The sequence below is a fragment of the Argiope bruennichi genome, chromosome 11 (assembly GCF_947563725.1).
Source record: "Argiope bruennichi chromosome 11, qqArgBrue1.1, whole genome shotgun sequence".
Classification (NCBI taxonomy): domain Eukaryota; kingdom Metazoa; phylum Arthropoda; class Arachnida; order Araneae; family Araneidae; genus Argiope; species Argiope bruennichi.
Genome location: NC_079161.1, coordinates 92,458,801 through 92,530,889, shown reverse-complemented (window position 1 = coordinate 92,530,889; position 72,089 = coordinate 92,458,801). Strand labels below are relative to the sequence as shown.

Genomic DNA, 72,089 nt, shown 5'->3' with positions numbered 1-72,089 from the left:
TAACTTACATTTTTCCATGTATAGCGGATAGTAATTCTTATTGGCATGTTAATGAGCCAAGAGTAAACGACGGAGTGGTGATTAATGCCAATTGGGCGACATGTTTGGGGAAATTTTCAATTTGGGATTTTAGCATGGTCATTGAATTTTCAACTGCGCGTTATTATATTTACTATAAAGCCACCCAAATTGATATTAGTAACATGTGTACCACTTTTCCATATTTATATAATAATTTTTTTTCAGAAAGAATTGAACTTGATGAGCTATTCCGACAAAATCTAAATGTGAAAAGGCAAGAATAATAAAACCTTAAATATAAATCAATTGCATCTCCGGAATCTTTAGATCGCAGGTAAGTGACTTTTATCGTATTTTTTACACACTTCCCTTGCTATAAAGTAGAAGCAGTTTCAAAATTTAAATGTTAGGTATTTTTTGCACGCATTTATTGAATTTAAAATTTGAAAATTGTTTAATCGATTTTCACTCACTTTCTGTTGTGCTAGCTTATGAAAATCTCTAGAACTACACATTTCCGATAAGAATATGATATTTCATTATTTTTACTTTATCTTATACGTAATGAAGAGAAAAAATAACAACGTAAAAAAAAATGTGAACTCGAGTTGTTGACGAATCTCCACGGTTTAAGACCACCCTGCGTTCAAAAAACACATATTCAGAAAATGTCCGTCTGTCTGTCTGCCTGCCTGTTTGTCTGTTGGTGACGAAGATAACTCAGAAACACTTTGAGCTAGATGATTGAAATTTGGTATTCGGTCTTTACTCCAAATTTGCATATTTCTATCAAATTTTGATTAAAATCTGTTCAGAAGAAGTCCGTCTGTCCGACAGTTCGAAAATAAGTTAACACGATAATTACAAAACGAAGAGCTATATAAGATTGGATTAAGATTCGGTACACAGATTTAACATTCATAGTGTAAAAACCTGTCCAATTGGGAGTCTTAATTCAATAATGGGTTTATTATTTTTCCATCTGTACTTTCAGAAACATGTAAACGCGATAGTTCAAAAACATACTGATTTAAATATGTCGAACTTCGTTTGTGATTTTGTGATTGAGCCGTTTTGAGTCAAATATTTGTTCCAATCGGTTGCGAGAAACATGTCTAAAACACAAATTCGATTTTGGGATACTATTAACAGCATGCCAGGGATGAATCGTCAAGGGTGATACGATATATTGGGTAAAAATGATAAATTCCCGCCAAATGTTAATATTTCGTAACTATTGTATGTCAGTGCCATGCAAGGCGTTCTCTGGCATGATAAGTTTATTAGAGAGTATGGGAGAAAGTTTTGGGGTGAACATTCCCGCTGGTTTGAACCTAACAATTAGTAAATTGATTAATTAAATTATCATATCGAAGCTTTATCTGGTAATTAACAACAAATACACTACAAGATACCGTAATAATTATGACTGTAAATTAACAAATGCATTAAAAGATACCGTAATAATTATGACTATAAATTAACAAACACATTACAAGATACCGTAATAATTATGACTATAAATTAACAAACAGATTACAAGATGTCTTAATAATTATGACTGTAAATTAACAAACAGATTACAAGATGTCTTAATAATTATGACTGTAAATTAACAAACGCATTACAAGAGGCCGTAATAATTATGACTGTAAATTCACAAACAGATTACAAGATGCCGTAATAATTATGACTGTAAATTAACAAATGCATTAAAAGATACCCTAATAATTATGACTATAAATTATAAAATAAAGAGTAAGTATGAAAGCTTCTCCTGATTACAAAACATTAATAAGAAAAAAAACATTGAAAATAATTTGTCTCTATATGGTCTTGTCCTTCAAGTTTTTCCGGATCCAAAATGTACAAAGATAAAATATTACAATCGTGAAAAATTTCGAACAAGAGAATTTGACAGTTTTCCACTTTTTGGACCACCCTAAATCTGCACATTTTGGAACTATGTCTGTCTGTCGCTTTGAAAATCTGTTCTGTGACTCCAAAGCGCTTTCAGGTGGACGGATGAAATTTCCTGTTTGGACTTTACATTACGTTTGTAGATTTTTTTGAAATTTTGAATAAAATCCATTCAGAGGAAGTTTGCATGGCTATTTAAGTACGACTGAACACTCTATAACTGCTGAAGTGGTTTTCCCAAAACTTTCTCGCATACCCTGTAATAAAGCTGTTATCCCACAGAACGCATTGCATAGAATTCACATACAATTGTTACGAAATATTAACCTTTGGCGTGCATTTAGCATTTTTACTGTATATTATTGTGTCATCCTTGGTAAATTCTTCTTAGAGATTGATCTTTGGCATGCGTTTGATAATACCCTAAAATCGAATTTGTGTTTTAGACACGTTTTTCGCTATCGATTGAAATAAAGATTTGACGCAAAACTGCATTTATAGTCACAAAATGCCATAATAAATTTGATTTATTTAACTCATTACGTTTTTGAGTTATCGCATTGTCATATTTCTGATGATACAAACCGACAGATGGTAAACCCATTATTAGATTTGGCTCAAAATTTGACAGGTGCATATAGATGTTCCGTCTGTCTTGCGAATTTTATATTGTTACGAAATTTCCGGGTTCGTTCGGATAGTGGAAGTGATATGGTGTGGAGAACGCTCCATCAGCAGGCGGCAGTAGAAAAAGAAAACGACGTCTATTTACACGAAGACACACAGCACAGCACAAAGACGACAACTATATACAGCAGAGACGAACGCAGTAGACGACAGTAGCACACTTCAGTAGACATCAGCACACGAAGCGGATAGACAGAATCCAGCAGGAGAGGGGTTCCTGGGAGCTTCGCTGTACCGTCTCTCCAACGGCTGACCTTCTCGCTTTAGCTGCCGACTCTCTACTTCTCCACGACTTCACTTACACCACTTTTCGCAGCTTGGCAGTGCCTGTCTTTTATAGTTCCGGGGGTGGGTCTAGAATCTTCCAGACCAATCAGGACGTCTCTGGGTGTATCTCGGTTCCTACTAGATGGATCGTGAAACTTCTCGAACTTTCCAGTATGATCCATTTTGTCGACAAAGTCGCCAAATTCATCGCCAAGTCTCCAAATTGTCGCCAAGCTCTGAGTTCATTGACGCTCAGCACGCACAGGACAGATCGTACATCCTGTCTTTCTTACGATGACACTAGTCGTACTGGGAAGCAAAATTACAGGTTTGTAACAATATAAATAGCCCTCTCCTTTTTGTATTTATCGTGTTAACTGATATTCAAACAAGCAGACTTATAAACTTTCCCTAGAATGGATTTTTCTCAACATTTGATAGAAATCGGCAAATTTGGGGTAAATATTGCATACCATGAAATACCAAAGGGTGTTTTCCGAACTCAGAGAGATCTAAAATGTGGAGATTTCTTAAAATCTTATGTTCGAATTTTTTTGATGATTATAATGCTTTCATCATATTACATATACGAGAAATTAAAAACACAGCAGAACCAACACGTACCAACATTACAAATCGTACGAGTCATGATAGGCTTAAATAGCGAATCGCGATATCAATCACACATATTTCAGATATTTATTGTAAATGTTCAAAGGACTGTGCGATTGAAGTGGTGCACGCTTTACATGCAACACAACTGGTATGGAGTTTTAAATTTTTATTCCATTAAATCTATGTCATTAACTATATCTAATGTATTTCACTAAATCCCTTTGTAAAGAAACCATTATAAAGGCCCTCCCCCTTGCATTTCAGATCCCATACTCTGTTTTGAAAATGATTATTTTATTTATTTTGGACCTATTCTTAAAGGTTGAAACGACCTTTCGAAACACTCTGTAATATATGAAATTGACGTTTTACAGAGTAACACTTTGTGCTTTGTAGTTGCTTGTGCTTCTACATTAACATCCAGTTCATTATTATGATGGGTTTCATGTGTGTAGGATTTAACGGCTCAAGAGCCAATCTTGACTAAACTGCGCCAGAAAAATGGTAATATATAAAAATTCTGAGGTGTAAAAAATACATTACGTATGGTGCTAATTCATTATTATGAATATAGAATTATTAAGTTGGAATCGAATCGTATTTGATTGCATTAAATTTGTTTAATAAATCCGTTGTATTTTACTTTTTAGGTTTTGTCTTGCTTTGGAAAAGCCATATCATTTTTGCAACTGAGAAGAACGTCATTTGAAGAAAGCTCTACCTTGAAGCTGAAATGAGAGAATCATTGATTTGACATTAATGTGAAAATTGTTAGCCTTGAAATTTAACTCCGTATTACAATGGAGAGATAATTCTAAAATTTAATTAGAATAATTATTTACAAATTAGTTGTCTCTTCCTTAAAAGAATTAATATTTAAAAATTACTTAAAATGTTTTATAAATTCTCCTGAAAAATTATTAAGAAATCTGTTAGGTAAAATGGCAGAGGAACTTTTGGGAAACTTCGGCACCCCCCTGCCCCATAATTGTGTATTTGTAATTGAGCCTCAAAGATACAACAACGGATGATAAGGAAGTGCCACAGAGTTTGGTCATGGATGCGGCCAAGAAATTGCATGTATAGCAAAGTTCTTGAACGAGGCAGTTTCTATCGTCAGTACAGCGTGGTAAACAACAACAAATGCTGACCGAGAAACAGTTCTGTACCAGAGGATTCACCAGCATGTAAGGCACCTGGTTATCACTTATCTCATCCAAAGCATAAAAAAATTGGCGCTGCAAATTTATCTCTACCAAATGGTTGGTTTAATTCCGTGAGCAACAGCTCGACATCATCTTCGGATACCATTTAGCCTGAAGGAAGTGAACACTCAGCAGTGAGGGAAATGATGAGTGTAGTCAGAAGAATCACCTTCTGTGTATGTCTGCATTAGAGCAGCAAGTTCTTCTGTCGATGGAACACAGTAGTCAGAGATTGCAAGTTAATGTATTGCAGTCGCATTTCGGCGACCAGTTTGCTTTGCTGAAACTTGAATGTGTGAACTTTTTATGTAGATTTGACCTAATCATAGAATATGCTTATCAAGGCTATAGTTGTAAAGCTCATTACATTAAATATGTGATCTAGAAAATAGGAATTTAATGTCCCCATGACTTACTTGCCTTTGATCTTAACATCAAACGTCCTTTTGTATGCTGCCGAGATGACAGTTTTTCCCTCTCTTAATAGCAGAATAGCTGCTTAGAATAAAGAATATATGGATGAAAACTGTTGCACATGTTATTCGGCCCTGAGATGAAAACATGTCCATATTGCTATCGAGACCAGCAGTGATATAATGGCATGTTATTTTTAAAAAATCTATTTTCATTGCTTTTTGACCGCGGCGTTATTAAATCCCTAGATCACCTTTTTGGTGTAGTCACAAATTAGTTAATAAGATCTCAATAGAAGATATAAGTGTTCTTTAGAACTTTCTATTAGATGCTGTATTTTCTATTATTTAAATAATAAATATGAACTAAATATATATTTAGTTCATATTAACTTGTTTAAAAATACTAACAAGTTAATATGAACTAAATATCATTTAATTATTTTTTATTTTATTTTATCGATTATGTATTGCTGAGTATAAAACTAACTATTCAAAATCAGTTTCATATCTTCCATATTCAAATAGTTTTTTCAAATTATATTTTCTCATGAATTAATATCTGAATCTAACTTTAACCCCTCAGGGGCTCGTCTTCTTCTGGCGAGTACGGGTTTCACGATCCCGAGGTACCCTAGTGATCTATTCTCTTTTTCTTTTATTTATTCGGACCTTTCTCTAAAATTGCTTTTCTTTCCGTATTTTTTCTATGACTTAATAATTCGGCTCTTCTTTGAATGGTGTTCATGTGCATATTTTTAAATCTTTCTTTTCCCAGCAGCATACCTAAAAGTGGTCCATAACAATAGCAAAATGATCGGGTGCTGTTTTTCTCAATTCTTGCAGTTTTTCTATTCTCTCTAATCTTCATAATGAACTATGTGGCAATATTCCTTTCCTTTTTGTATAGAAATTTTTGGAATTAAAAAAATATATATCCTTCTGGATGACGCAATTTTATTACATAATAAAAAATTATCTTAAATTTTTAGCACATCTTAATTTATGTAAGAAGAAGATTATTGTCACTTTTATTTAATGTATGATGATGAAATTTATCAACATTTTTTGCATAAATCATGTCGCTTTAGTCTTCAATGTATCATAACATTTTCAAGTAAATGGAGAATAGGATCAAGTATAAATATGTCATTCCCTTTTCAATTACTTTATAAAATTTTAATCCGTTTCCCATAATTCTCAAAATTACTTGTGACGTCAGCTAAACTGACCCATACGTTTGCCGTGTATGGCGTCCCGTAAGGTGGAAAATGGAGTCCTGGGGCTCCTGCGGCGTTCCATATCGGGCTAGGATAGTAATGTCCGGGAATACTGCTGCGTGCCCTTTGGTCCAGGCTTCTCTGTAGACGGGCGGCAGGAGTGAGCCCGTTCCTGTCAATCGGCTGGTGGTGTGCTCTGTAGGGATCAGACAATACCGCTGTAGGGCTAGTGCTGCAAGCCAGGGCTGCCTCGGGTGAACCGACGGATCCACATCCCAGACTTGTAACACTATATCCTGATGTTACCTCTGGGACAAGTACCGAGGCTGGTAACTTCCAGAGCCGGTAACTGTTTCTCCCTTGGTTGGACTCCGTGGTGGGTGGAGGCGCATCGGGACGAACAAATACTTCCCCAATATGGATTCATCTCAAACTCAGCGCTCTGGCAGAGGCCTAAATTTGCCAAAAACTATTCAAAATAACAAAGACGAAACACTGATTGAAACAGATTTTGATTCTTCGATTTCGAGAAAACCAATTGGACCAAGATCTAGTAGCAATATTTCTCTGCTACAAGAAGATGAAAAGAAATTGGAAATCATGTTAAACAGAAATCTTCAGTTCACAAGGAAGAGTCGGGAGGATTTTAATTTTATAATGCCTGAAAACTCAAGCAACGGGATCATTGACTTAGCAAGAGAAATAGATTTCTATGATGTTTCGCATCGAATTCAAAAATATTATATCGATTTAACAGAACAAATACGCAGAAAGATAAAATCATTTAGCGAGAATATATTTGCTGACGACCTCAGCTTATCGGCGGCCAAAAGATCTTTAATGGAGTTAAATAATGCTTACAATAATATATCAGATTGGATAGATGAAATGAAAAATTCAACCGACGCAGAGGATATATCTATGAAAATCATCAACATTTTGACCAGCTTGGATATAAATGTTCAGCAACAATCAGCAAAGCAAATAATAAAACAAGGAAGGGATTTAAACACTGGAAGGGATGTCGAATTATACGGAAGGCTATGGGAGGAAGCATTCAAAAGGGCATTAACAAACCTCGACGAATCGAGAAAGATGATTGAAAGCGAAATAAGGGAAGAAGCTGAAAAATTAAACTTCAGAATTGTATCGAATCTCTACGAAATTGCTGAAGCCATCCAAGATCATTACAACACGGAAATCAGGAAGCTGTCGGATATCCAACAGCTTCCAAGCAAATTAGCAAAAGAATGTGATGTCATGACAAAAATGATAGGAGAAATCGGGAAAGCGACAACTGCAAGCGAACTAGTGAAAACAATCCATGATTGCGCAAACATGCTCGATATTATTGTACCAAAAGAACATATGCTTGACATTACAAATCAAGGCAGATACCTTGAATTTTTAAAGAACGCGAGCAAAGGAGAACTGGTGATAAAGTCATCATCATGGATAAAACCTTTTGAAACTGTAGTCAAGAACTTGCACCAGTCACAGAAATGGTACACTTTTTTAAATGCATTGTACAATAAGTTCTCAGAATATGAGATACAGATGGACAGAAGGAGCTATAATGTCGCTAATCTAGAAGACTGGGGAGAGACGGACAAGCCGCAAGGTATAAAGATCACATCAACAACTTATAATGAGTTTTTAAACAAAATAACCAAATTTAATATAACTGAACAAGATAATGTCAGAAACATCACACTTACAGGGCAGCAACTGGAAGAGCTCAACCATATTTTAAAATTAACACTGGATCACATACTTAATATAAAATGTGAAAAACCCTCTATGACCTTTACAGCAAGTTACTTTAATTTTGCTGAAGCAGCACAAACTGTAATAAACAGTATAGATAAGTATGAGGGTTGTGCTCAACTTAATATTCTAAACTTTACAAGTTATAATGTTTTTGCTTTGAATACAATTTTTATTGATAATGACATACCCATGAGCATTCTGAAAACACAATTTTTTTCCATGATGGCCCCAAAGTGGGAAGTTGTGAAAAAAAGTAGAATTGACATCAGCGGAGCAAAAGGATTGTCGCATGTCGGACCTTTCACACTCTTCTGGCCCCGAGAAAGGTTGAAAGCTGCAAATGGAACTAGCCCTGGCGCTAAAGGAGCTGACGGCAGACCAGGAGGTCCAGGCGAACCCGGCGGAAACATTCTTGCCATCGGTGATACGTTCGTGAACGGCAAGGATCTCATCCTATCTGTGAATGGTGGTGAGGGTGGTACAGCTGAACATGGAGGAGACGGTTACAGTGGCAAACCTAATCAACTCGGCAATGGTGGAAATGGAGGAAGGGGAGGTAAAGGAGGCCTGCCCGGAACAATAACATTATTTGAGCTGAGTGGAGATTCAGGGATTGTGAAAGAGACTAACAGGGGGAAACAAGGAGAGGATGGCGATGGGGGGAAAGGAGGCTCGGCTGGATGGAATGGGCCATATGGAAAGAGAGGGATTGACGGTGGTAATACTGTAGGTCTGTTGGATCCTAAACCACCTAAAATATTGAAAGATCCAGCTAAAGTCGTGAATAAGTATAAAACTTATTTATTAGAAAACATGGTGGATCCTTTTACAAGAACTCATTATATTCAGTTTCTTGAAAAGATTGACAGTAATGATACGATCAATAGCCTTTACGATACAACCGGATTTATAGAAGAGTTTGAACGATTAGAAAAACAATTTCCCCAATTGAGTAAAAATGTTGACTTCGTTCCTTTCTACAAATCTCTGCTACCAAGGATCAGTGAATATTCCAAAAGTCCCAAGGGCGATGAAAAATCCAGCCAGTACAAAAAGGTTCTTAATTTTTTGTATACTGCCACTCTAGGAAGAATTTTTAATCTGGAAGACGATTCCGATTCCAACCTAATCATAAACATCGGTGGTTACCTGGATATCGTAAAAAGGGAGATCAAAACTTTGAGAGATTTACAGAAAGAACATAACAAGGCAGAAATAATTAGTAAATACCAAGAAAGGTACAAAGATAACCTCGACAGGAAGATCGAAGAAGCTAAGAACATCATAGAGAAGATGATAACACCAGAAATGGGAAACATAAGCAAAGATATGGACGGCAAAATAGATTTATTGGTCGACGAAACAATAGAACTGAAGAAAAAAGCGGAAAAAGAGAAAGAGGCATTAATTAAGAAAAAACAAGAGCTGGAAAGAGCAATGGCGGTGAGAGGGATATTTTCTTGTTTAAGCATTTTTGGTCAAGTCCTGAGTTTCTTTGGTCCAGTAGGAGCTGTCGTAGGTACAGTGATAGGAGCAACATCTTCTGTCGCTGAATCTTTAGTTTTAGACAATCAGCAGCAAGATGTACAAATGCCATCTGACGTAGTACCTAAACTCAAAATATTAGGAGATCAAATTAAGAGTGTTAGAGAAAAAAAGGTTAAATATCTTAGCAAATTACTTGAAGAAATAACTCAAGAAATAGGTAAGAATCCTAAGAAGTTAGGTGATATGTCAGAAAAAATAGCTGACTTAAAAAGCAGATTAAACAAAGCGAAGGAAAATGCTTATGATTTTAAAAAAATCAAAGCATTAGAAAGCGAATTGAAGCAAGAACTCAAGAACAAGGAAGGACAGTTGAAAATAAAAACTCCCGATGAAAAGACAAAAGGTGCGTTGAAGGCGGTAGAAAAACTCTCTCAGGCAGCTCAGCTCGGTTCTTTATTGGTTGACGTTTACAATAAACACAAAAGCGATCAAGGAAAAATTGACGCGATCACCGATGCCATTGACCAAACCGATGGTCAAATTCAAAAATTGAAGGAATATGAAGAACAGATTTATGAAGTAATATCACCAACACTACATAATATGGAAAGCAATCTTCAGGACGTAGCCAGTAAACTGGAAGCAAAGTCTCAGGCATCTCTCGACGTAACAAAGTGGAAAGTACAAAGTGCTTTGAGAGACATGAAGTTACAGATGCAGCAACTGACAGAAGGGTTTCAAGTCAAGGATGATTTGGCACGTTGCATCGAAAAGTTAGAAGAGGTTATGACCACGCTTATCAACGTGTACGACCGCATACAGAACTATCAGGATCAACAAAATCTGGCCAATTACATCGCAGACGTTAGTTCCGCTTCGGCAAACAGCATCAATATTAGCGATCCAAATCTTTCCAAAATTGTGAATAATTTAGAGATTTTAATTAGATCGAATGTTGTTTTGACTCAGTACAAAGCAGCAGTGAATGCCTTCAAGCAGTGGGTTTTTCCCTTTGCCAATTATTATTTAGAGCAATCCATGTTACCCTCCCAGCTCCAATTAGAGAACAGTATTGAAAATTTAGTTGACGATGCCGTAAAACAAATAGAGAACGTAAAGACAAAGCTGGATTTGTATAAGACATCTGTGAAAAAAACAGACAAATACATACATACAGGTGAGTTTAGCAGTCGCTATTTTTCATCCGAACCATTTTATGTCTGGAAGAATGACGAATACAAAGACACCATTTCAAAACTACTATCGGGACAAAAAATAGTGCTTAGAGCGGATGTGAAAAAGTCTGCACCTGATAAAGATGCTATTAAGTTCAGTGTGATAGATCTCCATTTCAAAACTAACAACAAAACTCTTCAGTCCCAAATGGACAATCTACTTATAGGCTTCGACGTAATGGCGACTCACCTAGGTAATTCCTACTACAGGTACGCTGACAAGATTTATATTATAACAAGCGACAGTCAAACCATCTCCTACTCTTGGGAAACGAATGCAGCCGGGGAACCCATCCGTAGGAATAACGTGTTCGACAAGATCAAAGAAGGCGATTTGATGCTGAGTCCTTACACGCTGTGGGAGTTGAAGATCATCAATTCCACTAGAAAAGTCACCTTCCGCGATCTAGAAGTCTACAAAGACAATGTTGACTTAGAACTGTCAGGCTACGGTAGTTACGTGGTAAGAAATGAGAATGGGTTTAAATTTTCTCCTAAGGCATACAGTTCTGTGGGAAAGTTTGATGAAGTGGACATCTGCGTGGATTCTGAAGCGAGAAATTCTAGCGAATGCACCGATATGATTGGACGCATGATTCGGTCTGCCCAACTTGTGGAAGGATACGACGGCTACATGACCAATGGTGCTGCTCCCAGCTTATGGTCGCCTTTAAATTATGCTTGCAACTTCCTTAAAATGCACATCGCGTTAAATTTTGTTCAGTTTTTTATCAACGATGAGGAAAGCACAAATGTTAAGGTCAACAGCCGCCTAACAACAAAACAATCTACTCATTTGGCGAGTGGTTTTACAAACAGAAAGATTGAAACAGCAGAGAACAGCATAGGCAGAGTTGAGCTGGCGAGAAGTGAATTTATGAAACATGAGGAAAATCATAGATGTAACTGTATTAATATGGATCATACTGAGAATTTCAGTTTTCGTGATTTGGGAAAATCATTTTTACCGAATGCAGAAAAAGAGGAAAGCAGCTGTTTCAATCAATGTCTCGAGGTAAATTGCACGCTTTTGCTTGCTGATGTAGTGGCCAGAACAGTAACGGGGGAAAAATACGATCGGGCTTTTGAAGAATGCTTGTTGTCTCCTAAAGAAAAATTGCAAATGAGACTTAACGAATTCGCAGTACGAAGTGAAGATGATGCCAGACTTAATTTGTGTAATTTATCCCGCATGACAGACGACAAAGAAAGTTCTTGGCTAAATCGAGTAAAAAATTATGCCAAATCCATGCTTCAGTATCTTGGATTCAATAAGAATTTAGGACCAGACGATTTTGTTGAAGATATCAGAAATTTATTCTCCTAAATAACTTTAAGTTAATTGCCATTTTTAGAGAGTAATACATCCAAAAGACTTTTTTTACATTTCACTACCTTATATTCGAAATTATTTCAAATTTAATCAATATTTTTGGAATTTTTTTACATTATAAGAAAATTGCTTGAATTGAACCTGCGATATTTTAAAATTTTCTTTTTGGGGTATTCGAGGAAGGAAAAAGAAAGGGCTAGAGTAAAAAAATCTGAAGATACCTTTTTTGATGATGCTATTTAGGACTCATGTTCGATAATATATATTATTTAAAGGCTTTAATGAATGTAATTGAAGTCTTCCAAAATAAAATCCGTATTGTCCCTTTAAATTTTCAAAATGCATCGATTTCAAAATTTAATAAAAGTGTTATATTTGTTTGATATCAAATACATTCATTGATTTATTGGGATTCATTTTTTTGAAAATAAAAATCATTTTAATTTAAACCTCTAAATTATTGATAAATTATAAAAGGATTATTTCATTAATCTGGCAGTTTTAAAAGCCGTTTTCTTTTTTGATATTTAGCCCTTTTTTCTCTTTTCCTATTATCTTCTAGAAATGTACTTTCAAAATAAATGTAACATTTATGTAATTTACAATAAAAGTGTATTTTATATAGTTGTGATAAATTCCACATTTTATTTTGGATTTACAATTTGATTGAATTATCTGTTTTAAGCCATTTTTTATTGTGATCTGATGGATTATCTTCTCTAGTTTATTTGATCATATAATTATTATGATTTGTCAAAATAAAATGATTTTATTGCATATTACGAAATCGAACTCTTTTTAACAAAACATACACATACGAAAAGATTTTAATAAAAACGTGCATTCTCTGCACACTGTTCTATTCACTTTTGCAATTATTTCAATAACAAAATATAAACGAAAACAGAATAACAGTTTTTATTAAAAACTTTTTTCAAAACTTCTAAATGAAAGAAAAGATGATTTTTTAACTATTCCGTCTTTGATTAAATTCCCTATACAAAATAATATGTAACATAAATGGCAGGAGTAGTTCTAACATAGAAATTTTTGTCCTATATCGCACAGTTTTATGGAGTCACATTTTAAATATAATCATTGATTTATTTGAATATAATTTTACTACATAAAAATAGTTTTGAATTCAATTCCTGACCTTCTGATAAATTATAAAACAAATTATTTATCTATTTAAGTGTATAACTCAGAGTTAGCTCAAGAATTGCGTCAGTACTTAAGCCTATTTGATTTTTGAATAAGTTAGTTACTGACATTTTCCACTAAAAATATTACGTCACAATATAGAAAGAGAAACAACATGCAGTTAGATGACATGCGCAATAAGTTTTGTCTCTGGACTGTGACGTCATATGTTTTGATTTCATTAGATACTCGAGTGGAATTTGTTTCATTCTATGCTGACGGAATCGTACTAAACATTTGATTTAACTTGTCTAAGTTTGAAAGAAAAAAACCTTGTGTCTAAAAAGAAGTATAACTAGAAATAACGAATATAATTCATTAAAATATTATTAATTTTAAAATATAACAGATTACACAAATAATTTATTAAATGATGTATTATTTTGATTAAATATTTTTAGAAATAATTTTCATAAAAAGTAATTTCAATAAATATCTAGTATACACTCGTGCAATCCACAAATTTGAATTTTTCCACTTTTTTTTTCCTTGTTACAAAACAATCATGGGCTGAACCAGTACATGTTTCATTGATGAAGAGGAAATTGTAATTTTGAAGTGCTATTTAATGATTGATAATATTCTTATTATCAGAATGAAATTTTTTAGAATAATTAATTATCTGAATTTTTTGACGAATGTGTTCTTTAAATTTGCAGCTTTCGGATAATTAATCATCGTTCTCGAAAATTCTATGACTTCTGTAATATCAAGCATATATTATATTTTCTCGATTTCGGTTTAGTTTAAAATTCAATTCTTCTTAAATCGTCTGCAACATAATAGGACTAAATAAATTTTCCTAATTTTCGAATGGTGTATTTATCGATCCTTACCAGGAAATCAAAGAAATAGTGTAATAATGAAGAAAATTTAAATAAATAGCAATCGCAAGAGCATAGTGAAACATTTTTTTAAAACAAAAATCATTTGCCCTCGTCTCCCCGTTATCAAGATTTAATATCTTAGAGTCTGGCGACATTTTAAGAAAACTCGCCAATTTTGGTGAAAAAATGAAGGTTTGGGAAACAGCAATTATAATGTCGATATCTGGAATATTAAAGAAGTTACGGCTACTGTTCAAGAATATTCCATGCTTGGGTGTGCAGAAAAGTCGCCAACGCTCTATAAGACAAATGAGATCGAAGCTTTAAGAATGAATCAAAGTTTAGAACCTAGTAAAATATCTCATACTCATTTTAGGTTCTGTGTAAAGAGTGCTATAGTGAAAAGTGTTTCATATTAATCATGTTTCATTACGCTGTTTCGATTGCTACTTATTTAGATTTTTTAAAATTTATCACACTAAGATATGGTTTCCTGGTAACCTTCGTATTTATCAAAAGGATTCCACAAGAATTAATATTTGATATATTTAGAGCAAATTTACTCATCTGTAAGCTAATGATAATTTATTGCATTCCTAAAGGATTGTTGAGTGTTTTAATAGAAGATAAATTCGATCCTTTTTACATTGCTCGCCGATTGATAGTAGTTAATTCATTACAGTTATGCAAGGATTTCTCAAATGTGTGAATTCTTCAGCACTACTGACATTTTCATTATTATGAATAGTACATTCAAACTCATTCCCAATGCTAAACCATTGATTGGAATCTCCGTGAAAGGAAGCAAGGAGAACTCTGCATTTGACGACTCGTCTAAAAATATGCATTTATGCGGCGAAATTCGAATGTGCATCATGTTGAAGATTTCTATGATCAGCACATACCCATTGTAAGATATTTTTCTACGCTCTCATCACATACGAGAATTCGTTGAGAAGGCAGGTGGCCCTCCAAACTCACTACAGCTCTGTTCCAGAGTTGTCCTACGATGCGTATTGTGACGAATCTGCCATATTGTTTTTCTATTAGTAAATTTCGCAGTAAAGAAAAGTTTTATGGAAAGCTTCAACGGATGCTGAGTGGATGTCGGTCAATGACCCTTTACCTTAACAATTTTGGAGATTAAAAAAATACTCTAGCATATGAGAGAATTGTCACTAAACCACCTTTAGAATTCAGTTTCTTCTCGATCTTTTAATGCTTTGTCACGAAAACTATAAAAGCGGAGGTGTACACATAAGAAATCAGTAATACAGTTACCTATTGACTTCAGTTACTATCAGTTACCTATTACCTATTGCTTCCACTCTTTTTGGAATGCTGTTCTCCAGTGAGTTTTCTCTGAGTGCTTTCCGCGAATGCAGTTATTTAACAATAATTTCCTGCTTGAGTGTGTGCATTTGATTTTTGCAAATGCTATCCACATAGACATAGAAGGAAAACATAGGTGTCACACTCACGGGCACTCGTTTAATATAGCAATCCACATAGACTCTGGCTCCATCCCTCTTAACGACAGGAACCAACAGGATATACATCACTCTGACGTAGCGGAAATAGCTCTGACATTATATCGTCATGACAACCACATAAACAATAAGACACTCTTTTTTGTTTTGTTTTTGGACAAATACTATAGAATTCATAATTTTCTACGAATTATTTTTACTATTTTACTCATGGAATTCTGAAATAGTATTTTTATCAACGTATGTTCCATTCACATTCAAGCTATTTTATTTAATAAAGGGTGTCCCAAAATTAGAGCAAGATTTGGATTTGCCACCATTTGTGCAGTAAAGTGTTGGTAAACCGTATTGAAAAACCGTTTCACAGCTGATAGTTTAGGGTTAGCAAAAATGGAGCGTTACACGATAGAACAATGTGTTTTTATTGTTGAACAATATTTCAAAAATAATGAAAGTCTGCCGGCCACAGTTCGAAAATTTGAGAATTGGGCCCATAGATCGTGTGATTTAACACTATTGGATTTCTTTTTATGGGGTTATTTGAAGTCAAAAGTCTATGCCAACAAGCACGCGAGCATTGAAGGAGGAAATTCAAAGCTGCCTCAACGAAATTCAGCCACATTTATGCAAAATGATCAAGGAGAATTTCGACAAAAAAGTGAGTATGTGCCAGCAGAGCAGTATAGACCATTTGCCCTATGTGTTATTCCTATAAGGATAATCCTATCCTGTGTACTTTACGATTCAATAAAGATATAACTTTGAAGAAGAAAAAAAAACTGTGTTTCGTATTTAATTCAAATTTTCCATTAACGTTGTTCTATCGGTTAATGTTCCATTTTTATTAACCCTAAACTATTAGCTGTCAAATGGTTTTTCAATAGGATTGCCAACACTTTGCTGCACGAATGGTGGCAAATTCAAATCTTGTTTTAATTTTGGGACACCGTTTACAAGAATTAATAGCAGGTTTAGATACCTAAATACCTACCTAAAGTATTTAAAATATATAAATACTTACATGCAGTACCTAAAGAAATAAACTTTTATTAGCATATTATGCAATGCCAATATCTTTTTTATACAAACACTATTCAAAATTCGTATGTTTATTGATGTATAAATAACAATGTAATCACATTATTGTAATGTAATATTTTAAAAGTCTTGTTAAATGCTAAACAAGTTAGAAATAAATTTAAAGTCTAAATTATTCCTTTTCAAAGAACTTCTTTCGGAACATATTTTTCCCATATAACCATCTTTACTGGTTAATTTATTATTGTACTAATTCTCGGAAAATGTTTTGAACTTCAACAGTAATTAATTTTTAATGAATTTATCTCCGTTCTTATTTAATCTTAAAAAATACTTTTAAAATCATTTCGGAGGTTCAATATTTTTATTTCCAGTCTCGAAAAAAAAATTCTTTTCATTGATCGTGTAACATACTATACTCGGAATATCAATACTCAGTTGAAATAATCAAAATATTGTCAACTAATTTAATTGAAAAAACATAAAAATTCACAAAACAATGAAAATAAAAGATATTTTTACTAAGAAAAATCCTTTATGAAGTTCATGCATTTTATTAAAGGGATTTGTTAAACAGTTATAATAACTTTCAATATAAGATGTGTAAAGAAAATCCAAGAGCTGAATATAATGAAATTTCAGCCTCGAGAATAATTTTTTTCAGCTTTTATACAAATTATTATTGCTCTGCTTTCTAACCTTTAACGGATAAGGCAAATTCAAGGCAGCTGCAATTGAGTGACAAAGTACCTAAAAAAATAAACTTTGATTAGCATACTATACGACGCCAGTTTCTATTTTATATAAACACTAGTCGAAATTACCATATTTAACTATAATAAATAAATAAGTCATTTGAACCCATGGTTAACGATTTATAAGAAATTCTTTGACAAGTAATTTTTATATTCCAAATTTAAACTTTCTTTCAATAGAAGTAACTCGCATTAATCCATTTGTTTTTTTAAATGGACTATTTGTTATGAAAAATTAACCAGAATATTATTTAAAAATTTAACAGAGCGTGAAGTGGTTACTAATTAAATTACATGTATTTTTATTATGTAAACATATTAAGGTAAAAAGTTAAAAAAAAAAGAATCAGTTTAAAAATAAGTTATGAGTATATACTTGTGTAGCTAATGAGGAAGTTTTTAAAATAGATTTTGAGAAACAGAAATATAGAAAAAAAAATCAAAATAAATATTATGAATTTCCTTAAATGGGCTGCAGGTTTCATATTCATTACTTGTCACATCTGTTTTCAGTTTATTTTCTACACACAGAAAGTTTCTTTAAAAAAAAGTAACTTTCAATTAATATAGAAGTAGATATCCTTAAAAATGTTTCAAATGATATTTACAAAAAATATTAAAAAAAGAACCAATTTCATTTTTGAACTGACTTTTTTTTAATTTTCTTACTTTTATGTTTGAAACATTAACTCTGAAATAAATTTTTACATGAGAGTTTCGAATTTTGCACACGTTTGCATCAATAATGACAATATACTATTTTAATATTGACAGAACTTATGTAAAATGAAATGACAAGATTTTATTTTTCCATGTCTTATCAAATGGCAAATTAATCTTAAATTCTAAATTTAGAAGTCCATCATATTTATAATAAAGAATTAAAAATTAAATACATGTAGTGACGAACGCCTGATGACGAGCGCCATCTGCTGGCCAACAGGTGTTGATGCTTGTTAGACGGAGTACAGATCAGACGGGTCTCTGAACGAAAGACGCGACATAGGTCTGGACGAGAGCTCTGAGACGGTGAATGCAGCTGACGAAACGACGAATATTGTCATGCATTGACTGCGATATTAACATGTGAATGAATCCCGCGACGTATTCCACAAAATCTGTTTGATGTTCATTTCCTTTATATTAATGTAATTGTCCGTCCTAAATGTAATTAAATGTGCGTGATTCTAAAATAGTAGTGATTCCTGAATCCTACATACATTTATAAAAACTTTAAAATTATAAAAATGTACATATTTTTTTAAAATGCCAGTTTTAATATGTGAAAATAATAATGCATATATTTTTTTTTTACTTCCGTTCGGTTGCCAAACTAAAAATACTCAAATAGAATGATTTTATTAAAACCAATAAAAAAGTTCATGCTGGATATATCCATTCATACAAAGAAAATTTTGAAATACTATTCGCAAGTAATAATGATTAGTAAAAATTAAAATGCTTGAAATATTCTATACCAAAACTGAAAGATTTATATTCTTTATGCAAAAAATAAAACGCATATTCTAAATTAACTTATTCAAAATTTCCTTCAGTTCACTATTTCAACGAAAAGAATATTTTTTTTAAACATACTTGCTGTCATGTGGAGATATCCTAAATAATACTCAGCCAGAATCTACAGAAAAGGAACACTTCGGTTTCCTCTTTCTTAATGGCTTTTCCTATTCCTGATATTTTGGCGTTCGCATTCAACTCGCTAGTTCTGCATAAAACAAGCAAAATAGTATACAGAGAAAAAAATAGAAATAAAATAACAGATATATGCAAAAAATAACAAGAAAATCAAAACGCCAATTAATAGGCAAGATGCATAATGATCTGATGCCGATATTCGTATCATCTAGGAACTGAAATAATCTTTTCCATTTCTTTTTCCTCCGTTTGATGTGCCCTCTATCAATTCCGGTCAGATACATCCCAAAAGACTCCTTCAGTCTCCCCCAAGAGCATTCTCATCGGCTTCATCGAGGAACTGAAAAAATCTTCTCCATTTCCTTTTCCTCCATTTGATGTGTCCTCTATCGATTCCGGCAAGATACATACCAAAAGTCTCTTTCAGTCTGTCCTTATTTTCTTCGGATAGCGCGGCCCCTCGAAGGCACACTTCCACCATATGCCATCTACCTCTCGAGATGAAACGGCAAAAGAGTTCCAAAAGACTTTCGGAAGACACAAGACTCATTCTGTCCGCAGCGTCTAAACTTCTAAAAATTACTTTGATGGTTTCTGAATCTTTAAAATCGAAAAAATAAGGAAAAAAGGAGCGACACAGACGCTCTTTAATCGCAAAATGTTTCTTAAAGCCAACAGGACTGCGCATAAAAAATTCCTGAAACAATTTAGGAAGATAAGGCTCCGAGTATTTAAAATTTAGAAACATCTTAAGTAACAGTCCACTGTAGTCACTTGCAGGAAGAAAATCCCACATTAAGTCCGAGATTTCCAAGAAAAGATCTTGCCAGGGCCATCCCAGGAAACATCTTAAAACCCTGGTACGGTGCACTTTGAAAATTTCCATATGCTGCTCAGGAGTCATTAGAGACAGCAAATAATACAAGACATCAGAAATGTTTTCCTTTGGGAAGTCATCAGGATATCTATAAATCCCGAAATTTCGTTCTGCCACAACATAATGGGTTGTTCTTATTAAAGAAGCTTCTCGCTCCTCAAACGTTAACTTCAGAAAAAAATATACAGCTGCAGTTTTATTGCCTTTGCGTGCTGAGTATTCGAAAGCGCGCTGATGGAAGGAAGATGGATTGCCATATGTTTTTCTAGCTAAGTAATCGAGCTTTGATACTTCTCCTTTAAGAATATAAGGCCAACAAAACTGCAGATGGGGTGTTTCGATATCCGAAGTGTTTTCTTCATTTTGAAAGGTCTTTTTAATCTCTTCGGGGATTTCTTTCCAAAAAACTGGGATGTAATCTTCCAAGCAATATAAACAAGCCAGTTTGTAAAGTTTTACAATATCTACTATTTTGCAACGTATGATTTCTTCCGCCGTTCTTTGATAATCCACTTTCCCTTCTGAGGTCCAGCACAGTTTTGTTAAAACAGGTACATCGAATTCCTCACGTGAATCACTTAAATATTTTTCATGGAACCATTTCCATCTTCGTATCTGCAAACCAATGGGCTTAGCTATTTGAATCATTTGTTCAGTTAGCAAGTCAGGTAAAGCAAGTTTCGATATTTTAGTTATTACTTTGCTTTCAACAGTTTCACACCATTCACTCTTAAATTCACAGTAGAGCATTGACTTGATATGATGTTTCCCAATCGATGCCAAAATATCATATCCATTCCATAATATGACAACCAATCTCCTAAGAGTAATTTCCTGGAGTGGTAACATCAAAATGTAGTTCAGCTGTTTCTCCATTATTAGTAGTAGCACAATAATCAATGTAATATTTGAGAAATTGAAACAAGATAGTATTTGCCTTCTGTTAAGAATAGGATATCATGTTTTCATCATTACGTCGTTTATTATGAATTGGATATTATTTGTAAGACAAAGCAACCATTACAATACACTTATGACTCTGAAGAGGTTGCCCAAAGCGACATCGTTGCGAGGAATTTGAACAAATTTTATCATCTGTCAGAATATGCAATCCGGTGTTAACCTGTAAAAAAAAAAATAAGTGCAATTATTGACTTTTTGGCAATGAATCATTTTGCTAACAAAATATATCAGGTGCTATTGTGATTCTCAAGTCAAGTAATAGCTGGTGGCAAATATTGTGCAAGTTTTCAGTGGGTTTGGTTTGGTTTTGTGATGTTTTATGGCGCAAGAACCATATTTGGCCATACTGAAACAAGTAAATTTCGTATGGGTTATGTTTAGTTGGTTAGTTCGTTTTGAGATGGAGAACTCCCTCGCCTACAGTCGAGATTTTGTTTGTTTTGTTGGGGTTTTATTGAGCTAGAGCCCTATTTCGCCATGCTGCGTCAATCAAAAGGTAAAAGAAAATTATATTAAAAAAAAACTTAAAGTATCAAAGCACAAAAATCGAGCTAAAAATCGCATAAAACATGATGAAACTACAATTAATGCATAGCATTTGCACATGTTTTGAACTAACAGCAAATCATTGATTTGAAATATAAATAAAATGAGATTGAATTGGATTGTGGGTTTTAATGAAACATGAGACATGTTCGACTATCATTGATTTGAAATATAAATAAAATGAGATTGAATTGGATTGTGGGTTTTAATGAAACATGAGACATGTTCGACTATCATCGATTTGAAATATAAATAAAATGAGATTGAATTGGATTGTGGGTTTTAATGAAACATGAGACATGTTCGACTATCATTGATTTGAAATATAAATAAAATGAGATTGAATTGGATTGTGGGTTTTAATGAAACATGAGACATGTTCGACTATCATCGATTTGAAATATAAATAAAATGAGATTGAATTGGATTGTGGGTTTTAATGAAACATGAGACATGTTCGACTATACTCAGCCAGACATACGATTAAAAGATGAAAAGCGTGACAATATTTAAAATTCTGTGGAAACTGATGAACAGAATTACAATGCACTGTCTTAACATTGAAAATAAGTTAAAATAACACAAATGAAATAATGTTGTAACATTAACTGGAGAAAAATTTAAATGAAATCTACGATCGCAAATTTCAAGTTATCACGTGAGAACATTATTATTTTTAAGTCATTATTTGTCTTTATTAATTTAAGTCATTAACCTGTTTAAACAGGTTTGAAACAACAATCACGAGACTTCTCTATCGGTCTCTATCCCCCCCTCTCTCTCTATATATATACAAAGTTTTGGAGCTCGACCGATTTTGAGATGAAATAATAGCTATAATGTCATAGTTCTATTGTTAACCATTTAAAAACGCATCTGCTGTCAAAGAAGCATTCGAAATAATAAAGTAATATTGGTAAAAGCAGGCCAATCTTTAGAAACGCATCTGCTTTGAGAGAAGTATACAAAATAATAATGCAATACTGGTAAAAGCAGGTAAAAATAGATGCGATTAAAATATGTTGATGAAAATTGTCATTTATGCTTTATTCATTGCCTACACGATTTCAGCTTCAATATTCATTGCCTACGCGATTTTGAGCTTCAAAACCCCGTAACCAAAACAACATCATGTGCATACATGATAAAAGACAACAAAAAAACTCAAATGTTAAATGAGATGGTAAATATTAATTGCTTTCAAAATTTTTTTAATGCTTTTCGTGGGAGCGGTCCCCCACAGACATTTGATGCAAATGACGAAGTCTAAAATCAGAGAATTCAATGAAAAGATAAAGATCCATTAAAATCACCTGGCATCTTGAGCAGAAAGGAGCTCGCTCGATTGTCGAAAAAAAGATGTTCATGCGTGAAACGTGTGCTGCCAATGCAGAGTTCAGACACTTTGACGTCTTGCTGTCTCACTGGGTAACAGGGCCATGATGAAATGATGGATTTTACAGCGTGAAGTTTGTTATTAATATGATCTATCCATTGCTCCAGCCAGTGTGAGGGCAGATGACGTTGAAAAATATTTTTCGCATCACTAAACAAGATGTCTCTTTGTAAAATCAAAGAAGCACTTTTTGCTACATTATCCGCTATTTCATTGCCAGTGATTCTGTGTGACTCAAAATCCAGAAAAATAGTCTCTTAAACTCCTCGCATTTTAGAGTCATCAGAAGATACAAAATTTCCAGACAACTAGGTGAATGTGATTATGAAAATGGGAAAAGATTTTCAATGAGCTCATGTTGTCAGTATAGATACAGAATTTACGATCAGACGAAAGTGAAATCCTCTGAAGAACATACAAAATTGCTAATAATTCAGCAGATAATACAGAATAAGATGTATCTAGATGGCAACTGAATGTATTGGTTGGTTGGTATTCTAGATTTAATGGCACAAAAGCCAAATATGGCTATTCGGCGCCAAACAGATGGTACTGATAAAAATGTCACACGCAATTCCGTGATACAATTTAAAATTATAAATGCTCATGATAAAATAAAAGAGATCAAATGATAAATAGTATCATTCAAATTACATCTCAAAAAGGAAATTTTTCAAAAAAAAATAAAATTAAAAGGTGGAAATATAACTGTCGTAGCATTAAGATAGATATGATGAATTTTAAAATCAAGTGAAAAAAAGAAAATCATTTCAATTTTAATTTTATGTTTTTTCAATATTTGTTACGAATAGGGGTGTTTAAAGGTTCATTGTAAAAATTTTTACTGTCAACCCATTGAATTGGACATTTTTGGAGCCTTTGTTTGAAAATAGTCTTATCATCTGTAGTGGATTTGGTAGAACGTTCCGGAGCAAGTGATGCTTTCTAAATTGTTAGATGGAGGCTGTATTCTATGGCATTATCCGATTCTATTTTGTTATCAGTGTCTTGATTGAGCTTATTCGTGGTCATGGTTTCAAGCTCAGAGTGGCTTCATCCATTTTATCAGCTAATTTAGAAGAATTATTGATCTGCATAGAGGTAAAATTAGAGACTGGCATAGAATAGGAGACTTGTCGAGGTAAAGTCTCCCAGAATTTAGACTGCGATATTTCGTCAAAATTTTGCTTCTGTCCTTTTTTATATTTTTTCTTATAAGTAACAGTTTTAAATTCATGCAGATCCTGTAGCATTTCACTAGATGGAACATTAGATGTTTTTCGCGTTCATGACCGATTAAAGGATCCATGATTTCAGCAGAGACATAAGATGTCTGACTGATGGAAATATATTACTATTGAGGAACAATATTACTATTGAGAGCTACTGGCAGTGACGTTACAATACCGGATTCGGGAGTATTATCAGAAAGGATGTTGTTTCCATTATTTCGAATAACATCAGTTGCATGTGATTTTTTGATCATAGAAGAGTAGTTAGTATCAGATGCAGGAGTTTGAGATTTAACAATTTTACGAGCTTCAGAATGGGACATTTGTTTTTTAATTTTGTACTAATTATTCCTTTTTCTAGCTGCTATGTTAGGGCAGTTCAGAAAGAAAAAAAGTACGTGTACTTTTGCAATTAAAGGTTTCCCGAGGTGTACATAGGGTACTATCGTGATCTATTTCTGCATAGAGACGCAGATTAGTGTCCCGTGGCAAGGAGTTCTTGAATGCCCGAACTACTGACACTTAAAACAACGAAGTGGGTTTTGAACATATGGTCGAACTGACAGGCGCATGTACCCCCCTTCCCTGATCTACTTAGGTAATTTGGAAAATCTAAAAGTGAGAGTAAGATGTTTGGTATTTAGGAGTTGATCATCTGGCGTATCTCCGTACAGAGATATGCCAGACATAGTTAACCTCTTGTCCTTTCAATCCTTTAGAGGTTTCTTCTATCGGCACATTGAACAGCTCCTCGCAGGAAATAACATCTTTGGAGGAATTCAATGAAGAATGTGGAGAAACAACGACTGGTATATTTTCCAATGATTTTAATTTCATAATTTGTTGAGATTGTACTTCGACCATCAAGTCGCCAGATCTAGGGTTTTTAGTGCTTTTAACGTCACCAATATTGCCAGCTATACCTCTTTCAACAAGAAACGCAGAGACAGAATGAAATGCATCATTAATAGCAGAGAATCTTTTGATAGCGAAAAAAGTTGGAAAATTAGGTATTGTATAAGCTGCTTGTTGCCCACTTAAGGGAACGGGTTTGCGTTTGCCCATGTGACACTAATGAAATTTTAGGCCCGAAGGCACCACCCACCATGGAGCCTAACAAGGTAAAGCAGCCACCGACTCTGGGTATCCCCACCACTTGCGCTTAGCTTAGTGCTAGCCGGAACATTTATAAGCTCAGACTCACCTCTAGGAACGTTGACCACCCTTAAAGCCGAGTCCCAGAGAATGACCCCTTCGCTTGATCCCTAGCAGACTAACCATTCAGATGGCTAGCTACCGGCCGATTGATACACTGGGGACCATAGTGCACCGCCCGTTTAATGGGTCGCCAAGCACGATCAACGCGTGGAGTTTTTGGCTGTGCGTGAGAAACGAGAAGCAAGAAGCAAACAGAGCGGCGACAGCTTCTCATGGAGAACTCCTTCGCTTGCCATCGAGGGATGGAAGAATCAAGCAGACAGTAGAAGGTGTAGAGGAATAAATTTAAAGAGAATGTAAAACGCTGAGAACCTCGGGATATGGACACCCGTACTCACCTATAGTAGATGAGCCTCTGAAGGGCAGCCCTCGAGGAAGGAAAAAAAGAGGAATTATTTTTGAAATTTTTATTAGTTAAGAATTTAGAAAACTTTTGGCATTTTTCAGCCTAAAATATTACACACAAAAAGTGTTTTTTACGGCACCTAAATATTGCGAAGATAAACAAAATGCATTATTAAAAATATAATTTTTAAAGAACTCTTAAAAAAAATTTTAAAGTATATTTTCCAACACATTTTTTATTCTTCAAATAAAAGTCAAATTATTTAAATTTTTACTACAAATATTGCAACATAGAATTTTCTTCCTTAGTAGTTAATCCAGGTATAAAAATTCGGCTTATTTTGCCTATATTAAATAGGTTTTTGTTTTAAATATGTTTCGAATAAAATCCGATTTTTTTTTAAAATTGTTGCTGCTTTATAGTACAACTTTAAACCAAGGGAGGATGAAAATTTCAAAGAATTTCTTTTTTAAATCATTTGATACTTTGAAAAATGCAATAAAATGTCACTCTCATATCGTTCTTTTAGAAAGAATGTTTGCTAATTTTGAAGAACATTTATTTATTTTATTGAATCGGGAAAATTTTCTAAAGAATAATCCTTTATTACATGGCATCATAAATATATATTTTATAGTACAGATAAATATTAAGTAATGAATACAACTATTTTATTTCATTATATTTTTTTATGAGTATGCTTTGATTCAATAAACATGTTATTAGATTAATTGTAATTTAATCATTTTCGTTTCAAATAAAAGTTTAAATTTTAGAGGAAATGTCAGAAAATTAGAGAGCTGCGTAGCACAACGAACACTATTGTGCAAGTCTTTTAAAATTAGTTTGAACTGCATGCCTATTAAAATCCGAAGTTTAAAAATCATTTTATTGTGGAAGACATCAAGATTAAGTTATTTAAAAAAGATTTAATTGGAAATGCTTAAATTTTAATTATAATAAAAAGTTTGAATAATTATTTTAAGTACATACCAGAAAATGCTCGGATTGTTTTCATGATCAGGAAAAATTGCTTGATAGTTGAACGTGTGCTTTTTTGGATAATCAGTAAAGCGATACTCTTCAACAATGAAACGATCATTCTTATCGAGAAGGGCAGATTGTTTAATGGGTGGGAAAATTGGCTTAGCTATCATTGAATCTTATCAATAAAATTTCATCCCTTCTTATCAGTATAGGTCTGTACATATTTACACCACAGTGAAGTTTTATAAATTCTACCTTCCTGCTGCCACGAATCAAATCAAAACTGTAGCCTTAATAATTATTCAATAATTTAATCTTTAATAATTTAATAAAATCCTTAAATTAAATAATTATTCGGGCATTTAATATCTTAAAATACCTTCTATGGACTCATGAAACTACATCTATATATTTGTTCTCACGTTTTTTTTTTTTTTTTTTTTTTTTCTTTACTAAGAATAGTTCCTATTTTCTAACTGGCAACAATTCAATTTCCGTTGATGCTTACGTGACGTTCAAAACCGTTGGGACTTTTAACATTGATCTATAAATGTTACTTCAGTTAAATGTTTATCTCGAATTCCGTGAATAAAATGCAATTATTATTAATTATATTAAATCCACAGTTTCTTTTTTATTTAAGGTTATCATACAGACTAATCGATTTAATTAAGATGTTCTACAAAGAGGATTTTTCCCCCTAATAATGATTATTAAAACATTTTTGGAAATATGAAATTAAAAAAGAAAATTTATGAGATAAAAAATACTTACAGATTTATTAGACTAGCTCGATAAATAATTTCTCAATCAAAGTACTTGCTTATAGTTCGAAACAAAGTAAAACTAGGTTTTTGTTGATCGAAAAATTTCTCAACAATTTTTAACACCTTTTTCTTTCAGAGATAACTATTGATACTTTTTAGAGCATTATTAATGGATTTTTTTTTTTTTTTTTGCAAGTACAAGTAATTGCTTATTGCTTGCGACTGATCAAAATGACGAATCGAGTAAATTGGGATCTTAAATGACTAGTCTCCGAAGTGGTACACACAAAAATGGTCATCAGTAAAGATAAAATTTTGTTTCCGATTGAGAAATTATTATCCAAGTCGTCCAACCCCCGGGGGAGCATCTCGAAATGAAGATGAGATGCTTCCGGTATGGTGGTTGGATCTCGCCACCCTGGAGGGTACACTAATAGGTGGGGGATCTGACTCCTCCCATTGATGATGGGACGTACTTCCTTCGGGGAGGGTTGTACCGTGGCCGGTGACGGCCCTTAGGACTCAACCCCATTTTCCGCCAATGTTGCTGTTGCAGCGGTCCGGTCATTCAGTTTTTATGGTTTAAATCCGTGTGCCTTCGTGGCGGGTCGGAGAGTTAGATGGCTGACTATCCAAGTCACCCAACCCCCGGGTGAGCACCTCGAAATGAAGATGAGATGTTTCCGGTATGATGGTTGGATCTCGCCACCCTGGTGAGTACATAAATAGGTGGCAGATCTGGTTCCTGCCGTCGATGACAGGACATACTTCCTTCGGGAGGGGTTGTAACGTCGCCGATGACGGCCCTTAGGACTCAACCACAGTTCCCGCCAATGTTGCTGTTGCGACGGTCTGGTCATTCAGTATACTTTATTCGTATGCTTTCGGATGGGTTGGTGAGTCAGTGATATGAATACCCAAGTCGCCCTGTGAGTGTAAGATTGGAAAAGTACCATTAAGATAGAGTAAAAGATAAAGCATCGCAACTTGTTTTACCTATACCATTAAAGAAGCTCTTGTTGCCTTTAGCCAGATTTATTAGTTTAAAGATACAAAGTAGAAAGATTTTATAGAATATCTTCAAATAACCAGTTGGAGTGGTCTTCCCAAAACTTTCTTGCACACTCTCTAATAAACTTGGCGTGCAAAAAAAACTCCTTACATGGGATTGGCAAACAATAGTTACGATATATTAATCTTTGGCTCGAATTTAGCCTTTTTATTGAATCTATCGTGCCATCCTTGGCGATACATCCCTGGCTTGCCATTAATAGTATCCCAAAATCGAATTTGTGATTTAGACATTTTTCTCTAACCTATTGGAACAAAGATATGACTCAAAACTACTCAATCACAAAATCAAATACCAAATTTGATATATTTAAATGATTGCGTTTTTTGAGCTATCGCATTTACATGTTTCTGAAAGTACAGACCGACAGACAGTCAATCCATTGTTGGATTTGGCTTATAATTGAACAGGTGTCAACTTTGACAATGAATACCTGTGATGGCGATAATATTATTCAAAAATCGAATTTATATTTTAGAAGCGTTTTTTACAACTGGTTGGAACACCAGTTGACTTTGATTGCACTTGTATCCACAAAATCCATACCAAATTTCATATATTTAAGTCATCGCGTTTTTGAATTATCGCTGTTGCATGTTTATGAAAATATAGACCGTCACACAGTCCTCTCGTTGTTAGTTTTGGCTCAAAATTTGACAGGTGCCTAAACTATAGATGCTAATTCAGTGTATTTTATTTTATCAATCTAGCTGTCTTCGTTTTATAGTTATCGTCGTTTCTCTGAAAGGAACTTGCTCAAAATTTGATAGAAAACTACAAATTTGGTGTAAAGACCGTATACCAAATTTCATCCATCTAGATCTAAGCGATCTTTTGTTAACTTTTTCACAGACAGAGAGACACACGGGCATTTTCCAAAAATGTGTTTTTCGAACTCAGAAATGTCTAAAACGTGGACATTCGTCAAAATCTCGAGTTCAAATTTTTTGACGATTTCTATACTTCCTCTATACCACGTATACGAGACTGTCAAAAGTATCCTTTTCCTTAACATCTGCTTTACATATATAACACTGTCCAGAATTTTTTCGAATCTTCTTCAGTTTCGTGTGCCTAAAATGGCGGAAATCAAGCAACAAGTCATCCTCCTTCCTGAACGATCGATATAGCTGCTCCTCTCCTGTAACAGGTGAGCGAGACTCCCACAATTCCTTGCGAATCTCTAATCTCCGCCCCACCTTTTTCTTCTCAATCAATAAATCGATCAACGTACAACAATGGTTGCCCGCATGATTCACAGCTTGTATAAAAAGAAAGGCATTCAAAACTCCAGCGAAATGAAAATATGGTTTTAAAATACACTTAAAAATATATTTTAGAAAAGTTAATTAAATCTGAACTAAAAAATTTCACAGCAACTTAATTGGTAATATTGAAAAAATAGTTTTTTGGACTCTAAAACACTGTAAAAATAATTTTTGAGCGAGAATATTTTGTTAATTTATTTCGGAAAAAAATACCATAATCTCGCTAAATTTTTAGTTGATTAAATTCAAGTTGAAATTTCAAAACAATCACCCCTAGATGCAAGTTTCTGCTCTTCAATGTACCAAATTTGGTGGCCCTAAGTCAAACGGCATGTTCTGCTTAACGCCTATACACACACACATACGTTTTTCTTTATTATTATTAGTTATAACCGAGAAGATTCTACTTTTTTCCCGTACATTGAGCAGATTTTATTACAAATTTTGCTTTTAATAAAATTTTTAAAATTTTGTTGGATTTATAAAAAAGGTTTAATTTCAAAACTAAGCAATTCTGAAAAAAAAAAAAAAATTAAGTGTCCACATTTTAAAACACTGCTCTGTTTTCCTCTGACACAACTGAATTCTTTACGATAGAGATAGAAAGCATAGCTCTATAAATAAAATGGTGCAAGACTCCTAAAATAGTAAGAATTATATATTTATCAAGATTTGAATTTTGAAAATATTTTGTCGGGGGAACTATTTAGACCACGTATATTTTTATGATACAAAAAATTTAATTGCAATTTTCAGCAAACCAAACAATCGCCGATTGCGGTTAGTAAAGATATAACCACATTGAGCAGAATGGTGTAAAGCAATTTATATAAAACTCCTCTGCAAACGATAATCTCAAACTTATATATTTTTTTCTACTAAAGAAATAAAACCGTAAATAACAGATATAGCGGGTTTTTTTTTTTTTTTTTTGATGAGGAGGATTTGACACAAGTGTCAGAAAATTGAATATACAGTGGCACAAAAAATTGAGAGTACACCTTACTTTTACTTGATAAATGCGACTTTCAATATAAATAACACTTTACCGGGAAGTGCAAACATGTTTTTATTTTTACACATAACAAATGGTTTAATTTAGAGTAAAAATAAAGAAAAATCAACGAAAAATTCTTAAATTGAAAAGTTTCAGAATCATTTTAAATAAATATGCGCAGAATTTTGCCTCAAAAAATTGAGAATACACCAATGAAATTCTTGTAATATCTCACATAGAAAGAATGTAAAAGTATTTAGTTGCATGCCTTTTGGCTCTTATAATGGCCTCTAAGCGTCCTGGTACCGATTCGACCATTTTTGGTGATATCTGAAGATATTTCACCCCATTCATCTTGCACCACTTGTTTTAAATGGATTTTGTTTCTAATTTTCTGTTTTTGGACCACTGCTTCGAGCGTGGTCCACAGATATTCAATTATATTGATGTCGGGGTATTGTAGTGGTGAGTGTAAATGCTATTTACAATGAAAAAGACACCATATTTTGAAGTTACGTGTTTTCTGTTTGGGGTTATTGTGCTACTGGAAAATGAAATTTCCATCTAAACCCAATTTTTTAGCACTTTCCTTTAGATAGCTGCGAAGTATAACCAAGTAAACCATATCGTTTATAATGCCATCTATAAAAATTAAATTCCATTATCCCGGATGAAACCATGCAACCTCAAATCATGACAGTCACTATCATGTTTAACTGTAGGACGTAAATTTTTTGGATCCAAAGCAGTATTAGGCTTTCTCCATACAGTACGATGGTTGTCACTGCCAAAAATGTTGAGTTTTCTTTCATTATTAAAGATAGTTTTCTTCCAAAGGTTATTGGTCTCCAATTTATGAGTTTTTGCAAACTTCAAATGCTTTTTCTGCATTTGCAAGCTGATGAACAGTTTCCCTCTAACAATGCTACTTTTATATCCAGCTTTTCTAATGGCATTTAGCACAGTTTCAGCACTTACACTTCTGCCTATGATTTGAAAAGATTCTGCATCAAGTTGGATGAACCATATGGTCGCAGCAATCTAAAGGAAAGTGTTAAAAATTTGGATTTAGATGGATATTCCATTTTCCAGGAGGACAAAGACCCCAAACAGAATGCACGTAACGTCAAAATATGATGTCTTTTTCATTGTAAACAACTGTTATACACATCACCACAGTATCCCGACATCAATGGCATTGAATATTTGTGGGCCATACTCGAAAAAGTGGTTCAACAATACAAAATAAGAAACAAAATCCATTTAAAACAAGTGGTGCAAGGATAATTGGTTAATATATCTTCAGATACCACCAAAAATGGGTCGAATCGGTACCATGACGTTTAGAGGCCATTATAAGAGCCGAAAGACATGCAATTTAATAGTTCCACTTTGTTTCTATACGTGATATTGCAAAAATTTCATTGGTGTATTCTCAATTTTTTGAGGCAAAATTCTTAGTATGTTTATTTAAAATGCTTCTGGAACTTTTCAATTTAGGAATTTTTCGTTGATTTTTCTTTATTTTTACTCTAAATTAAACTATTTGTTATGTGTAAAAATAAAAACATGTTTGGACATCCCGGTATTGTGTTATTTATATTGAAAGTCGCATTTATCAAGTAAAAGTAAGGTGTACTCTCAATTTTTTGAGCCACTGTATATTTTATGCGCCGTTTTTCTGACCCACTGAAACAAAAATTTGACATAGAGTTGCAATCGTTATCACATGATCAAATAACAGAATTTTATTTATTTAATTTCATTGCGTTTTTGTGTTTACATGCATACGAAAGTATAGATCAATGGATAGTCAGCCCTTTAACATGTTAGTTCCAAAATTTTATAAGAATCTGCCCTTTAGATGAAAAAATTGTGAACCAAATTTCATTTACTCTGCTCTTTTTATTCTATAATTATTGTGCCATCATGCATGTGGACAGCCGGATATACAGACTCCCTCTGATTTCTTCGAATTTTGACAGAAATTTACAAATTTGGTTGTAATTTTTATACCAAATTTCATCCATCTAGCTCTAATTTTTGAGTTATAGTGTTCACAAACAGGCATAATTAAAATAATAATAATAATAAATAATGTATCTTCGAACACGGGAACGTACAGATTCGTCAAAATCTCAATTTCGAATTTTTTTTTCTTTTTTTTCTTTTTTTTTTGATGATTTTAGTATTACACGAGAAGAAAAGTAAAAAGAACAAAAGCCACTTTTACATAAAATCGCTGTGATAATCCCCCCCCCCGCCAGAACTGTGAGAAAAATGATTCAATTGAATTGGGAAATGCGCAGTGTTACAACTCAATACATCAATAATTGTATTTATTCCGTTATCTCCTGTTGGGTAAACCATAGAGTTGAAATCAGCTCTATGGGAAAAACATTCGTACTTCCGACAAGCATCGATTTTCACATGAACTCGCCCTTCTCTGAGGGAGGAGCCACCGTGGGAGGAGCTTGAAGATCGTTGATTTTCGAATTCGGCGTCCTAGCATCATTGGCAGCGATTTGGCGGAGCAAATGTATATTGATTTAGCTATAAAATTGGTTGTAAGTACTCTTTTTCGAATTATAAATTAATTTTTCTTTGTTAAACCCATTTTTATGTTGAAATTCCTTCATTTCATTCACTCTAACTATTAATTTTTACTTTTATATTCTTTTTTTGTTAGTGCTGTTAAGTTGAAGACGAGGATAATTTGAAACGAAATTGTGAAACAACGAGCGTACATCTCGAAAAGCCTACTGAAGGGTAAGTAATTATCTTTGAATTTTTATGAGTAATTAGCTTTAAAAGCATAAATGGAATGCATATCTTCAGAGGTAAGTAACTTGATTTTCACTTCGTTTAAACTTATAAACTGAGATTTAGAATATTTATAGACCATACAGGAGAATCCGGTGAATGGCGCCAAGTTGTAACTTTTTTTAGGATGCTAAGTTGCCACATGGGTCAACCTTTTTAAAGAAATAATTTGGCGAGTTTATGCCTTGGCGAGAATCTGGTGCTTTTTCTCCCTATTTTATTAATTATTATATTAATTTGATATATTTTTTCTGAATCTATATTCTATATTTAATACTGATATTCATTTTTCTGAATCTCAAACGTTTTACTGGAAACTTTATATAAATTACTTTCAGAATTGTATAATACTTTGTCTGCTTGTTTAAGCCAACAATGTTTATTAAACCTGCAATTAACAGCATTAATTGTGGACAATTATTTTATTTCTTATGGTTTCAGTGAAATATAAATTGTTATTTTTGTGTGCTATTATGCATATTAGCAAATTCTTTAGTTTAATTATTAACAGGGCTTCAATGCTGCTTTGTTATGCAAATATGTATGGTCAGTTTATTTCTGTAGTGATGCAAGTATTTGAATTTTGTTGAATCCATAACGATAATGAATGATATGTAATTATTGGGTTAAATTGTTGGATTTGTGTGAGGAAAGTAAACTTACTGTTCTTAGAAAGAATAGTTGTATAATTATATTATAGGTTTGTTTCTTATGTTTTTGTTTTTTCACATTTTCTTGCAGTTGAATCGGTTTTTTCTGCAATATATTAAGCAATATGTTGTTTAATTCTTGACAGAAAATTACCTATGTATACAGTGGCTCAAAAAATTGAGAGTACACCTTAATTTTACTTGATAAATTCGACTTTCAATATAAATAACACTTTACCGGGAAGTGCAAACATGTTTCTATTTTTACACATAACAAATGGTTTAATTTAGAGTAAAAATAAAGAAAAATAAAAAAAAAAACTTCTAAATTGAAAAGTTGTAGAAACATTTTAAATAAATATACGCAGAATTTTGACTCAAAAAATTGAGAATACACCTATAAAATTTTTGCAATATCATGTATAGAAACAAAGTGTCACTATTAAGTTGCATGTCTTTTGGCTCTTAAAATGACCTCTAAACGTCATGGTACCGATTCGACCAATTTTCGGTGGTATCTGAAGATATTTTACCCCATTCTTGTTGCAACAATTGTTTTAAATGGGTTTTGTTCCTAATTTTGTGGTTTTGGACCACTACTACTTCGAGTGTGGTCCACAGATATTCAGTGGTATTGATGTCGGGGGTACTGTGGTGGTATGTGTAACTGCTGTTTACAATGAAAAAGACACCTTATTTTGACGCGTTACGTGCATTCTGTTCGGGGTCGTTGTCTTGCTGGAAAAGGGAATTACCATCTAACCCAAATTTTTAACACTTTCCTTTAGAATGCTGCGACTATATGGTTCATCCAACTTGTTGCAGAAACTTTTCAAATCATAAGCAGAAGTGTAGGTGCTGAAACTGTTCGAAATGCCATTAGACAAGCTGGATATAAAAGTCGCATTGTTAGAGAGAAACTGTTCATCAGCTTGCAAATTTAGAAAAAAGCATTTGAAGTTTTCAAAAACTCATCAATTGAAGACCAATAACCTTTGGAAGAAAGCTGTATTTAGTAATGAAAGAAAACTCAACATTTTTGGCATTGACAGCCATTGTATTATATGGAGAAAGCCTAATACTGCTTTGGATAAAAAAAATTAATGTCCTACAGTTAAACATGATGATGACTCCATCATGATTTGAGGTTACATGGCTTCATCCGGGGTAGGAAATTTAATTTTTATAGATGACATTATAAACGATATGGTTTTCTTGGATATACTAATCTAAAGGAAAGTGCTAAAAATTTGGGTTTAGATCGAAATTTCATTTTCCAGTAAGACAACGACCCCGAACAGAATGCACGTAATGCCAATATAAGGTGTCTTTTTCATTGTAAACAGCAGTTACATATACCACCACAGTAACCCGACACCAATACCATTGAATATCTGTGGACCACACTCGAAATAGTGGTCTAAAAACACAAAATTAGGAACAAAACCCATTTAAAACAAGTGGTGCAAGAAGCATGGGGTAAAATATTTTCAAATACCACCAAAAATGGGTCAAATCGGTACCATGACATAAGAGCCAATAGACATGCAATTTAATAGTGAAAGTGTTGCTGGAAGAATGGTGTAAAATATCTTCAATAAAATATATTCGACCACCAAAAATTGGTCGAATCGGTACCATGATGGTTAGAGGCCATTTTAGGAGCCAAAAGACATGCAACTTAATAGTGACACTTTGTTTCTATGCGTGATATTGCAAAAATTTTATTGGTGTATTCTCAATTTTTTGATGTAAAATTCTATGTATGTTTATTTAAAATGCTTCTAAATCTTTTCAATTTAGAAGTTTTTCGTTGATTTTTCTTTATTTTTACTCTAAATTAAACCATTTGTTATGTGTAAAAATTAAAACATGTTTGAACTTCCCGGTAATAAGTTATTTACATTGAAAGTCAGATTTATCAAGTAAAATTAAGGTGTACTCTCAATTTTTTGAGCCACTGTAGATTGTTTTTCATTTATCTTCTGAATTGCCATTGGATAAGGTAAAGTGGAGTAAAATAAGCTGTCTATAGAAATATAGACAGTAACTGTCATATATGTATTATCTAACCGGGATGTTAATTTTGTAGGTATTTTGTATTTTAGCAATACTTTTAATTAATTTTTTTATTTAACAACATTTATTTAGGGTGAAGTGAAGATTAGTCTGCCCCCGAGTTTATCGCCAATATGACAATCGATCGGAACGCTCTTGTAGCAACCCTAATGTTGTTTTGTTTACTACTTTTTACAATTGTTGAGTTGTACATGAACTACAACTATTTTATAAAAAATGTTAAATTAAAAAGAATTAAAATATCGATTGAAGATTTTAATTTTGTTCTTTATTATAATAAAAGTTTTTTACAACTAATAAGACACTGCAATTTTATTTTTATTGTGAATACGAACAGAAAATATTTATTCTTTTGCAATTTTTAATTGTCAGTATGCACTTCTTCGCAGGTCTCGTAATTTTTTTGGTGCTCTAACGGTTAGTTCCCTTGATAATTTGTTATGTCGGCAAGGGTGAGTGGAATATATTTTTTTTTACAAGTTGATGAAGTTAGGAAAGGATGCTTGTTTGAAATTTTGTATGGAGAATGGTTTCATAGCTTGTAAGTGTGTATGTCCGGTGTGTGGTGAGAATAAGAAATTGATTGATTCGGATGAGAAATTCGATGGAAAGATCTGATGTTGATCTGGTCTGGTCCTTAATTTTTTCTTTTTTATTAATTATGTACTGTTCCTGTTATCAACACAGTCCTTATGTTCAATGTGCTAGCGAAGCTACTAGGTTCCCGCTCCCGTTGCTAGCAAAACCGTAAGATGTTTTTTTTTTTTTTTTTTAAGTTAAAATCTAATCTTTAATCTGCCCAGTGCCTTCCACAGATGCCGCAGGCATCGTATGCTATAACTTTTGCTCTGCACCCAACAGACCGGTACAGCCGGTCTGAAAAAAAAAAAAAAAAAAAAAAAAAACTTATCAGTAAAAAAATCATTACTATCATTTAATTATATTGCGGAAAGTAGTAACCGTAACTGTTCCGCAGAAGTGTTTGGTTGTCTGCCATCTTTATTGGCGGCTTGGCATCCTTGGCGCAGCTAGAGGCACAGTGAACTTCACTTTTAAATTAATTAGTATAAATTAATCTGCGTCTGATTTTATATTCGATTTAGTGATTAGGGACTTCTTAAGTTTACGTATATTACCATATCATTTTTGTCATTTAAAATTCTTAAAAATTTGATACATTGTCTACTTAACATTCCTAAGGAATATAATCATTATATAGGTAAGATGTATTCATGTTATTTTAGAACAGTTTAAGTGAAATGAGGGGGGGGAAATATATTTTAAGCATAGTTGTTGGAGTATGCCTATATAATGGTAAATGTTTAAAGCTTTATGCCTTGAGAAATAAGTGACATATGCATATATTCTGACAAAAAGAATTTATTTTTCATTTTAAATAAGTCTAGTTATCCTATCATAATTAGATGAAAATGGGGAAATTTTAAGGAAAATTAATAAATAAGACTTTTAATAAACAAAGATCATTTTAAAAACTGAACTACTTTTTTTCCAAAATTGTTTAAGAATTGATCTCTTTACTTAATACCCATACCCATCTGTCAGACATACAGTGGCTCCCAAAATTGAGTATACACTATATTCTTTCTTCTTTAATTTTATTCTTTTTGATCTTAACATTCCTATTTATGGCTAATATTTATAAGCGACAAAATATACATTAACAAAAATATTAGACTAAAAAACAAAACGGAGGAATCATTAATATTTTCATTACAGTAATTTTTATGTTAAAGTTACAAATTCCAAAGTCGTAAAATTGAGTATACATCTAGCAAAATCTGTAAACAAAAAGAGAAAAAGATAAATTAATATTTTGTTTCATATCCTTCTGCATTTAGAACAGCTTGTAAACGGTGTGGCATTGAGTTGACAAGAATTTGAGTTGTTTTGCTGGATATTTTCAACCATTCCTCTTGTAATACTCTTTTAAGTGTTCCTTGCCCCTAATATTGTGTTTTTGAACTGATTTTCCTAATTGTGCCCACAAATTTTCAATCGCATTGAGATCTGGAGATTGAAGAGGGGTGTGCAATTGCAATTTACAATTATACAATAATCATAACTTAGCTATTATAGCTTTCCAAATATTTGACTTTGTCCATGGTTCCATCAATGAAAACTAAATCTCCCACTCCATTTGCAGACACACAGCCCCATACGAGAAGTGAACCAACTCCATGCTTGACAGAAGCATTGGTGTTTTTAGGAAGAAGTTCAGAATTGGGCTTTCTCTAAACATAACATTGGCCATCACTACCAAAAACATTGAACTTACTTCGTCACTGAATATTACTTGATTCCAGAAGTCTGGAGGTTTTGAAATATGACTGTTAGCAAATTAAATTCTTTTCTTTCCATTTACTTTGGAAATGAATGGTTTTGTTCTGGTTACGCGACCATTATAATTTGCTTTTCAGATTACTCTTCGAATTGTTTCTGCAGAAACGCATTTTCCAATTTTTCTTGAAGTAAATGTAGCAATTTTTGTAGCATTCACCTTAGGATTGTTTGCTACCTCCCGAATAACTCTTCTCTTGGTCGTGGCATGAGGATTTCTTTTCTTCCTTTTCTAGGTTTATTAGCAATTTGGATATACATTTTATACTTCTGGATAATATTTTGAATGCATCCGTGGCTGCGTTGAATTTCCCTTGCAATTTCTCATAGAGATTTACCATCTTCAGACAATCGAATAACAAGTTTCCGAATTTCAACCTTTGTTTGATTTCTTTATCTCATAATGATAACCAAAACATTTGTTTTCGCTTGGAAATCAATGATTGCCAATTAAGGTAACAAAACTATTTTACTTATTCATTTGAAAATAAATTATAGTAGTCAAGTCGCATATTTTATAAGGTATATACTCAATTTTGTGACTTTGGAATTTGTAACTTTGACATAAAAATTACTGTAATAAAAATATTATTGATTTCTCCCTTTTGTTTTTTAGCCTAATACTTTTGTTAATGTTTTTTTTTTTTTGTTGTTCTTATAAATATTAATCATAAATAGGAATGTTAAGATCAAAAAGAATAGAATTAAAGAAGAAAGAGTATAGTGTATACTCAATTTTGGGAGCCACTGTATTTTTATAAGGTACTTGTCTGTTGTAATGATGACCAAAAGAGGCTAAGAAAAAATTTTGGCGATTTCAGTTGTCAAACTATGTGCATGTGATTTGCTTTTTGAGTATATTTTTATAATTTTGCAAAAATTTTTCTTGGGACTTTTTGGTCGTTGTTAAAACCAAATTGTACCTTTTAAGATATATTGTAATTTGTTTTCCTCAAGTAATTTAAGTGTACATAAACAGAGATTAGTTGAAGAATGCAGGTCGAGGTTGTTTCTTAAGTAATTTTGCATAGCTTTCTATAGCTGCTGACCAAACAATTCTCTTGAGAAAATGTTGTGAAAAGCTTTTAAGGATGTGAGCTCTACCCAGTCAATAAGGCTGATGTAATGAAACGAGTAGCTGTACAAATATTGTACAACAATTTCAGAGAAGAGAGGGAAAACAGTTTTCAAAAGTAAATGATGAAGTTTCTGCTTTTAAAAAAGCTTTTGGTATGTCCTTTGGGAGAACTAAATTTGACTATTTTTTCAGCATTGAGCCTCATATCAAATGAAGCAAAAGTTGTACAGAAGAATTCTGAAGCAAAAAGAAAATATATGGGCAACTATATGAAGTTTTGACAACAGTTATGGTTTAGCTCATCTTTACAAAGAACATTCAAAACACAAAAGAAAGGAAAAATCGTGTTCTCTAAAAATTATGATACTTAAAAAGCTTAGTGCTATAATTTGGAAGCAAGAATTAAAAGTAGAAGCATCATAAATACCCCCTTTAAATACCAGTATTCAATAACCAATAAAATAGCTATTGGTTATTGAATACTGGCAAAGTACTGTGGCAAAAAGTCAGTCAAAACTTTTATTGGTTAAATTTGTTACCAGAAAAGGAGAGAAATATTTTGATAAACCTTCTTTTGATGAGAAATATATTTTTCCAAAAAATAAAAATGATATTTAAATCTAAAGTGAACAGTTCATCTTAATAGTAGATGAATATGTGTGTGATATTTGGACATTATATATATTTTTTTAATATTTCAATTGAAATTTCTACGTGAATAGGCTTAATATAGTGTTGTTTTCCATTTGATTAAATTATATTATCGGATTTTTGCAAGTCATTTCATTTTTCTACCTATGCAACTTTTGCTTTATTCATTTTGCATTGCAAATTGTTCATTTTACTCCACATCAGAGAATATCATATCATCATAGAAACACACTTTTAAAAACTTAAGTTTTATTTATTAAAAAACAATTAAAAATTGCAGCAAATCTAAGATAGTGTAATATAAAATATATTTTTTAAAAGTATAAATAGTTAAATAATTTTTATGAATATAACTTGCCAACATTGTTGGGGGGGGGGTTAATTTATAGTCATTTTACTCCGCTTTACCCTACCAGTTATTGCAAAATGGTGTATAAATGTTTGATTTCAACAATTGTTTTATTAACTCAAATTTAATCAGATTAGTTGACTGAAAACTAGTATATTCTCTTTAAAAAATTATTACAAAGAAGCCAGAGTAAGGGGAAAATTTTATTTCCTTGTCATATTATTAAGATAGACATATATTGAAGTTTTTGTGTGCTATTAGGTTTATTAAAAAAGCTATGCATACTTCACTAAAGATAGAAGAATATCTCAGAAATGCTTTTGCATGATGCAATAATTGATAAATATAATTAACTATCTATGTATTAAAATGGCCAATGAATTATTTGCAATTAGTTTTGCTTAAATAACTTTACTCTAGAAAAAGAAATAAATTTCCTGGGGAGTCCATCAAACTATGTTATTCTAGAGAATTATAAATCGGTAATGTATTTACATCATGCCTCTTAGGGTAAAGGAGGTGTGTTGTTATTTTGTGGACCAGTATGATGCAAAAGCTGGAAAATTACTATAATAATATCTGTGTTTTAGATGTGTTGTGTGTAAATTAGAAGAATCATAAAAATAACTATTCATATGATTATTCAATATTTTAATTCAGATAATAGTGAAGAAACTACAGGGTGATTAAAGACAAAACTAAATGATATTTGTATTTGTGTGCTCAATTTGCCATCATGTACAAACATTTTTTAGTTGTCCACTCATCATGGACTTTAATATATGGCTGCATCTGTATATTTTTTATCAAGCCGTTGCATCTTTTTCATATTTTTCCATAGTATAATCAAGTATATATTTTTTAAAAGATCTGTTGTTTATATGTAGTGTTGCAAATATTTTTCCTTATTTAAAAGTTGCAGGATATATTAATTTGAACTTTGGCTGAAATGTATTTCTAAATATAGCATGCACCTCCTTACTTCTCTTTCCTATGTGCGTAAAAAATCATATTGTAAAGAATGATTATAATTTATAAATGAGTATATTCTATGGTTTTATATAAATGATACTTAAGATAGATCATACCATTCTGTGTTGAATTGTCCAAAATCAAAATACTAACTAAGTGATTAATTGATGACTCCCATATAAAACTGTCTAAAAGATTCTTTGAAAGACTGGACGTTAATGGACAGCAAAACCCTTTAAAAACAGTATACAATAACTAAACACCTCGAGGGAAGAAAAAAAAAAAGAAATTTTATCAGTGACTGACTCTTCCAAGACTTGATGCCTCACCTCCCTTCCCCTTACTGACAAGACTCCTGAGTGGATTTGAACTGATGACATACAGTCACTCTGTAATATTAGCAGTTACTTCTCTCTTTAATTTTTTTTAGCATTATTAGTACAAATTTAATAATGCAAAAAAAATTATTAATACAAATTTATTTTTTAATTGATCTGACAAGTAATGAGAATGTAATTCTTATGGTATTTTTAGATTTATTAACCATTTGTAACATCCTTGTATGACCAGCAATGGTCAAGTCTGGAGATTTAAAAAAACTTTGAAAAACTAAGTTAAAAAAAAAAAAAGCTGACCCTTGACTAAAATTTTTCTGGACCAGTTGGTGAGATTCACAGAAATTGTTGTAGCAACTGAGACATAATAGCCAGTAAGGTGAAAAAAAAAAAAAAATCAGTTTTTAATTTGTAATAGCGCGGAAAAGTCGCCTTTTGGTATAGATAAGATAAATAAAAATTATAAAAAAATATTGGAGAATATTTTGAGGTGCCACAAAGACGTTAAAGTTTCATAAAAACCTACTTTTTGTAACTTTTTAAGGATTTTTGGGTGCCTTGATTATGAAATAAAATTTTTCCTCAGGCATTGTTCACATGAATAAAAGTATAAAAACAATTTTACTAGTGCACTGGCATAGCACTGAGTCATCGCCGGAACGGTTGTCATTGAGGTAAGGCGGAGATTTCTCTGCGTCCAGTGACAAGGACAGAGGTGGTTTTAAATCAGTAGCTTTGCCGAATTCAGTTGAGATGGCGTCTCTCCTCCTTCTATTGTGTAATTAATTTGTTAGTTTGTGCTTGTGTGCTTTGCTGTGAGTAAAAATGGCTCAGTCTAAATGAGTGAAGACTAATGTCGGAGTGTTCTGTTTTTGAGAAATTTAGTGATTTCCTTGAAGTTAAACACACTACTGACAAATCTAGTGCTACTGTTATATTAGACTTCAGCTCAAAATTGTTTCACAGATGGATCCTTCTGTAAACGAAATATGTGACACTCTAATTCCCATAATAAAACAAATATGGTCAAGAGCTTCTATTCCCGTTGCTTCTAGCAAAAAAATTTCACAAATGATAAAAGCTTATCATGCTAAATGCTGGAATTTATTAAAGTCGAAAAGCAGAAAATGTTCAGATAAATTCAACCTCACAAACTTTAGAGAAGAAGCTAGACATTTGTTTGATGTTGCTGACTTGTATAAAAAAAAGGTGCTAGTTATGGAATAAAAGATTCTAAACCTTCAATGCTCTAACAGGAAAAGGGTTATAGGTAATATTGATATTGCTACCACAAACGCTTTGAGGAAGAAAGAAGCGAAAAAGAGTAAAGAACTACAGATAGCAGTTAAGTTTAATCAAGAACGGGCAAAAAATACTAGTGTGTCAGAAACGATAACTGCCGTCAGTGACAACGCTAAAGAACAGTGTTAGTTACAAAAAGAAGCAATCCAACCAGATCCATGAAATAGACAAGAAGTGATAAAATTACGAAGTGCCTGTGTGGTTTAATATTAAGTTAAAATCTTATACAGAAGGCATTCTGAAGCTGAACCAAATAGTATAGGGGAGTCGGTTATCGACTTTCCCTGGCTTTCTTGTCACGTGCAAGCAGTGGAAAAGCTGTGAGACTGGTGGCCGAATCGGCTGTAAATACCTGTGGTTCAATCGCAAGAGAAGGATACATAAGAGCAAAACTTGTCTCACGTGTGAATATACCAAATTTAATTTTAAAAAAAACTGTGGCAATGAAGAAGAATTTTTTAAATAATGTGGCAAAACTGCTTAATGTGGCAATGAAGTAGAAACAAAAATTTTGCAGCTGTAACATTTGTAATCCATTAAGGATACAGAATTAAGAAACACAAAATTGGACTTAAAAATATTTTTTTATTATTATACTTTGTAATTAATCATTTTTTACAATTGTAATGCTTATGTATTTAAAATCATCTTTTGTAATATTATATGAGCGAAAAATCGATAAAAATATTTTATCAAAGTTTATAATTTTTCATTTTTTTTTTAAACAAATTTTAAGCTTTTTTCGGCACCTCGAAATATTGTTGTATTACAACCAGAATTAAAAAAAATTTTTTTTGAATCTAAAAGCTAATTTTTCACCACTGTTGCCTAACTGAAATCTAAGAAAAATTTTAAGTCCTTTTTAAAAATTTCCCTTTTTTTTATTATTATTATTATTTTTTTACAAATTGCAAGCTTTCTGCGGCACCTTAAGATATTGTAATATTGCAGCCAAATTTTTAAATATGGTTAGTGAACCTAAAAGGCGACTTTTCCGCACTATTGCCAAAGAAAAATTTCTAAATGCCCTTTTTAAAAATGTTCTTTTTTTTTTTTTTTTTTTTTTTTTTTACAAATTTCAAGCTTTTTGCGGCACTTCAAGATAATGTAATATTACAAGCAAATTTTTAATATTGTTTTTGAACCTAAAAGGCAACTTTTCCGCACTATTACCAAACTAATATCTAAATAATAATAATAAGACGGCTATGTTTGTTCCACCCTAATAGCCAGTCGTATTTACTACAAGAATAAAAGAAATAATATCTGGTGTCTTTTTGAGAAATGAAAACAACAAGAATTCGGATTATAAATGTAACAATTACAAACTCCGTGGGAGAAGTGATGCATACAGAACATATAAACGTGTCTGAATTTTTGAAATTCCATTTCTTTTGTGATTGTCTGCAAAGTGCGAATCACAAATTACGACTGTTGGAGTCTTAGTAATGTCTGGCCATCACCAGTGAAACTTGATCTGTGCGGGAATATGTCCTTGCAATATTTCGACCAACAGGTTTTTTTTTTTTTTTTTTTTTTTTTTTTTTTTGATTTCTGAAAGTTGATTGTTGCTTTATTCTTTTTTTAAAAAAAAAAATAATAAAATTGCTTTGTCAAAACGTAAATTGGTAATCTTCATATTATTTCTGTTTCAGGTGCAAGCATGGTATCAAACAAATACAAGGAGTGGACATTAAAAAAAGGGCTTTGAACCTCAGCTTGTACTACAATATAGGCAGTATTCTAAAATAAGTGTAAAAGATTAATAATAGTAGGAAACATTTCGTTAGGAATAATACATTGTATGCAACCATTCTCGGTTGTGCTTCGCTTTAAAGCGCTAATTTATTAAAAAAGTGAAACGATAGTTTTGCATCAGAGAACAATGGAGTTAGATTTCAGAAGCATGAGCCGGTTGCCGCTGAAAGATCTTGCTTTAAGAAAAGTTGCTGCCCTTCTATGTAGTCATCCTACCATGCATGCGCATGCTGCTGTAGTAGCATTGCAGCTGAATAGAGACGCAGAGGTAGATGCACTATGCGAATTTTTCAAAAATGCAGTAACTACACTTTCGTTGCCGGCAACAATTAGTGAGGATTTGGTTATTGTAATGCAGTCTGTTTTTAAAGAAATATTAAAATGGTTGGTCGTCAACAGAGAGATTTTAGAACCGGATGAATTGAATTTGGACAATCCAGAGAATCTAAAGCACATACATTGGACACCTCTGGGAACTGTGGAATTTCGGGAAACTGCTGCAGCACTGGTCCGCCACGGAAAGTTGTCCATAATGCAGCGCTACAAGTTGGCTTGCCTCTACTGCCTGGAGGACGACGTTCGAGACCTTTGGCGAATGATACCTCCACGGCGTAAAGGGAGTTTCTATGACAACTCAAAGGCCTGGAAGGTCGGGCTGAGAAAAATGGTTGTTATTTGGACTTACACCATAAAAAGACAAACGAATGATGTCGGTAGTATCCTCGAGTTTATTCAAGAAAGAGGCCACTTCTCCTTCAACCAGTTGGCCTTTGAAAGCGCTGCTGTCCAAGGTTATTTCCCAGCAACTCAGTATTTCTTTGAAAAGTTAACTTTCGCAGAAAGAGAAGAATCATTGTTGAGAACCGCCCGCGACGTTATTCAGCAACGCGTTGCCACTGAGTGGTGTCCCTACCACGAAGCCCTGGGACTTAGCGATGTTCTGTGTTTCTTGTTCTCTGTGATGCCTGCAGATCAAGTGAAGGAAGTGCTTAAAGAAAAACCCTGCAAGACATTGCAGTGCTTTTTTTATTGGCCAAGGCAAGATCTCTCTGGCAGAGTTGCAGAATGGGCGTTACCTCATGCTGAAGAACGCGATTTCGGTGGGCTGCTTTTCGTTCTGGCTCGAAGACATTCTTTTATATATAATTTTGAGAAAGTGTTTCGGGATATATTTCGGGTCACTCCCAGTAATCTCAGAAATTATATTGCGTCGATGTTTCAACTTTATGTGCAAGATCTTTTGAATTTCGAAGATACCATAACCATCAAATTCCTTCTCAGAACTCTGAACGCCTCTGAGTTAAACCAACTCGTCTCTGGCGATGTAGCTGAGCTTCGTTGCCATAAAACAAAGGATGATAAATGGGATTTTTTTGCTCGTTTCGTTAACGATGCCAGATTGTCCCGCGAAGAGAAAATGAAATTCGCATCCTTTTTTATTTCACATTTTGATTCATTAATGGATCTGGAATCACGTCAACGTTTCCTAAAGTTTGTGGAGGACCTCGTTCCAGTTGTTTCAGAACGCAATCAAGTAGATGAATCTCACTCAGCCGAAGAGTCTGATGAGGCACTAAAAAAAAGGCTTGTCAAGAAGCGCAAGAGAACCAGAAGAGGACGATCGAAGCGCCACTAATATGAGATGCTTTTTTTTTTTTTTTTCATTCTGATTAAGAGGTGCTTGCATAGAGCTCTGCAGAAGTGCAACTCTCCCAACTTTTTTTTAAAAAGTTTATAAGTTACTTATTTAATTTTGCTCCTGTGCTGTAATCAAATGCATTTGTTTCTTATTTATACAGTTTACGTTAGGAAGATATTTTCGAAAGTACATTACGGCGCTGTTAGGAAACAGAATTTTAAATTGTTTTCTACTTGTCAAAAATATATATTTTTTTTAATTCTAAAGTCTGAAAATAAAAGAAAGTAAGGACAATTCATCTTAATTAAAGCATATGTAGATTTATATTTATATTATAATAAAATATATATAAAATTTATATTATATATATTTTTGCTGAAGTTTTCGTGCTTTTTTTTTTTATTGTTCAACTGTGTCTTTGTTAATTTTTATAAACTAGATTGCACTACAGGAAATATAATTGTTATTAATGTTTTTTAAAATGATGTTAAAAGAAACCTTTATTATTTAAAAATGCTGCAAATTATCGGGATTTTCAATTTTTTTGATATATGATTGTCATTTTGCTGTAAGGTAATTTTAAAATTCGATTCAAAGACAGTTTATTTATTTATTTTTCAGTAAGTTACATATATAAATATTTTGTCTTGTAAATTATATTCTTGCTGTGTGATATTGCAAAACGAAACAGGACAGTGCAGTTATTTAAATGTTTTGCAATACTTTGCTGTTTAAAGGAGCAATTTTTTAAAATTCTAGATCTTTTCCTAATGTCTTTTAACTTGGCATTATCATTTTGTTTAGTAAAACGTATGAATGAATATTTTGTATTGTGTAAATTGTATCTGTGGTATATGATACTGAAAAATAAAACTGGACTGTGTGCTTTTATAAATGTTATGCGATACTTTGTCCTTTATGGGACAATTTTTAATAGCTTGACATTGTTCCTATCAACTTCTAAAATATTACTGAATAAAAAAGAAAAAAAATTCTGCCATTAAAACTGTTCTATGCCTCAGATTATCAAGATATGTAATCAACTGGCTTAAAAATTCTGATTTTTAGTGAAGTAAATTTAAAATTGTTCAAAAATGTATTCATTTTTTTTTTATTTATTTATTTTTATTTTTTTTATCCAGCAAGTTGCATGTGTGAATATTTTGTAAGTTGTGTTTTTGCTGTTCGATATCGCAAAACAAAACTGAACAGTGAAATTTTATAAATGTTTTATTCTATAAAGGAATAATTTCTTAGATCCTTAATTGTGACAAAAAGGATAAAAGACTTCATCTTTATTGGAAACCAAAAAAAGGAGCGTAGAAGTGTTTGGGTTTTCCTAAAAAGTTTCACTGATATTTATCCCCCCCCAAATAATAATAATAATCTATTGGCAACACTTTTTTATTTTAATTCTTTGTGAGTGTTTGTAAACATTAAATAGTGAAGTCATTTTATTCGTATAAATGTGTTTCTAACAAAAGTTGCTGTGTGATGCATGTTTGTGTGTTAGATGTAGGCAAATCTTGTTTGTAAAATTTTACTATTAATAAATGTTTTAAAATATTTCTTCTTTTTACTTACTACTGACTTCTCCTTCACATCTAGATTCTTTTACTGCATGTTTTGAACCTTTTAATTTATACGATTTCTAAAATATTTGAAACTCAGTTTGTATCGGTTTGACATAAATGTCAAAACAGGTTTCTACATATACATATATGTAAGCATTATTTTATGTGAAGCAGGATGCAGTTTTAAGACAGTGATGATACTTTTGATTTCGTGACGTCGTTTTATTTCATTTTGAAGAAGCAGGCATATATACAAGCGATGAACACACAGAGCGACACAGAAAAAGAACGAGGAAAAAGGTCTTGGACATTTTATCCCTGGTCTTATATAACCAGAGAAATGGATAGGGAAAATATTTCTTCATAGTGCTAATATATAATGAGATTTCGAGAGCGATTTTCGTTACACGCGTTGAAGAGGTAGGGGAAACAGAGGGAGATTTTAAAAAAGAATTTATATCGTCAGCGGAAATTTTGTCTCTTCACGTGGAGTGTGGGAAAGTTAGACTTTTAGCTGATTCAGCAATTTAACAAAGCTTCTCTTGAATTAATGAAGTAGAGACAGTGGAATTGTTCATGAAATAAGAGAATATTTTAGAATGAAGTTACTCTGGGCTAAATTAAGATAAAATCTTGAAAATTAATTAAATTGAAATTAGAGTTAAAATATCATTACACACACACACACACACATATATATTATTTAGTACTGCCTGCCTTTGATAACAGCTGGGATTTTTGATTGTGCTAAGATTCAATTGAATCTCTTATGCATAACTTGATATTTTTGATTCCCTCAACAAAGATGATTTGAAAATTAAATTAAGATTAGCTTATAAATCTATGATATTTTAATAGTTTTACTGCTACTTCATTCATACATGAATATGAATTTATTGTGTGGAGCCTAATCACCTTTCCATTTTTGCTTCCTTTGGCATCTGTTACATATTGTCTTATACACACTGTGGCGGTTTTCCGCACAGGCGGTCATCACCTTCTCAACACCTGTAGGATCCTCAACATCTATTTCGACATACAGTGCACTCCTGAGTATTCGGCCTAATGTGGCGGCAGTTCTAGAAACTCATTTCTTTGCACACCAGTATCAGAAGACAAAGTTTTTATGCCAAAATTCACTATTATAATGCGTATTTTCTCCCTTCTTATTGAGTACTGAGCCCTCCATTTATCTCAATGTGAACGCTGCCGCGGACCGCTGAATCATAGAAGCTGATGCCGGTAACGTGCCGAGTTAAAATAAAAGTCTTTGTACAAGTTTATATACTGCTCTGCACGCTTCAAGAAATTAATTTCTCTTTTTATTTTCCTTGTAAATGTTCATACCACCAAAATAAAGTTTCTTCCACTTCTTTATGCTTACCTTCCAGCATGATTTTCTTACTTTTATTCCACTTGCAGTGTGGTGTTGCATTTGAAAAGTAGTGTACTTGTGCAAGTGTACTTTCAACTTCTCGAATTTTTTTACTAGTCCACCATCGCATTTTTCCTAACTTCAAGGCTATATTTTTGGCCATTACATTAAGATGTATGCACAGACTTGAAACTTTGAAGTATCGAATATTTTTTTATTACATAATAATGTTCTCTGTTCCTTTAGCTTTCAAACGATACCAAGATAACTATAAATTTAACTATACGATAAAACAACGATAAAAAAAACTATTTATTTTTATAACTTGATTGAGGCAGACAATATGAAGACTAATATTAGGCATCATTTCCAACTAGAATGGTGTGTCTGTACAAATTAGAATTTAACCCTCTCGATTCCAGCGGGGCGGTTTGAGAATTTACCCTATAACATCCTCGTGGGTCGGTTTGGGGCGGCTGCTAGCCGTTTTAGCGGAGATGGGTATTAAAAGCGGTACTCTACTGACCACTGCAGGAGGTCCTCGTTATCTTCGACAATCGCGGCTTTTTCACAGTAGTTTCCCTTGGGGCGGTAGGGGTTGAGGAGGAATTCACTAAATAGGTTGTTGGCGTATATTTTGTATTTTGAAAGGGTTTTAGTTTCTATTTTCACGTGTTAGCTCAAAATTGGAAAGATTTTATGGCCATTTATAAAAGAAATTTTCCACTGAAGTGCTCTGGTAACGATGAATGATATATAAGGATACCGACACGTTGTTTATTTTTCGGACAAGCATCAAAAGCCCTTTTCAGTAGTAAGACTATTGTAATGATATAAAGACAAACCATTGCATTGTCAAAGCTGCCTATTCACATCGCAGTTTTCTCACAAAATGGGTAGCGACAGTTGTTACTATGGGAGAAAGTCGTTTTACACTCCAAGCAGCTTATTCTGTCATCAAAGGACTGTCGGAAATTCTGAGGCCGTGTACAAACTACCGCTTTTAAAATAGAATTAAAAGACAAATAAAAAAAATGGGAGTATTCTTTATCGCCCTCTTCAAAGAGTGAGATAAGTTATATAAATACTGAGTTCCTTTTTAGAATGCCATTCTAAAAATTTCTCTTCAGTTGTGAATTTCTACTCTTTATTTTATGTACTGTGAATCGGGTGTTTGGATTATCAGAGTAATTTTTGTATTGAAACTCTTATTATTTCTTCATTATGAGTAAAAGAAATCGTGAACACACTGAAGAAGAAATTAAAGCAATTTTACTTGATTCTGATGAAAGTGACAGTGATCTATCAGCGAAGATGATGGTTGGCCAAAAAACGATACTTTAGCTGATCTCTCGTTTATTCTAAGCAAAGAAGCAGGAGATGAAACTGACGAGGGTCAGATGAACGAGAGAGATAGAGATGAGGAGTCAAAAAATGTTATATAATGTACATATTATCAAAAATTTGCAAATGATTCCCTCGTGTGTAAATTTGTGGAAATTTAATATGAAGCTTTCTTTCAAAAATTTAACAATACTATAGAAAACTTCACATAACATTTTAAAATCAGAAATTCAGCTTGAAAAATTCAATATGACAGTTCATACTAGAAAAATAATATTTATGATGAATGTAATTTTAAATGTGTTAAATCTTCATATTTAGTTTATGAAGAATGTAATGTTTTAGTAAAATGTTCAGGCTGAAACCTGAAGGAATGTATTTTCGAAATATATTTCGCTGAGTAATTTTTCCCCCGAATTTTATTTCATAAATTTTTGTATTTAAGTATTAAATGAAGTTTTAAAAATATGTTATCTCATCTATCGAAGCAATTCGATAGATAAGATTTATAACGTTTGACGTAATATATTCCCTTGGTTAGAAAAAAATTTTAATAGTTATATTTTAAAAGATTAGTAAAAATGAGTGGCAAAATGAAGATATTTTTGGAATTTATATTTACCCTACATTCTTTTTCAATTATTTAATGTAAAAGCAAGAATGCGTAAGGTTTTGAAAAAAAAAAAAAGTGTGAAAACTTCTTTAAAAATTTAATTAAAGTTTTAAAACTTTTCTCTTAGTATCACTATCGAAAATGCAAAATAATATTTTATATTTGAAAATTCAATAAAGATAATCGTTTATACTAAAAAAAATGCCAAAGACAATAAAAAAAAATCTTAGCTGAGTGTTGAAAGAACATATTATTTTCGAAACATCTTTCAGAAAGAACAATAACATTTTTTTTATCCAACGATTGTTTTTATTTCGGTATTAAATGAAGATTTAAAACATTATCTTGTTTATCACTGAAAAGTATTGACATCTATACTATGTAAAAAAATGTACTAATTGCATTGATATATGTCTAATGTATGTTTTACATTACTATGTAAAAATTTTTTACATGGTAATATATGACATATTATTTAATTTTGAAAACAAAAAAAAAAATGTAAAAGCCTATTGAAAATTGAATGAAACATAAAGATGTTTTTGAAATTGCTAGTAAAGCCAGTTTTTATTTAAATGGTTTGGAAGCCTAACATAAAACTTACAAAAAAAAAAAAAAAAAACCTATTTTTTAAATTATAGAATAAATTTCAAATTTTTTGTAAAAAAAATACACCACAAAGATGATGAGCGAAACACTTCACACTAAAAAATATAAATACATTAGAATAAAACTCTTCAGCTGATGGAAAATGAATCTCCTTGTCGAAAACCGCAAGGCAATTATTCAAGGTAGAGCGTCGACAGTTTTATTACTTCAGAGTGCGGGGGGGGGGGTAACTGCCCCTCAGCTAGGAAGAGTCCATGTCTTTCAGAGACACGCTGAGAAAGTCTGGATGTTAAAGAGTTAAGATATCCTGTTTCAAAAAATAGGCTAATTAGCTCATTAAATATTATTTAAGTGATTAATAAATAGTCTAATGTGGTTTTTTCTCACTGAAATGAGTTTAAACATTTATTAATGACCTACTGTGAAAAAACTGGATTTTTAAAGTTAAATTTTAAAAAAAAATCTTCTAGTGTGTACTTACACCTTAAGATCTAGTCGCTGCGTAACGCGTAATCTCTCCTTCGTAGTCGCTACAACTGTTTTTCGTTTATCACCCATTTTGAAATCTTCACTGCGGTACACTTAAGGAACAAGCACCCAAGAACAATTTACGAATCCTACACGTACTGTGCAGTTATAATCGGGAGCAGCGGAACAATGGTGGTCTTTACACACTGCCGAAACAATGAAAAACGAGTAGAATGCTATTCTTTTCCTGTCACAACTTATTAATTTGCACAGGACACATAGAGGAATCGTAGCAGGCGCCCGCTTCCTATGCCCTGGTAATGTTGCCAATACAACGCCTTGCTTTTTTTCATGTAATTACGAATTAAGAAAACTAGGCCGGATAGTACGGAAGCTGGATAGTGCGAACCGGATAATCGGGAGTCTACTGTATACCTCAGTGCTAAACAGATGGAAATTTTCTTCTTCGCAGTCGCCCCTTCGGAAAGGTTCATAGAATTTTCTCCTTTTCCTAATAATAATGACTGACGGAAAATGTGGAGTTAAAAAAAACATCGTTAAATAATGTGAAAGGCCGTGATATTCGAGGAGTTTATAAGATATAAGCTGACAAAAAAGCTTTAATTCTAAAAAATTTAGCTAAATGTTTTATTTCTTGAGGAGAGAGAAGAGAAGGAGAGTGGTGTGCGGAAATCGAGAAGGGAAAAACGATAATTATAAGAATTATATCCATTGTAGTTGAAATTTTTAACATCATGTTTTGTGGTGCATGCAATAGAATAAAATGAGCGACTTGCATAAAAATTTGGTACAATGGATTGAGTAGACAGACTTCTTCATATGTTACATGACTACAACTCTGATTTTGTGTCCAATTTTTGTTTCAATCAGTTGGGAAAAGGCGTCTGAAGCACAAATTAGATTTTCGGATACTATGAATCGCCAGCCAGTAATTAATACCACCCCCTACAAAAAAAAAAAAAAAAAAAAAAAAAACACCAAGGGTGACACGTTGGATTAAGTAAAAATGCCAAATTCTCCTAACTATGTTACGTCAATACTACGAAGAGTATTCTCTGGGCTAACATTTTCATTATACAATGTACTTGAGAGTTTTTTTTGGGGAACCACTTCCTCTGGTTATTTATCATTTTAGCTAATCACATAACTCATCACTAAAATATTATAAATAATTAACAAAACTCCTTTAGATAAATTTCTGTTCGAATAATTTTGTCTCCGGCTGTCAACAATGGGGAAAATGATGCGATTTATTAGATGAGACATGAAAACGGTTTGAATTTTATTGCAACATGCAATATATTGTTGACATTTATGCAAAAATCAAGAAAAATGAACTCGATAGTTGATATAATAAAAAAGGTAGTTTTTTAGATTTTAAAATGATGTCAGAATCAGTTTGGTATAATAATATTTTCGAAAGCTACAGTTAAAAAAATAGTCAAAAAAATATTTAATTAAATAAAACATTTTTATTTAATTAAATACACATATACATTAACACACACAAAAAGTAAAGAAAAAGAGAGCCATATATATTATTTTTATTAGAGAGATTAATTTTATCTTTATTAAATCCTTAATCTTATCTTATCTTAATTTAAATCTTATCTTAATCCTTTCTATGACCGTAGGAAGTATGCTTCCCACCAAATTTATCAATCTTTGTATGAAATTATGTAGGTTGGCATAAGTTCTGACAAATTTTTTTAGAAAGACAGAGATGCTTCAGTTCTTTATCTTACACAAAATGATGTGTCTTGATTTGTTACTTAATTATTAATTAATCAAATTAAATTTATCTAATAAGCTAAATGAATCCCTTTTCTTATTCTAATTTCAAGCTTAAAAATATTTTCACATAATATGACTAGAAAAAAAAAATTACCCTTTAAAGGGTTAATTTAAAGTGCGAAATTAAAGTATTTTAAATCTTATCTTTATTAAAGAGATTTATATTATCATTATATCTTTATTAAAGATATTTTTCTCTACTGCTGATAAAGATGAATGTGTGTACGTGAAAGGCTGTTAAAATAACAGAGCTTTGATATATGTCACAATTTGATGCTTAAAAATATTGTTTCGGAAGATTCGTGAAAATTAAATTATACATAAGAAATTGAATTGTAGGTAAACAAAAGCAGTATAGCCTGCGAACCAAATGGTCGCCAAACGCGGCTAATAAGTAATAGACACTTATTAATTTTCTGATCAGTCTACTTTTTCTTATATATTAATCAAACCAATGTACTAATAAATTATTTCCCATATTTTCATTTATTTAAGTCCATGAATATAAGAGAGCGAAAGTGCCTTCTAACACGCATTTCTTAAGATGTTCCTTTCTATACTCTATTTTTAAAAGATAAGAATAGATGAAATCTCTTTATCAAGATGGTTGCAAAACAAGCTTTAGATGAATCATCTTTTTATTTTTGAAAAAAGAAAAAAAAAGTCGTTAATAGTTGGTGTTTAGAAATTTCCCTTTATAGTGAAATGCACATTTTTATGGGTATTTTTCTCCCTTCATTTCTGTGTGATCTTTCTGTTTTTGAAAGGGAGAATTCCAAATTGGAGGAAATATCGAAAATTTCAATTTCCCAGCCCATCCCTCTGATCGACTACCTCTTACCGATTTCCCGAGTGGTTACTTCCAATAATTCACGTCACATGCGTTTATGCGTTTCTTCCATCTCTCCGCGCATTACGTTAATGCAGTCTGCGGATTTTGGAGGTTCAGCATTGGTTGGTATTTTTTATCATTTTGACATAGACAAAACAATTTGTTTTTCATTGCAGGAGCAGATGGCACGTGGCGGCAAACGGCGCCAAGTTGAAATTTTATTTTAAGACGATAAGTTGCCAAATATTGATTCTATTAGGATGAGAGTTTTAAGACGATAAGTCGCCAAACAGTATGTTTAAAATTTCTATTTAATTTGGCGAATTTGTTAAGTCCTAACTAGAATTTTTTTTTTATCTTGGCAAGAAATCTGATGCTTCTATATTACCAAGAAAAAGATGATATAAAACTTTAAGTGAATTCCTTGCTTTAAAATATTTTAGGTGTTTTGGATTGAAAAAAATAAAAAACTTCATGAGAAGCAAAATAATACAAAAAAAAAAGCACTGTCAGGGCGCCATCTCTATTTCTGATACAAAATTGCAGATAATTACTTATTAATCATAATGTGTCGGATTATTTAATTTTGTCATTAAATTGTAAAAAAAAAAAAAAAAATGGGAGGAGCGAATGATGAAAGCGAAATGACAGATTATTATTTTTAAAACCATATTCTGAAATCTTTTGCATAAGAAATTTTAAAAAAATTAAAAATCGTGCTTCAAAGAAAATGTAGTGCATCTTTTTATCTCTTTAAGCATCTGTTTCAAAAGTTTTAAAAATGTGATTGTTCACACAAAGAAATTTTTAGATCTTTTTAGCTATCATTATTTATCTTGAGACCAGTTATTTTTCAGATCACAGATAAGCAAGAGAGGGAAAAGATATTTTACGTTATACTGACGTTTAAAAATCAAGAATAAATTTTAATAAAACATTAATTTGCCATTTTTTTTTTATTTTAGTAAAAAAAAATGTTTCCTTAACTAAGAAAGGAATTTTTAAAATTCTTTTTAAACAAATATTTAATGGTTTTTTTTTTTTTCTTTTTCTATTCGAAAAATCTTATATAAGTTTAAGATAAATCGAAGTATTCTAGATTTTTAGTAATGCAGAGAGTACTGTAGTCACGTTTAGGGTGAAGGATAGACTTCATTAAAAAAATGAAAACTGAACTTCCAAAAATGCAGACATTTCCGGGGAAACCCCCCCCCCCCCAACTAAATTAGGTTTTTTTTGTTAAAGATATATCAAATTCTAAATGCAAATATATTTGACATGATATCACAATTGAGAACTTTCTGTAAGTTAAGATTCAAAGGATTTCGGAAAGCCAATCAATAAGAATTCGCAGAAAGCCGATTCAATCATTATTCACAGTAATGCTGTTCAATTGAAAGTTCTTCATTAATTGTCTAGCTTGAATTCGATTGAACAATGATCGACTCTTCCGTTATTCCTTTATAAGATTTATCGCCTTGTTCTCCATAACAGTCATTCTAAAATCATCTTAATTATATTTTTTCAGTGATGTTTTAGGATGAGAATTACTGATTTATTGTCGAACAGGAATTAGATTAAAAATAATCGATCAAAATTATGTAATTCTTTTATAAGACGAAATAATAGAAATTACGTAATTCTTTTAGTCATTTCGAAGTCATATTAGTCACTTTTAATTATTTTCAATAGAAATTATGTAATTCGATTGTCACTGATAGTCATTAATTCTAATGTCACTAATTAGTCATGTTAGTCATTTTCAATAGAAATTATGTAGTTCCTTTATAAGACTTGTTTTTTCCAACCGATTTAATTAGCTATTTAACTATTTGAAATTATTGTCGAAACCGCTGCATAAATTCTGTTAGTTAAAATATATACACTGAACTCTCAGTTAATGTAATAAAAATATTATTGATATATATATTTAATCATATTACTACGTTAAGCCCAATTTTAATCAACACTTCAATCAATCCTAAATCTGTTTAAGAATGGAGCAAAAGCCCTCCCCCCCCACACACTACGAGAGCAATTGTGATAAGTGCACCCATAAATATATTTGACTAGTTCTCCTATTACTACTTTAAGTAAAAATAAATTAATATATATATCAATAAACTGATATACCTATTTCGATTTTTTTTTCTTGTTCAGAAGATCATTTAATTCAGCTAATTGTTTTTCTTTCACACGTTTGCAATTGTTTGATTACATTTCTTAAAAGCAATCAAAGATTTGTAATTTGAACAATATTAATGATCACACATATTGAAAGTATATATACATATCAATTCGTTCTACCTAGTTGCCGGTTAGCCTCGTCTAACGACGCCGTTACTAGGCAACGGTAACTTAGCAAAGATCGTATTGCAACCTATAAATAAATTTTAAAAAAAAGTTTGTTACGAGCAGAGAAATCCCGCCAAACAAGATACGACAGAGCGGGAACGAAATTACGAATCGAAGTTTATGAGTTACAGATAAGCGGGAGGCAAAATACGAACCTAAACCAAAAGCGCGCGCTTTTATGGAGCGGAAACAGGAAGCACATCCGTACCGCGGAAGCGCGCGCTTTTATGGAACATGTGCACTTATTATTTCTCCTACTGCAAGTGATGTTTGAGGGTCATAACTTTTGGCCGCCTCTTGCATTCTTCGACTTCTATGTTATTTACTAAATCACTATTGTTGATTCTTTTTTAGGGAAAGGAATATGGATTTCAGAGAAACGAAAGCTATTTTGCATCAGTTGTTATGCTGCAGCTGGTATATATACAAATTACTTAAAAAATTTTCTTGGTTTGGAGTAGCATTCTACCCTGGCTTCCGGATATAAACCCAGATTCTTGTGATAGAACCAAAGAAGACTTTTTGCTTGATCTTGGAGTGTGTATAATAAAAGGTTTCCTATTCTTCTCAAGAAAGTAATGTTGAATAAACCGAGAATTGTCAAGAAAGAGATCTAAATTCACAATCCAATCTATTGAAAGAATTGTTTTTAAAAGGATTTTAATCATTTGTTTTCAGATGTACCAAATGAAGAAGGCAAATTCGAAAGTTCACCGTTTTCAGAAGAATTTTTGTTCCTTCCCCTGAAAATTCCTTTGTTATTCCAAAAACTATAATATCATTTTTTCGCTCAAAATCAAATCTTTGAGTGGATAGAAATTTCTTTCTATTTTATTAGAATTAAAAAAAAAATAGATAGATTATACAGTATCAGATATACAGTATCTTTTCATGTCTTGGAAAACTAAAACTGATGAAGATGGCTAAGCTTTGATATACAGTCATTTGGCGCCTTGCGAGGTTGGCAATTTTTCGGTGGCGCTTTTGCTACCGTTACGCTATTGCTGCCGTTCGCGCCACATTCGGCTATTTCGCTAAAATGTGGCGATAAACTATTTTTTTTTTTTTTTTTCGAAAATAACTGTATACCAAAGTTGTTCCGATAAAGATATAATGGTTAAATTTTTTTTTCATTTTGATACGGAATGTAGGGTTGTAGATATAAAAAAGGATTTGTGAAAGCGCGTGATAATTCCAAACTGTTCGTTTGTTACAATCTGTATAGGCATGTACAAAGACGAATTCAAAAAGGTATGGTTTGAACTATGTGGTTTACACTGTAGGGTATCTAAATCCGATACAGTATTAAATTTTATGATACATTATTGATGGATTATGTGATGTCGCATGAAATTTCCTATTCGTACAGACTGATATATGAATAGGAAATAGTCCCTCATTTTGGACAGAATCAAAAACAGATCTTCGGAAACAATCACAAATGACTAGGAAGGATACAAAAAGATTGAGAGACCTTTATACTTTCTCGTATACGTAGTATAGAGGTATTGTAATCGTCAAAAAATTGGAATTTGTGATTTTGACGATTTACCACGTTTTATACCCTCCTGAGTTCGAAAAACACATTTTTGGAAAATCTCCGTCTGCCTATCGGTCTTTGACAAATTTAAGTCAAAAATGCTTTGATCTATACGGATGAAATTTGGATAAAGTCTTTATGTGGATTTCTACCACATTCTGAGCTAAATACGCTCTGACGAAGTCTGTCTGTCTGCTGTTCGAATCTAACTTAGCGCGATAGCTACAAGACGAAGAGAGCTAGATATATAAAATTCGGTACACGAATTTAACATCTATAGTGTAGACACCTATCAAATCTTGAGCCAAATTCGCCAAGGAGTTGACCGTCTGTCGGTCTGTATTTTCAGGAACGTGTAAACGCGATAACTCAAAAATGAAATGTTTTAAATATATCAAATTTAGTTTACAATTTTGTGACTACAAATTTGGGTTTGTGTCAAATTTTTATTTCAATCGGTAGGAAAAAATGCTTCTAAAATACAGATTAGATTTTCGTATATATGTTTGTAATAGGATAAATCGCCAAATAACACTCCAAGGATATCACGGTAGATTCAGTAAAAATGCTAAATTCATGTCAAAGGTTAATTTTCGTAACTATTGTACGCCAATGCTGTACAAAGCGGTTTTTGGAATAACACCTTTATTAGAGAGGATGCGAGAAAGTTTTTGGGACACAAGTCACGTTGTTTTTCAAACTTTCTCATATTCGAAGATCACAGATAAAAAGTATTGTAGTTGTCAAAAGATACAAACTCGAGACTTTGACGAATCTTCACGTTCAGATCCCTCCGAGTCCGAAATATATTTTTGTCATTACATCTGTGTGCAAACCCAATAACATAAAAACTCACTGAGCTAGGTAGATGAAATTTGGTATTTAGACTTTACTCTAAATTTGTAGTTTTCAATAAAGCTTTGAACAAGTCCTTTCGGAGGAAATCTGCTTGCTCAGAGGAAGTTTGTTTGAGAGCAAGTAAGAATTCGATAACTGCAATTTGTAAAGAACTAGATAGGTAAAATTGTTACACATGTTTATTATTTAAAACACGAACTAAAGATGGATTCTTATGGAACTATAATAGAATCCTTTATAGATAAATTCTTATTAAATTTTGAACCAAATCTGTTCAAAGTTTACTGTCTGTCGATTTCTACTTTCTTATGCTTATAAATGCAACGATTTAAATAAATCAAATTTAATATATGATTCAATTTATGACTATAACTGTGTAACTATATGAATCGATGAGAAAACATGGCTTTCAATATACTGCTTGTACATAAACATGCCTGCCTGTCTCTCTCGAGAGCAAATAAAGCGAACTTTAAAACTTCAATGAGTATTTCTGTCTTCGAAACTGCATTCTGCTTCAAACTAAATAATTCTCTCTCTCTCTCACACACACACATGCACACAAAACACACACATACACACACACAGGCACATGTTACAGCGAAAACCCGAAATCAGTCAAAATACGAATTAACTAGGGAATACGCGTTTTATTCGTGTTTAGACTGACCAAAATTATTCAATTACTCTATATATACTAGTACAGTGCTTAAGGAAAGAACCTTAATCGTTCTTTTGCTCTGAAATGGCCAAAGTAACACAAACTGTTAAATATTCCTGGTAAACCATAACAAAGCTAAATTCATTATCTGCCTGAGATTGCATATCAGTCAAATCCACTTGGCAGCACCTATTCATTTCTGAGTGAATAATAGATATAGAAACCAAATCTTTATTTTTAAAAAATTTTCTGTTGACATGTTTCACATATCGATAAAAAAATTGTATCCTCACAGTAGTTATGTTAGCAAATTTTCTTGAATTTTCAATCTGTCTCTGTCCCCATGTCCTATGGTCACATGTGCAAATTCGATAGCATTAAAAATTTCTTCAACTGATAAATAATATTTTATGTACACATTTGAAGAAACCAACTTTTTTACTTCACTGATTTCAAGAATGTCAAAATTTTTAATCTACGATATTAAATTGAAATCTTGCTAACGGCAGATTTTGCTTCTTCAACCTCAGATAAAAGAGTGTTGAATTTGTACAAGCTTGAGGCTCGAACTCGCAACGTTAGGGCTTATAGCCAAGTAACAAAGCCACTAGACGAAAGTGTACACACCTTTCCGGAGGTTGTTATCTGGCTTATGAAGTTACCACTACAAATTCATCATGTGTAAAATCTTTAGTCGGTTTTTTTTATGTAAAAAAAGTGTAATTGTCCAAAAAATTTACTTTTCCAATTTTTTGGCGCAGAAAGCATTAAGATTTTTTTCACTCGTAAATAAATCAACAGCACAAACACGTTCCGGGATTATTAAAACTAGATAACTGCACTTACTTTGAAAATTTCACAAGCAGGAAATCTAGATTCATATGATTTTAACAGGACAATGCCTGAAATATCTAGAGAAAGTGAGTTTTCCTTAGCGTTGGCAGTTAAAACACGTTTTCCCTAGTTAATTCGCATTTTGACTGATTTCAGGTTTTCACTGTAACATATGGATATTGTTACGAAATTTCCGGGGTCGTTTGGATAGTAGGAGTGATATGGTGTTGAGAACACTCAATCAGCAGTAGAAAATAAAACAACGAAGTTTATTTACACGAAGACACACAGGACAGCACAAAGACGGCAACTATATACAGCACAGAAGACGCTTATCTTCAGCCGAGACGTGCAGCATACAACAGCATACACAGCAGCATACAAAACAGCATAAACAGCAGCATACAACAGACTCTACTTCAGACAGTAGCACACAGCTTAGTTCAGCACTAGATTCACTCCGTCGCTGCTCCGCTTATCTCTGGAAGGCCAGTTCTTTACCGTCGATTCCAACTACGACTACTCAATTCACGACGACTCCCCGGCAGCTGCAGCTCCTTTTATAGGTCTCAGGAGGCGGGGCTAGAAGCCTCTCAACCAATCAGGAACGTTCGAGGCGTATCTCGGTTCCTACTGGAGAGATCGGGAAAATTCTCGATGTTTCGGGTATAATCTATTTTGGCGCCAAAGTCGCCAAATTCGTCGCCAAGTTTGTCGCCAATCTCCGGGACCTCCTATGGAACCAACTATGCTGGGAAGCCGCATCGCAGGTTCGTAACAATATATATATTCGATTTGCGGGTATTTGCGCATGAACAGCATGCCAAGAATTAATCGCCAACGATTGCACGATAGAGTCCATAAAAAGGTTAGATTCACAACTATTATTCGCCCTGCAAGATATTCGTGACTTTTCTGAAAGTACACAATTTATGCGAGGAAGGAAGGAATAACACTTTATTAGAGAGTTGCGAAAAAAATTTTTATGTAGCCCTTTTCATTATTTTGTACCTTGAAGTTTGTTTCGTCAGATTTTTTACGTCAGTTTCTCCTGATGAAATTATATAGATGTCACAGCCACCTTCCTAAATTAATTCAGAGTTGATTGTTCATTCATTAACGGGTACGGTAATACCTTCAAAAGAATTGGAATAAGTTGAAGATAGAGAAAGTAGGCTAACTGGAAGGCCAAGAAAATAAAGATTTTGCTTCATAATTACCTGATATGTTTTCTTATTTTGCTATCCTAGCAGTTATGTTTTCAATTCGTTTAAGCATTTTTCTTCTTTCTGGCTTCGTCTTTGTCAAAGTATTTTTACTTCTGTAGATTGATTAAATAATGAAAGTACTTGCAAGGTTTAAACGTTGACTTCTCTATGCTAAGATCTTGTTCTATGTAGTCAAGCGATTCAATGACGTGCATTTGGATGAAATGAGTTTATTTCATCTCAAAGTTCGAAAAAGTCGCAGCAATCGCTCAAAATTATCTGAAACGAAAAAATAAATACTGAGCATTAATTTTCTTTCGTTTTTGTCAAAAATTGTAGAAAAGAGCGAATATTTTTTTATGGTGTCGCCATCTAGTATTGATATAAATAAAAAAATCTAACGGCTTAAATTAAAAATTTTTTTTCATCTCTCACGTATTCATTTTTTATCTATTCATATTTCTTTTGTCACTTTTATATATTTTCTTTAGTTCTCTTAAAGATAGCCTAAAAATACTGAAACAGTATTTCTGTTGAAACTCAGAATATAGCATTAAAAACCGTGGTTTTTCTAGAGTTCGAAAATGTATTTGCTAGTGTCGCCATCTAGCAACAATAAGAATAAATGCAAATACACCTGATAAAACTTAATTCTTTACAAAACAAAAGAATTTTTTAAAAAAAATATCATTCAGAGATCGATTCTCAAATCTGACATTTTATTCAAAGATTTCTAGGGTTTACACTATATCACTCAACTAGTAAACGTCAAGCATAATACGTAAATTCAAATCAGCGTAAAACAGGTGATTACAGCCACCAGATGGCGCGGAGTTTATTTATAGATGCCTCTAACGCCAATCTTACAGGCACTTAGTGCAAAAAATTAGAACGTGTTTGTTTTTTAAAAATAAAACTATCTGCCTTTGACAACCACCAGTTCTCCAATCATATTGATAGCCATATTAGATGCATCAACTGACTCATGAACTATGGACATGAACTAGGGACAACAGCAAGCAACGAATATAAATTTGAACACCATGACACTTATAAAACCAGCGGTATTGTATCCCTAAAATTTTCTCACGCACTTTCTAATGAATTTGTCATGAGAGAAAATGCCTTGTATGGCATTGGCATCCAGTAATTATGAAATAATAACTTTTGGCATGAATTTAGCATTTTTACTGAATCTATCCAGTCATCCTTCGCGAATTTTTTGGCGCTTAATCCCTGACATGCCGTTAATAGTATCCGAAAATCGAATTTGTGTTTTAGGCACGCTTTTCTCAAATGATTGACACAAAACTACGAGTGTAGTCAAAAATGCTGTAAAATTTGATTCATTTAAGTTATTGCGTTTTTTATTATCGCGTTTACATGTTTCTGCAACAACAGATCAACAGACAATCAACTCGCCTATACTATAGATGTTAAATATGCGCACCGAAATTTAGCCATCTGCTCTCTTCGTTTTGTAGTTATAGTGATAACTTATATTCGATGTAACTTATATTATTATATTTCCCTTTCAAAATTTTAAATGCAATAAGCAACCTGAGAATTAGAAACTCTGTTGCCTGGAGGAAACATAAAAGAAGGAGGGATACTCCATACAAGTGTGCAAAATGCGACGTCAGATAATAATCAGATTATTTTTTGATATTTGTTTTGAGATTTACCATACACTGTTGCAAGAAATTCCCATTGCAAAAACTTCCATTTCTTGCAAGAAAATTTTTATTTTATGTATATAGAATGTTTATGTTACAAATATATACATTTATACATTTTACATTCCAAATATATACATTTTAAATTTCCAATTATGACGTTTTATAATTTTATCTTTGGTAAATAAACTATATATATTGTTACTGAAAAAAAAAAGTTCTCCACACAAAATTCAATAAATTCGACGGGTTCGCTGTAGTGGTATATGGGGCAAAATCAATAAGCTGAATCACAAATAACAAAGTCTATTAAAACGAAGATACACAGACGATAAATACACAACCGAGATGCAAACAAGCAACACACAGAAGCACTTACAAAAAACAGCAGCCCACAAATAGTAATCGGTGGTGAAGAAGGACCACAACACACAAAGCGGCCAGACAGAACTCAGCAGGAGGAGGGAATCTGCGTGGCTTCACTTTGACGTCTGCAATTCACCACTGTCTCCTCGCTTTAACTGTATCCAACTGCCGACTTACTACTACACGACTGGCTACTCTACACATGACTCGATGCTGCTTTTATAATAAACTCCAGGATTCGGCACACAGCTCAATTCACCAATCGCGTGAGCACCACTCAATGCCTGCCTTTCGCTGTACTGATTCAACTAAATCGCCATTGACTCGCAGTGTGACTCTAAATATCTAGATGACTCTATGCACGACTGTCTTCGGCTTAGACTACTAGCCTTTTATAATCTCCGGAGCAAGGCAGATAATCAAGCATATCTCGGCTCCTATGGTTTCTATCGCCAAAATTCTTAAAGATTCTAGTATTGTCTATTTTGTCGCCAAAGTCGCCACAAACGGGGGCCAAGCAGGGAGAGGGGGTCACTGATCCGGCAACCGATCAGCATCGAATAGAGCTGATCGTGAAACAGTCTTTCTTACGATGGAACTATTCGTACTGGGAAGCAATACTACAAAATCGTAACAATATGTTGCGGCATTTGTTTAATTGTTAAAATATAAACAATTATATTATTTGTTTTATGCCCGAGAAAGATTTTCATCTTCGTTTGGAGAAGTTTCCTCATTTTGAATGCTCATGTCCTGCAATAAAGTTGCCATCTATGTTTGATTGTTTTTCTGCGAGAAGTTTAATAATGCAAGAGCCAGACTAGACTAAACTTTGTCAAGCAAATAGTAATATATAAAAATTATAAAAAAATATAAAAAACCATTACGTATGGTGTTACGTATATTCTGAATAAAGTAGTCAGCATCTAAATACAGAAATATTGGGAGTAAAAGCAAAAGTTTAAAAGATGCTAACATGAATGAAACTTGGAAGTATATGTATGATAAAAAGCAAGCATAATTCAAATTTGCTTTCTAAAACTTTGGAAGGGTACATTATTTTGTTGAGCCATTTGCGATGAGAAGACTTGCCCTCCCAGAGCTTCTCTGCCCTCCTCCCGGGAACTATAAAAAGTTGGTAGTGTAAAGCTACAGTCAGTCGGAGTCGTAGACACGTATCCAGTTGTCGAGAGGATAACGAAGCAACGTAGAACAAGCGTTGTGTGGAACGCAAGCGTTTGCTGAACTAAACTGTGTGCTGTGTGCTGGCATTTATTGTGGAAGTAGGATCGAGTCTTGAAGAGGAGTAGCCAGTCGTGTAGTAGTGTGTCGGCCGCTGGTTACAGCTAAAGCGAGAATTGCAGACGTTTGGAGATGCTGTATAGTGAAGCTGCGTGAATTCCCTCCTTCTGTTGAATTCCGTCTGGCCGCTTTGTATGCTGTGGTCGTTATTACTATCGATTACTACTTGTGGGCTACTGATTGTTGTAGTGTGTTCGTTTTCGGTTGTGTAATTGCCGTCTTTGTATTAGTGTCTTCGTGTTAAATAAGCATTTGTTATTGCGGCCTGCTGATTGTTTTCACACCATACAACCCACTACAAGCGAACCCGGTGACTTTACTGGACTTAGTGGACTTAAAGTTTTGTAGCAATATATTATACTTTCTGCTTCTTAGTATACTGAAGAGAATCCAATATCCATTCTGGAAAACCTCTTTTTGACCGGTTTGGACCCAAAATTAATACAGACAGAGCTATATTTTCGGTTTTAAGGCCACAAATATTCTTTTTCTAAGATTTGAAGCAAAGCCTTCACATGTATGCGAATATCCAGACCAGTAGAGAATCAACCCACAGGTGGACTATGGACTAAATTTACATCAAAGAACAATTTGTCATACCTATTGTTCGCAAATGCCATGCAAGGCGTTAATGGCCTTATTCGAAACTCATAAAGTTATGTAAGAGGGGAAGTATGAATTATACTTTTATTATTGAGTATGTCAAAAAATTTTTGGAGGGCTACTCTCGCTCATACGAACACACACACAAACACGCACACACACACACACACACACACACACACACACACACACACACACACACACACACACACACACACACACACACACACACACACACACACACACACACACACACACTTTCATCTTTTTTATTAGTAGATATACAATCACACAAACTTATTCGGATTTCGTCGCATAACTATTAAATTCATAAAAATTTGCACAACTTTTAAATTCATATAATTAAAAAGACATTTTTTTAAATTTTAAAACGACGCAAAATTTATTTTCGTGAGATAATCTTTTTGAAAGTTATTGCGGAAAAACATCAAAATTCACTTTAATTTTTAATTAATTAAAATTTCAGAAATATTTTTCAGAGGTGCACATTCCCACCGTTTAAGTGATGTATGTGCCAAATTTGGTAGCTGTAGTCAAACGGTTTGGCCAATAGAGCGCCAGTGCACTTATCTTTATTATTAGTACTATACAGTAGATGTCCATTTTCAGCTGAATTATTCAGGGGTTATATGTACATCAATTGCAGATTATTCAAAAATTAATATAGCCATACGAACACAAGTTCCGAATTAAAATAAAATTATGCGCTTCAAAATAACAAGCGTAGGGGAAAAATAGTGGACTTAAGGGGCCTAGTGTCGAGACTTACTTAACCTTAACCTAGCACTCATCTCACTAACTGCGTATCTTCCCTTATTAAAGTGATCCAAAAGTGGCAGTTTCGAATAGCTGAAACGATCAGTAAGTTAAGAGAATTTTACATTTTTTTTTTTTTCCAAATTCCTCACTTTAAAAAGACCCCGGCATTCTAAAAACAGATAGCATTTAGCAATATTATTGACCTACAAATATTCACACGATTACCTTACAATACTCACTTGTAGGTGAAAGAATTCAAAAACCCATTTCCTTTGTTATTTTCAGCGGTTAGGAGGATGACCGCAAGGTGGTTCTGCGCGTGCTGTACCGATGCTATCAGGGGAAGATTAAGTGCCACCTGTGACCCGATCGCCGCACGATGTCTGGCCCCGCACCCATTAATCCTTCCGCGCTTGTCAGAACCTTGTTAGCTTGATAAGAGGTGGCCCACCTGTCGGATCAGTGCACTGGCTGCGAATGTATGGACACAGAAAAGTTTCATGCCCCGTGGCATGTAGCGAATTCTTGCTCGAGAAATGCACTAATACTCTAAAAACGATTCTCCATTTTGCCATATCAAAGCTACGTCTCGCTGTATTCAAATAAATACGATTTTTAAAGAATTAAATTAAATGAAAAAGTGAAAGAAATTTGATAAAATTAAAGAAACAGTATTGTGAAGCAATTAAGGTAACGATAATTTATTTTCAACTGTATGGGGCTTTAAGAACGATTTTTCCACTTTAAACTAATAAGACTAATGGAAATTTATTTGCTATGTTGTTTAAAAAACGTTTTCATCATTGGGAAACAATACGGATAATGCCAATTTATTTCTTATTTGTCACCTTTGGCGACTAGCTGTTGACCGCGTATATTGGTTGATTCCAGTTAAATCATTTAGATATCGTGTCTGTGTTTCTGTTATATAATCAAACAATAAAGCAGTATTATTTTAAACGTCTTACATAGGTTCTGTTTAATGTGAGCATCCATCTTTCTTACAGAAGTGTCGCTGCTAGCGTAAAAGTGAAGTTCATACATTTTCTAACCTCACATAAATGGTTTGAATTTGAAAAAAGTGAGGTATTTAGCCTCACTGGTTTTACACGTCTCGTAAACTATACAGATACTAAACAGAATCCTTCTTTAGTCCTCATTAACGAAAGAAAACCACGCGATTAAATATTTGATGAAAAAAATGGAAATGGTTCGAACTTCAGACTCACAATCTATTGTTGAAAATTAGAGGGGGGGGGCGTTTTTTCAAAATTCCTCAAAAGTTAAGAAAAATGTGCGGGGATATTAAATTGGAACCATTATAAATACATTTAAAAGATATTTTTTGGAAATGTGTAAAATTTATCTCAGTGCAATAATATTTCCGGAAGTTATGAAGGAAAAATGCTATAATTCAGTTTAATTTTTAATTAATTAAAATTCTAATTGAAATTTTTAAAAAGTCTCTCAGAAGTCTCCCTTTCCAGATCTCCAAAGTATATACTATGTGTCAATTGCAATGGTGGTAGTTGCAGGTCTGTAGAGCACCAACACACATTCACGTACACACACACACACACGCACACGCACACACGTGTTCACTTTTATTGAGACCCAATAACTAGTTTCTATATCATTAATTTATCTTTATTGGTAGTAAAAATAGTGATTAGAAACGTGGCTTCAACAGCCATCTTATTGCTATAGAGCAACACTCATAACAACATGAGAATGTACAGGGTGGTTATAATTAAAGTGCAAGTGTTTAAAGGACTATAAAAGAAAAACTACTTGGAGTATGTTGAAGAAGTTTGGTATATTTACAACATGGGGAAATGAATTACACAATAAGAAAAATTAGTTCAACTTTTTGTCATAGGTGGCGCTTTTTAATGACAATATTTTATACATTGTAATTATAACATTTTTCTTTGTTAAAATATCATATGCTTAATGTATTACAATATTTGTTCCATATGGGATCCTTCAAGTTCTATCAAATGCTGTAGACGCAAGACAGCGTGATCCACTGAAGCACCTAATGTTTCCTGCTGAATTTCTAGGGCATGTCTAGTAATGCTGCTTTTTAAAGCAGCAACAGAGTTAGGTTTGTCCTTGTAGACGTGATCTTTTAACTATTCCCACAGCCGGAAATCGCAAGGATTCAAATCAGGTGAACGAGGTGGCCACGCATTTTGGAAACCTCTGCTAACTATACGATCCTCATTAAAAGCTCGGTGCAGCAGTTGTGTAACACAATGAGCAATGGTGAGGTGGTGCTCCATCTTGCAGGAATATTGTTGAATCGAGGCAGTTTCTATCTTGAAAAGCAGGGATCACATTACTTTCTAAAATTTGAGTGTAACTAATGCCTGTTACGGTGCAGCGAACTAACCCTGTTGGTGTAAGATTTTCGAAAAAAAAAATGGATCAATAATAAAGTCAGCAGTCATACCACACCAAGCTGTAACAAACGTTGAACTGATCTTTCGAATCCACGATTCGTCTTCATCAATTTTAGCAAGAATGAAGTTGGCAAAATCAATTCTTTGTTGTGGATCGCCTGGTTGCAAGTTCTGCAAAATTTTAATTTTATACGGATAGTGTCTTAAAATGTAGCGCAAGACTTTGCGTACAGTCGCCCATGGTTTTGATAAAGTCCTTGCTACGCTTCTAGCGCTTAGAGGTCGCTGATCCATTAACCCTAAATCAATTGCTTCCCTAATCTCTCCCACAACTTCCTGATCCACAGATCTTCTTCATCTAGTTCCAGGGAGCACTCCGAGTTCTCCTGTAGCTTCAAATTTATTAATCATTTTCTTTAAGCCATTCAAAGATATTGGTCCTTTTCTCAAATCTTTAAGACGGCGATATTCTTTCAAAGCAGCACTATAATTGCTGTTCTTTTGGTAATAACATTTTACTAACAGAGTGCGTTCTACCTTTGAAAAGTCATAGCTATAGCTTAAAGATACATGACTTTTATCACCATAATGATATTAAAATTGAAGTGTAATTCATTTTGAAATAGTACAGAGCAAAAACAACGTTTTAATAATCTACAGCGCCATTTATTGCAAAAAAAAAAAAAAAAAAAAAAAAAATGAACTGAAATTTTTTTATTAAGTAATTAATTTCCCCATGTTGTAAATATAACATATACCAAATTTATTCAACATTTTCCAAGTAGTTTTTCTTTCACAGTCCTTCAAAAACACTTTAATTATGACCACCCTGTAGATTTCGTTTTTTACTCCACATAGCTTATAAAACAATTTTACAACTATACAAACAATAGAGATATTGCATATTTAGTTTTCTACTATATTATGTTAAAATTTCAAGATTAATAATTTATTTTATGACAGTTATTTTACTTACTGTTTTTAAATTTCAGCGATTTAATGTACATGGATTTTGGGCTAGCGTTGTTGTGGCAAAAGATGTCAATGTGATTTAGTAAAATTGATCCTGGAAGATCTTTTGATTCAGAACATTGTAGATTATAGCAGATCAGCAAATTTTCGGAATTTCATTTTTACACCGTTAGATAATTTTTGGCGCAGAATAATTCCAAGAAAATTAAAATAACCAAATTGATTAATGATTTTTTAAATAAATCTTTTCTGCCTTCAATTGTTGTTTATTTCTTGCTGCTCAAACTACAGTTTTCGTATTTTTGTCACTACCTTTCTGAAGTATGATCATGTTGAGACGTTATAATTACGATTAAAGCGGTACTTCTAGTATCTTCAGAACAAAAAGGTTTAAAGAGTGATAGCGCACACTTAAATAAGTAGAATTAATCTCACACTGCATGGTTCCTGATTAAGGCCAAGAAGAATTAAGAGACATTTTAAGACTATCTTATCGAATAGCGAGGATAGACACCTGATTGTTCTTGTTGAGGACTGGGGATCACAATGTTTCTGAAAATTCAAAATACGTCCAGTGGGTGGGCGATGAAAAACAGAACAAGGGGCTTTATTCTAAATAAAAATACAAATGACAAAACACAGTCGAAAAATATACAAGGCCAGCACTTACAGTAAACAACAGTATAAAAGTAGCAAATCGCTAGTAAACATCCGAAGTGGCCCAAAGAGAGCTGACAGAACTCAGTAAAAATCAACACTACAAAGAGACATTTCACTCAACTACTCGCTCGAACTCTATTCTACTACTGGAGTATATAAAGAACGGAGTTGATTAACTAATAGACTCCGTTATTTTATAGTCCACTGACAGGACATCGAATATTCTGGAGCAAACGAGTCCTAATGAAACGATAGCCAAGATTTTCAACTATCCAGAATCCTTTATTTTTGTCGCCTTGTAGCCAAGACAGAGGCCTATCGTCCTGGAACCTATTCAGTAGCCATTAATATATCCATCTAAAACTGTCTTTCTTACCAGAAGATTTATTGTATGCGGAATATATTTTACTATTCATAACGATATTGTTACGGT

General features: G+C 32.9%; 2 protein-coding genes across 4 annotated transcripts; one reads left to right on the top strand and one right to left on the bottom strand.

Moving 5' to 3' along the window:
• Positions 1–17,284: 17,284 nt before the first annotated feature.
• Positions 17,285–26,823, bottom strand: LOC129957600 (uncharacterized). Of its 2 annotated transcripts, XR_008782788.1 has the most exons (3): positions 26,715–26,823; positions 19,084–21,143; positions 17,285–17,482 (listed from the first exon to the last, which is right to left on the bottom strand). XR_008782788.1 is itself a non-coding variant. In XM_056070019.1 (2 exons), exon 2 carries the CDS (start codon positions 20,894–20,896, stop codon positions 19,442–19,444), a length of 1,455 nt encoding a protein of 484 aa, XP_055925994.1. In that variant the 5' UTR covers positions 20,897–21,143; positions 26,715–26,823; the 3' UTR covers positions 18,969–19,441. The 2 variants fall into 2 exon arrangements, 1 of the variants encoding a protein (XP_055925994.1); XM_056070019.1 differs by lacking the exon at positions 17,285–17,482 and having other exon boundaries at positions 18,969–21,143.
• Positions 26,824–33,264: 6,441 nt separating this feature from the next.
• On the top strand, positions 33,265–48,344 carry LOC129957526 (uncharacterized). 2 transcript variants are annotated; one of them, XM_056069868.1, is made up of 3 exons: positions 33,265–33,379; positions 33,502–33,581; positions 45,065–48,344. In XM_056069868.1, exon 3 carries the CDS (start codon positions 45,295–45,297, stop codon positions 46,801–46,803), a length of 1,509 nt encoding a protein of 502 aa, XP_055925843.1. In that variant the 5' UTR covers positions 33,265–33,379; positions 33,502–33,581; positions 45,065–45,294; the 3' UTR covers positions 46,804–48,344. The 2 variants fall into 2 exon arrangements, with proteins under 2 accessions (XP_055925843.1, XP_055925844.1); XM_056069869.1 differs by lacking the exons at positions 33,265–33,379; positions 33,502–33,581 and adding an exon at positions 37,378–37,583.
• Positions 48,345–72,089: the final 23,745 nt, after the last annotated feature.

Excerpts from the sequence above, each read along its gene's own strand:
- LOC129957600 (XM_056070019.1), bottom strand. The coding sequence starts at position 20,896 with ATGGAGAAACAGCTGAACTACATTTTGATGTTACCACTCCAGGAAATT.
- LOC129957526 (XM_056069868.1), top strand. The coding sequence starts at position 45,295 with ATGGAGTTAGATTTCAGAAGCATGAGCCGGTTGCCGCTGAAAGATCTT.